Source organism: Nicotiana tomentosiformis, chromosome 7, assembly GCF_000390325.3.
Source record: "Nicotiana tomentosiformis chromosome 7, ASM39032v3, whole genome shotgun sequence".
NCBI classification, from domain to species: Eukaryota; Viridiplantae; Streptophyta; class Magnoliopsida; order Solanales; family Solanaceae; genus Nicotiana; species Nicotiana tomentosiformis.
Genome location: NC_090818.1, coordinates 35078258 through 35150346, shown reverse-complemented (window position 1 = coordinate 35150346; position 72089 = coordinate 35078258). Strand labels below are relative to the sequence as shown.

General features: G+C 39.7%; 2 protein-coding genes across 4 annotated transcripts; both read left to right on the top strand.

The window, feature by feature from the left end:
* The first annotated feature begins 34345 nt into the window (after window positions 1–34345).
* On the top strand, window positions 34346–39584 carry LOC104116576 (probable sugar phosphate/phosphate translocator At3g14410). Of its 2 annotated transcripts, XM_070181441.1 has the most exons (8): window positions 34346–34678; window positions 35870–35977; window positions 36057–36091; window positions 36799–36911; window positions 37141–37402; window positions 37507–37775; window positions 38593–38719; window positions 39283–39584. In XM_070181441.1, exons 1-7 carry the CDS (start codon window positions 34577–34579, stop codon window positions 38715–38717), a joined length of 1014 nt encoding a protein of 337 aa, XP_070037542.1. In that variant the 5' UTR covers window positions 34346–34576; the 3' UTR covers window positions 38718–38719; window positions 39283–39584. The 2 variants fall into 2 exon arrangements, with proteins under 2 accessions (XP_070037542.1, XP_009625757.1); XM_009627462.4 differs by lacking the exon at window positions 39283–39584 and having other exon boundaries at window positions 38593–39134.
* A 2599-nt stretch (window positions 39585–42183) lies between these two features.
* On the top strand, window positions 42184–61029 carry LOC104116575 (ubiquitin carboxyl-terminal hydrolase 25). 2 transcript variants are annotated; one of them, XR_690882.4, is made up of 9 exons: window positions 42184–42718; window positions 43255–43735; window positions 43814–43889; window positions 43968–44060; window positions 54668–54754; window positions 55085–55953; window positions 56730–56855; window positions 60256–60427; window positions 60517–60695. XR_690882.4 is itself a non-coding variant. In XM_009627461.4 (9 exons), exons 1-8 carry the CDS (start codon window positions 42538–42540, stop codon window positions 60374–60376), a joined length of 2034 nt encoding a protein of 677 aa, XP_009625756.1. In that variant the 5' UTR covers window positions 42184–42537; the 3' UTR covers window positions 60377–60389; window positions 60517–61029. The 2 variants fall into 2 exon arrangements, 1 of the variants encoding a protein (XP_009625756.1); XM_009627461.4 differs by having other exon boundaries at window positions 60256–60389; window positions 60517–61029.
* The last annotated feature ends 11060 nt before the right edge of the window (window positions 61030–72089 follow it).

Below are 72089 nucleotides of genomic sequence, written 5' to 3'. Positions count from 1 at the left end.
TTGATGAATATAGGTATACAACAAGGAAGAAGGCCAGGTTAGTAATGCAAGGGTATAATCAAGAAGGGATCGACTATGATGAGACTTTTGCCCCAGTTGCTCGAATAGAAGCCATCAGAATCCTCATTGCCTTTGCATCTCATATGGAATTCAAATTATTGTAAATGGATGTCAAAAGTGCTTTTCTGAATGGATATCTAAAGGTTTACGTTTTTGTCAAACAACCACCTGGTTTTGAGTGTCATAAGAATCCTGAACATGTATTCAAACTTGATAAGGCATTATATGGACTGAAGCGGGCCCCTTGTGCATGGTATGAGAGGTTGTCCAAGTTCCTTCTTGAAAATGGCTTTACAAGAGGAAAAATCGACAACACCCTATTTCTAAAGAAATGGGGGAGGAACCTACTCTTTGTGCAAGTCTATGTTGACGACATCATCTTTGGTGAAACAAATGATTCCTTGTGTGAAGAGTATGCAAAGCTTAAGGGAAGCGAGTTTGAAATGAGCATGATGAGGGAATTGAATTTTTTCTTAGGGTTGCAAGTTAAGCAACCCCCTAAAGGAACGATGATAAGTCAGCAGAAGTACATTAAAGAGCTCCTAAAGAGATTTGAGATGGAAAGTTCAAAGACCATTGATACTCTTATTGCCACACTCACTCTTCTGGACATGGATGAACCTAGTTCTCCTGTGAATGAAATCATGTACAGAGGTATTATTGGATCACTCTTGTATCTTACATCTAGTAGACCTGATATCGTATTCAGTATGGAATTATGTGTTAGATTTCAATCCAGTCCAAAGGAATCTCATCTAAAGATGCCAAGAGGATTTTAAGATATCTCAAAGGAACGCAGGACCTGGTTCTCTACTATTCTTCACGAGACAATTTTTACTTAATTGGTATGATGATGCTGGTTATCTGGTGGATAGAAAGAGCACATCTGGCATGGCACATTTTCTGGGATCATGTTTGATTTTATGGGGTACAAAGAAACAAAATTCTATGGCTCTTTCAACTGCAAAAGCTGAGTATGTGGCAGTTGCCTCTTATTGTGCTCAACTGTTGTGGATCAAGCAACAACTGGAGGGCTTTGGTGTATTTTTTGATTGTGTGCCATTACTATATGATAATACCAGTGCTCCCAACATGGAAAATAACCCGGTTCAACATAAGAGAACAAATCACATTGATGTGCGACATTATTTTCTCAGAGACAATGTTGAAAAAGGTCTTATATGCATGAAGTTCTATAAAACCAAAGACCAAGTCGCAGATATCTTCACCAAAGCACAGAGTAGAGAGCACTTTGAAAAGAATCAATTGGTATTGGGGTTGATAAAATCAAACTGAGCACCAGGTCCCTCAAAGATTAGCTATGAAAGAATGAACAGGTAAAACAACTAAAAAGTGTTTTCTGGCAAGTTCTAACTCATCCTTATACCGTTACAGTTAAACACGCATGGCAACTACACAGCAAACAAACAGCTAATAACATTGCATCTTGGTAAAAGGATGAGGCTCACATTTAGAAAACTAAGTCAGGGAACCTGGTTCCCTTGACTCAAGTTAATAGTTCCTTAGTACTCTCATGCACATTTTTAACGGCTATAAAAGTGCCATGTCATTAAATGTTTTCACTCTCTCTCTCTCTATCTCATCTCTTTAGAACTTAACGTCACACCCGTGACTAAACGACCGTCTACCCAGTAATTCATACGTGTTTGTAATCGGTCCCTCACTTTCTCTAAATAATCCCAAACGCTGTCTCTTTCCTCACGATCCACATCAAAGCTTAAAATTCCCTTTTCTCTATCAAAACAAACTCTCTTTATCTCGTGTCTTTACTTCCAATCTCCACTACGTCTCAGAATCCAGAAATTCCAAACACTTCTAGTGTAGTCCCCACTGTGTCTTTGTCTCACGAAGTACTGGAGTGAGAGTCTGAGTCCCAACAATTGCCCAGTCAAAACCCCATACTATACCAACAACCACCTATTGCTTCCTCTCCAAACCAATCGAGTTATGGTTCTCACCACAGTCGTAAGACTCAAAACTCCAAAAGGTTCTTTGATGCGACCTCTCCTTCTGCCTCACCGAAAATAATGGCAGAAGACGAAACAGTTGACGGAGGTGAAGGACGGGAAATTTCTAGTCAGAAAGTTGGGGGAAAGTTTTGAGACCCAACAAGATGTGGTTCGTAATGGCAAAGTTTCAGCAGTGGTCATTCCAAGCTTTGATCTGAATATTGCCAATCCTATAGGTAATGTTCCTTTTGTATCCTCTGATTCTATTTTGGGGGTAAATGAGCAAGAATACATTGAGAACATGTTACTAATTGCTGCATAGAGAGGTTTGGTTGGTGATCATGAGGGTGATAATAAGACCATTGGGTCTCAGAGTGAAGGTGAAAGTCACAAGGATAAGGGTAGGGAACTAGTGCCCCTTGAAAATTTGGCATGTGTCAGTAGTACTGGGAAAACAACAGAGGGACCTGATTCATCTGCCCAAGAAGAGCACTCTGCTCCTACTTGGGATGAAACCCCTTGCTCCTCAAAAGAGCCCAAGGTCAGTACTGATCCTTCTCCTTCTCCTCACTTCGATGTTGAGCCGTTGAACTTTGTCATTCCTGATATGAGATCTCTATCTGAAGAGAGATATGAAAATAGTAAGGAAGACTATGACAATGTGATTGTAGCTAGCTATTTGCTGCTAGAGATGGAAGGGCAGCTCCTAAAGAGCCCACTATTAAAAGACCCACTACTAGGCTGCAAAAGAAAGAATTCATTGAATCTATTCTAAAGAAAAACAAAAGAAGAGAAGAAAAAGAGGAGGCTGGTGAAAGGTAGAAAGCTAGTGAATGAGGAGGAAGTGCCTCCAGCACTTGTTATTGATGTCGACAATGAAGAGGTGAATGAAGAACTTGCTTCCTTAATTCATAAGTCCTCTAAGAAACCCGTGATTCCAAAACCCAGGAGAGAGTCATCTATGAAAACAGTGAATGTGAAAAATGTAAAGGGAGAGAAGTCTGGTTAGAAATCTTCTGAGAAGTCTGAAAAGAAGGAGAAGAATGTGTGGAAGTCTGTGAAAAGAAAGGATGGTGACACCGAGGAACCTGGATCCTCCAAGAGGGCCAAAATGATTGTGTCAAAGGATGAAGGTAGAGAAAACCTCAGGAAGCATAGGGTAATGTGAGGCAGAACTTTTTCTCCTGACATCTTGACATAACAGGGATGCGTCAACTGGTTGATATTTATGAGTTTCAAAAGTGGACACACTTGTTCACCAATGAGAGCCCCAAGGTGTTTGATGAAGAGGTGTGTAGCTTCTACGCAGATATGTTTACAGTGGACGATGATAACATTTGCTTGAAAGTCAATGAAGAAGATTTTGTGATGGACGAGGTTGTGTTAGGAATATTTTGGGAGTGCCTACTGAAGGGATCTCATCCATTGAGGGGACCTGTTCTCCAAATTTTAGAAGTGTCATTCTGAAGGATGATGCTATGCAACAAGGGGAACAAGTACACAAGAAGGCCCTCCTTCTAGTGTATCAACTTCTATTTGAAATGGTGAATAAGGACTTGATTCCACGTGCAGAAAGGCGTTCGATTACTTCAAAAGCAGACCTATTCCTCATGGAAGCACCAGATGCCTACACCACTATCAATCTGCCTGGTCTTATGATAGAGCATATGAAAAAAGTGGCAGACTTCAAGGATAGTAATCATGGTTTGCCCTATAGGTTCTTGCTCACTAAGGTGTTTAACTTCTTCAAAGTCCCTTTAGGAAAAGCAACAGTGGGAACTCGCAAACAGATCTTCTCAAAGACCACCTTGGAGGAATGTGAGTGTATTTATAAGAAAGGAGGTGTTGGCAGCAATTCCACTATCTCTCAATTAATTGATGCTCAGAATGCTGCAAATGAGGAGATAAGGAGGTTGAAGGAATGAAATGTCATTCTTGAAGGGAAACTTAGTCAGGCCCAGGAGGCACCTGGTTCCAGCAATGCACAAGGCACAGAGGTTGCTTGCCTGACCAAAGAAAATGCAGATCTCAGGAAACAAGTCGAGGACATGAAATAACGTCTTCTTAATGAATAAGTGTATGCAAATGCTCGAATGGATATTCTCCTCAGAACCCTTTCCTCCTCATCTCTGACTCCCCCTTCTAGTGCTCCTTAAGACAGTTCCCTTCCCAATGTCCAGTTGAATGATGTTTGTCCTACCTTAGTCTCTATTTTTTTGTTTCTATGACTGGTACTTTTAAGTTATTTTTTTGTGAATGGTGGTGTAACAAGGGTACTACTATTTTTATTCTCTTCTCTTTCAAATTAATGAGCATATCATCTTTTGCAAGCATGTTATACTCGTGTGCTCTGTTTTTAGCCATGTTATGTGCACACATGTGGCATGAGTTAACTTTTCTAGACTTCTTTTTGCCTATTACTTGTGTATAATCTTTTTATGATGTCAAAAGGGGGAAGAAAAATTGAGAGAGGGAACAGAGGTTGGAACAGGTTCTCTAGGGGAATAAGAGTCTTTTTACAGGAAATATTGTATGGAGATCTGGTTCTCATGGGGAACTTCAAATTATAAGTTAGTCATCATCAAAAAGAGAAAAATTGATAAGTTATGTGCCTTTTTATATTTTCATGATCTAACAAACTTTATGATAATAACCAGATCGGGAACCTGTTACACATCCTCAACGTGGTCAAGAACAATAAGTCTCAAGTCTGCCACAAGTTCCAACAACTAGAGTCAAAGAGATGATAGAGGGAATAGATGGACATCAGTTTCCTTCCTGACAGTACAAGTCAACTCCCCACTGCTGTAAAGTCGCTGCACTGTTTTCTCTGTACACACGCAACAGTGCAAAAAATGTAACTATCACTTTATGAAGCATGCCTTGTACCAGATAATTGCTTGCATCATCCAAGTGACAACACTTGTATATTATCAACATGAAGCAAGGGAAAAACAAACATTTGAATAATTCGAAAATGATTAAGCTTCTCTCTCAAGTGTGCTGCCATCTTGGAACAAAGGACCAGTTTCTAGCACTGTGTTACCATATGTCCTTAGTTGAGTTGTACTTTTGTTAGAGTGATCTATTTGTAATTCCTACTTATCTTAGCTAGAAGCATTGTGTAGGAAATCATTTGTAAAACCATAAACCTTGTGTTTGTGTCTTGGCTAGAGTTAGTCCAGTTGTGAGCTTTGTAATAGAGTTATTACAAAAAGGCTTGTAATAGAGTTATTACAAGTGAGTGAGGGATTAAGAGTTTAATTCCTATGTTACAATAGTTTGTAATCTGAAGTTTGCTTATTAGTGAAGTTGAAATCCTATGAGTATAGGTCGTGGTTTTTTATCCCGTGAGCTGGGAGTTTTCCACGTAAAATTCTGCTGTGTCATTTACTTAGCTTTGATTGTGTGTGTTCTGTGGGAACTGATGGTTCTCTATACAATTTGGTGGACCCTAGGTTTACATCAATGATCATGCCTCGTGTCTTGTTCGTGCATCATTCCTCTAACATGTGTGATCATTTATGGTATGGCACAATCCTCTTGGACAAAAAATACCATGAGTTCTTTGGTCGTTGGGTTAGCACAATCATTGATCACCTTATATTATCCTTGTTGTTTGCGCTAAATTATAATATTTGTTATTAGGCCTCACGCTATATGACTCTAAGAGGCGCATCTTGCCCTCATCTATGAATGAGCGCCACATTGATGAACTAAGGGTATGAAACACGAGAAATAAGTTAGGGCAAAACCTAAAAATTCTCTCTCTAGAATTTTTTCTCTCAAATTTGCGTTGTCACTGTAGCAGTTAATAGTGCCAAACAGTACCGTGAACAGTGACTACATTACTGTTCATCGCGGACAAGCTGGACCTTTAGCCTTTAATGGCCACAATGGCTGGCGACCAACCATCTTTTCCGGATGGTTTTCCCTCCCCCAGCGTCGCACAACAACATACAACAACTAACTCCAACCCAGCTCCTCTAGATTACTCTAAGATTTTGAAACCAAATACTTTAAATCCTCCATCGATGGCTACTGCTGCAGCTTCAATTCAACCTATTCCATTGTGATGAGCAGTGTATTTGAATGGCCAACCAGTGGTTAAATTCACGGAGGCAGAAGTAGATCGAATGAACGTGATTGAAGGCCTCCAATATGTTGTCGTTGGCAAGCTTTCATATGGATCTCCGGAGATTCACGAGCTTCGCCGAATAATTCCAACTCAATATGGTATCAAAGGTGAGTGTAATATCGGATTCTTTAGAGATTGTCATGTGTTAATTAGATTAACTCTATGGAAATACTTCCTCGATTTCACATCGAAGAGTACGTACTACATCAAAGCCAAAGATGGGTACGAATACCAATTGCGTACTCTTATCTATGATGCAAAACTTAAGGCGGGTGAAGAAACTCTGATGGCGATGGCGTGGATTTCTTTTCCTGGACTGCTGCCTACCTTTTTTGTAAAGGAAACTCTGTTTTCTTTGGCTACAGCTATGGGAAGGCTAGTGTGTCTTGACGCGGCAACTACAAACAAAACTAGGCCGAGTTGCGCAAGAGTAAAAGTTCTTGTCGATTTGTTGGTCGAACTACCTAAAAAGGTGCGATTGGATATTGATGATGAAGCTTCTGGTGGTGTTCAAACAGAATGGGTGAGAATTCAGTATGACATGCTACCAAAATATTGTAAGGAGTATAAACTACAAGGACATGATGAAATTGAATGTTGGCATTTGCACCCCGAGCTTATTGAGAATCGAAGCAGCGAGAAAAGAAATGATCTTGCTGAGTCGAACAACTGGAATACTGCTGCTGATGAACAAGGAAAAACCAAAAATCACACTACCCCTTTAATGATTATCATGAGTGGAAAAGTAGTCGAGAATGTAGGTGAAAAGTGGAAGGAAGTTCGGGATAATCGGGGAACCAACAAAAATAACAAAACCCAGGTACAAGAGCAAACTGGCAATGCAATCGTGCCAGTGAATGCTGGTGTACATCAGGTGCACACTACAAATAACTTTGCACTAGTGGAGGTCAAAGAAGATCAGACAAACAAGGTTCAAGCAAGGAATAAATTTGCAGTATTAGAGGAGGAACAAAGTGATATAAACGAGAACAACCAACTGGTTTTGGTGGGGGGAAAGGGGGAACCAGTCTTCAGTTCTAAAGATGGTCCTACTCCTTCTTGGATTCAGTCCACAATCGACTAGGTTCATAGAAGGTTTGGGACTAGCAAAGAGGAGCTAAAACAACTCAATGTGACCACAAACCAATCTTGTCATGAGATTCCATCTCAAACATTTAAAGATTCTGGGCAGATTGAGGATCTTGATGAGGTAAACTCTACAAAGGTCTTATGGAGCGATGCAGTTGAGGTTAAGGATGATCAGCTGGGCAAAACAAAGACAACAGAAGATAATGTGAAGAAGGACAACAAACCAAGTTCACATGCCGATAGGCTGGCGACGCCAGGTCTAAAGCTAGGCTCACCGGGCGCTAGGCTAGTGACACCAGGGCTAAAGCCAGGCTCCCCAGGCGTTAGGCTGGTGACGCCAGGCCAAAGCCAGGTTCACCTGATGAGGCAGCTACAGTAAACCCCAACCTTAGTGCAATTGGAGAGATTTTGGCCTATGTAGATGGTGTTCCGGTGTATGCATCAGAGAACAAACTTGATGGAGATGTTGATGTGAAGATTAGGGATGATATAGTGGGTTCATACCAAATTTCAGGCAATGGGAAGGGTGATGATTTCACTAGAACAGTGCTTTCAGAGCAGACTGCTACAGTAACTCCTGGGCTAGACAGTGTCTATGAGCTACAATTCAAGGAGTATGAACAGGCTGATGAGCAGGCAATTGTTCCAAGAGCATCTGGGGAAATAGAGGAAGTGCTTATGGAATCTGGCACTGATCAAATTATGCAGCTACATCTTAATGTTCCACTTAAGACCCTTCTACAACATTTACATGATTTAATTACACACAATGTGACACAAATTGATGAAGACTTATTGAGACAAAATCCAATGGAGGATGAAGGAGATGATGAATCAACTGCAGAAAACTTCAAACAAGTGGCTAGGGAAGGGGATTTATCACCCACAGCTAGTGCTAAAGGAGGTAAGAATACTAAGAAGAATCAGAGTAAATATTCACCACAACCTTCAAGAATAATGCCCAGGAGGGTAGCTTATCTATCTAAATGATGATGATCAAAACATTAATATTGAACATAAGGTCTGTGAATACACAACAGGCCTTTCCTAGGGTGATCAACATGACTATGAAGCATAATTTTTGTGTATTTGCATTGATGGAGCCTTTTCAAAAGACGGTCTCATTGATAGATATAAAAGGAGGTTGAATATGGAGACTGCTTATGCAAATATTAATGGAAAAATATGGTTGTTCTTCGATGCAGTGGTGGAATGGGAATTAGTGGAGGATACTGAGCAACACGTGACTGGGAGAGTGTTTCACCGTGACCTGGGACAACATATGATGATAACATTTATTTATGCAAAATGTTCAGCAATGGAGAGGTTGGAATTGTGGGATCACTTGTATTACTTAGCAAGTGATATGGAATTACCATGGTTGGTAGGAGGGGATTTCAATGTGGTATTGCATGAAGATGAGAAAATAGGGGGACTTCCAGTACACCCTCCTGAATATGAGGATTTTGCATTTTGTGTAAACTCTTGTGGCTTGTTTGAGCAAGGGTACAAAGGAAGTCCATTCACATGGTGGAATGGGAGATCCAATGCTGAGTGTATATTCAAGAGATTGGATAGGATTTTTGTGAATTTTCCATTTCAGAACTGGATCAGATCATGCACCATTGCTAATAACATGTGGAAAGAAGACAACCAATTTTATCAAGCCTTTCAGGTTCTTGAACTTTTGGACAAATAATGCTACATTCATGGATGTGGTGAGGCAGAATTGGGAAGCTGATTTCATAAGGGATCCGTTTTTGATGTTCAAGCAAAATATCAAGAGGGTGAAGGCAGCACTTTCAAAATGGAGTAGGGAAACATTTGGTGATATCTTCAAGTAATTGGCTATTTTGGAGGACATTGTTAGGGTGAAGGAGATGTTGTTTGAAGAAGAGCCTACAATTGAGAATATGATTGTGCTTCAAAAGGCTCAATCTGAATTGAAGAAATACTTGAGTATTGAGGAGTAGTATTGGAAGCAAAAAGCTGGGATGGTTTGATTTGCTGAAGGAGAGATATGAATACAAGTTTCTTTCATAATCATGTCAACGACAAAAGAAAGAAATTGCAACTGAAGAGGATTAAAAGTGGCAGTAGGGTATGGATTGAAGACCAGGAGCAATTGGCTACAGCTGCAGTGGACTTCTATCAAAAATAGTTCACAAATGAAGGTGATGCTTCTGAATTTTCCTTGCTCAATAATGTACCTCCAATGGTCACTATGGATCAGAATTTGGAACTTAGCAGATTGCCAACAATTGAAGAAGTAAGGGCAGCAGTTTTTAAGCTTAGTGGGGAGAGTGCTAGAGGTCCTAATCGATTCACTGGCCTATTTTATCAAACATGTTGGGATGTTATTGGTGCTGATATACACAACATGGTGCTACACTTCTATGGAGGAGCTGCATTGCCTAAATCCATCACTCACACCAATCTAGTGTTGCTGCCCAAGAAACCTAGAGTTGAGACCTTCTCTAACTTAAGACCTATTAGTTTGAGCAACTTCACTAACAAGGTCTTGTCTAGGGTGTTACATGACAGATTGGAGAGTTTTTTGCCATCTCTAATATCTCCTAATCAATCCGGATTTGTAAAGGGTAGGAGTATATTTGAGAATATCTTATTGACTCACGAAATAGTCGTTGACATAAGGTTAAGGGAAAAGCCAGCTAATGTGGTAATCAAGCTTGATATGGCAAAGGCCTATGATAGGGTTTCATGGAAGTACTTGTTGCATGTGCTAAGGAATATGGAATTTTCTGAGCACTTCATCAACATGGTGTGGAACTTGATGTCAAATAACTAGTATTCAGTATTGGTGAATGGACAGTCCTCAGGGTTCTTTAAGTCTACAAGGGGTGTGAAGCAAAGGGATCCCCTATCTCCAGCATTGTTCATTCTGTCGGCTGAGGTACTTTCCAGGTCTTTGAATAAGCTCTTTGAAGACAAGTCATTTGTAGGATTTGGAATGCCTAAGTGGTCTGATCCTTTAAACCACTTGGCATATGCTGATGATACCATAATCTTTGCATATGCTCATCCTCCCTCCTTGAGCAAGATTATGGCAATGTTGGGGAACTATGAGAAGATATCAGGTCAGATGATCAACAAAGATAAAATTTCATACTACATGCATTCAAAGGTTGCTAATGGATTGTTTCAGGCAGTTGGAGCTACTACAGGATTTGCAAGAGGTAAATTCCCCTTCACATATCTAGGATGTCCTATTTTTTACACTAGAAGGAGGAAGGACTATTATGAGGATCTTATCAAGAAGGTGAAAGCTAAATTGAATTCATGAAAAGGAAAGTTGCTGTCATTTGGAGGAAAGGCAACGCTCATCTCTAGTGTGTTGCAAAGTATGCCAGTTCACATGTTATCAGTCCTTGATCCACCAAACAACATCCTGAAGCATCTAAGATTTTTGCTAGGTTCTTTTGGAGCACAAAGGAAGAAGGGAGAAGCAGACATTGGGCTTCATGGCAAAATCTTTTCCTTCCTACATAGGAAGGGGCCCTAGGTTTTAGGTCATTTCATGATGTCTCAAGGGCACTGTTTGCTAAACTATGGTGGAGGTTTAGGATCACAAAATCTTTGTGGTCTAATTTCATGTGGAATAAGTATTGCAAGAAGGAGCTACCAACAGTGGTGCATTTTAGGAAAGGGTCTCATGTTTGGAGACAAATGCTGAATGCTAGGGAAGAAGTAAAACATGAGATCGTATGGGAATTGAAGAGCGAAACCACTAATATTTGGCATAAAAATTGGACTGGATTGGGTGCACTTTATCATGTATTACCTGAAGACTTTCCAATCAATGAAGATCTTCAGGAGGTGGCAAAACTGTGGCAAGGGGAAGCATGGGATGTTCAGTTGCTAGATCAAACTTTCAATGAGGAAATTGCAGAATATATAAGGCTAAATGTGCATTATGAAGGCAATGAGGGATATTCGGATAGGCCATACTGGATGCCAACTCCTTCAGGCAAGTTCAGTGTTAGCAGTGCTTGGCAAATATGAAGGCATAGGGCTGATCCTAATCAAGAATTCAAGTTAATGTGGATTAAAGATTTGCTTTTCAAGATATCCTTCTTCTTGTGGAGATTGTGGAGGCAGAAAATAGCCACTGATGACACATGGAGGAGGCAATGGCAAATGGTTATGTCTAGGTGTTGGTGTTGTCAGCAACCCCAAGAGGAATCCATTCAGCATATATTTGTCACAAGTCCTACTGCCTCTAAGGAATGGAACTTGTTCATAGGGGCTGCTGGAATTACTATGGCATTGATTCAATTGAAGTAGGTTATTAGACATTGGTGGTATGCTCAGTGTTGTACAAAATTAAAGCCACTGTTTCAAGCAGTACTAGCTATCATCACTTGGGAGCTTTGGAAGAGAAGAAATGCAGGTAAACATGGGAGTTCAGTGTCCACAAATAAGGTGATTCATGAGATAAATAGGACATTGCATCAACTGGCAAGGGTGAGGTATGCTTGGATGCCTAATATTCCAATGTTATGGCCATACATGATTCAATACTTTGAAGGATATAAACCTATATTGATCACTACAAGAGTAACATGACAGCTTCCTTTCCATGGTTGGTACAAATGTAATACTGATGGAGCCTCAAAAGGAAATCCTGGACCTAGCTCCCTAGGCTTTTGTATGAAGGATGATGAAGGTGATGTGGTGTATGCTAGGGCAGTAGACCTGGAGTGACAACTAATGTGGTAGCTGAAGCTAAGGCTATTCTTCAAGGGTTGGAATACTGTGTGGAGCATGATCTTCACCCTCTCATATTGGAGACCGATTCGTTGGTGATGAAGAAGGTGATAGAAGGGGAATGGGATCCTCCTTGGGTAATTTCATAGGATGTAAAGAAAATTATAGAGATGAAGGACAACTTCAATGTAGTCTTTCAACATGTGTTCAGAGAAGGCAACTCAGTGGCGGATTTTATAGCTAATATTGTGTTTTCTTTTGTAGATACATCTGAGTTTTATTCATTCTCTGAACTGCCTAGTGCAGGGAGGAGGTTGATCAATCTAGAAAAATCTCAATCACCTAACCTTAGGGTTAGGATAGCAAAGAGAGGAACCACAGACTGATGGCTTCACAGGATTGGACTCTACACAAACCTGCATGTTTCTTTGTCTAATTCAGTATGCTATTAAGGTACTTTCCAATGGTAATAGCATGGTCTCATGCTCATTCTAGGGGTGCTTTGATAGTGTACAGAAAAAATGCGATAAGCAGGTATTGGATGGTACAATTTATCCTACTTCTGATATGTCCAAATGCTAAAGAAAATGTTGAACCTATCATATGGTATTTCTGGAGATTGTTGAATCATTTCTCAGTGGTATTAGCATGCTTTCATGCTCAATCTGAGGATGGTTTAGCAATATTTAGAATGATGTCTACATTAAAGGTTCTAGTTGGGAAGGATCTGAGCTTACAAGATCACAAAAAGGCACAGTTTCAAAGACTGGCATTTGCCTTGCAAAGCCGGCTTAAAGCCAGCTCATTCCTGGCTTTTGCCTTGCAAAGCCGGCCTAAAGCCAGCTCATGCCTGGCTTTTGCCCTGCAAAGCCGGCCTAAAGCTAGCTCAAGCCTAGCTTTTGCCCTGCAAAGCCTGCCTAAAGCCAGGCTCCTCTTCTACACATTAATTCTGATGAGTGAGCACATGATTAATACTTGGACAAAATCAGTTCGCTACATATGGAGATCATATAGTAGCTACATTTGGAAGACTATGCTGGCTTCAACTCTGTGGTGGAGATGTTTGGGATTAATTTTAGCCTATGGAAAGTATACCCTGGCGCCTGGTGAGAGCTTGATAGGTGCTGCTTGTTATTTGCCAATGACAATTGGATTCACATACACTGATAGGAGAAGGAAGCATTCAACTTATTATGCTGTAATAGCTAGTTCATTAGATTTTAGCTTTTCTATCTTTTTAATAGCTAGCAGCTTCATGCAACTTCTATTTTGGTTTGAACATCTTGTAAGCTTTGGACCCATTTTGAGATTTTATTTATATATTAGTCACTAGGCAAGTGCTGCCGAGTGGTATAGTTGATTAAAAAAAAAAAAGGGTATGAAACACATAACTTACCCTTTAATATGAGTGCACCCGATAATACTATGCATGAAACACGGTGTAGTTTTAACCTTGCATAGCCTGTTTCTTAATCAAATGATCCCTAAATAATTACCTCATGGCACATCAGTAGCACGTGTCGTTAAAGATGGAGAACGATCCATTAGTTACCCAATGGACCATTTAACCCAATAAACACAAATAATATTACTTCATCCTTCTCGTTTTATATGATTTGTGCTTGAATGAACATCAAAATTTACACAAGGCTTTTGACACATCTATATTCTATATTATATTAAAAGAAGGGTAGTGAAGCATGTAATTAAATCAAGTGACAAGCTAAAATGAAGCCACTTGGCAATTTTAAAACAACAATAATAATTAAAAATTATAAATAAAAACATAATTAATGAAAGTAGTTGAATGAAATAGATCTTATACATAATCTAAATACATCTTAGATAAATCTAAACTGTATATCTATATTAATATTTATATGTATATCTATTTATATATTGATTCACTCATAGATTTCCTTCTATATTAGCTAGAAATATGGAGGTAAAAAATTAAAAAAAAATAAAAAAAACATAAATTGAGATAACCTATTACTACTTATACTTTGGAGTAAGTTACAATACAAAAAGAAAACTAAAATTTACTTAAGATATTAAAGATTTAATGACTTTAAAAATAAAAAAATTCAAACGGCAAAATAAGATCTTACATAAAATATATAAATTATTTATAAGGTGAGAAAAAAATGAAATAATCAGTAAAAATTATTTTAATAACAAGAATAATAAAGTCATATTTGTATTGACAAATCGGGCAAACGAATATTTTCTACGTAATAAATATTTTTTATATAATTAAAAAATTTAAACTTAATAAGAACAAATCTTAACATGGTAAAAATAGATAATAAATTCAGACAAGCTAATGAAAAGCCACATGACAATGTAATAAAATTAAGTATTGAACAATATAATAGCAAAACTAAGGGACAAATAGAGAAATAAAATCAAAAAATTCATCATACAAAAAAGAAGGTTAAAAATTATTTAAATTTAAGATGTGAAAACTTTGTTTAAGTATGATAAGAAATGACATGCAAGTGGATAAGGCCACAAAACTAAAGTATAAGAGATAAAATAAAAATTAAAAATATTAAATAATAAACATAAATTAGAAATAATGTGACAATCTTTATACTAAAAATTACTTTAGAAAATAAAATAAAGCAAGTATACAATACTTAAAAATATTATTGATAAATTTAAATAATTTAAAAACTTCAAGCAATAGTTTAAAAATAAAATAAATATTTAATTTAATATCAAATTGTCACATATCTATCTATAATATATTAAAAAATAGTTTTGAATAAGATTATTAAATAAAGTGTAAAGTTAATAAAAATATTTACATGAAAACATGATAATATTATATATTATATAACATTATAGCAAACGTAAGAAAAACTAAGGAAAAGACTATTTGAACTTGACATTAGAAAGTTCTTAAAGTTATAATGAGAACGCTCAAAATATGGAGATGATCACAAAATTCAAGTTTTGCTAGATAAAGAAAAATAAGAATTTGATATCAAATTTTAATATACTAAATAAATATCTCAGTAATTTTACTAATGAAAATTAAAAGCTAAATTTTTATCTTGAAACTAAAAGAGAAAGAAAATTTAATTGCACGTAATACAAAAAATAATTATAAAAAAATTCAATAGATTTGAGACCATAAAAGAATATATGTATTACTTTTTAGACAAATTAAAAATGATATTTTTAAATAAAATGTGATATTATATGAGTATCGGCCAAAATAATTTGTGTAAAAATCTAGTTAAAATTTCTTAGTAGGGAAGAAAATGTATAAAGATGAAAATATAGATAGTGCGATGACTATTTAAAATATATGAATTAAATTATTAAATAGTACTCAAAAATATTATTGATAAATTTGAATGATGAAAGAGTTCCGAGTAAGAGAATAATAGTGTTAGAATACATTAAATTTTAAGCATAAAAAATTATATTTATTGATGATTATTAATAGGGTCATAAGCAAGATATAAGCTAATTTATAAGCTAATACAAGATTACATTACAGTATAACAATATTAAGTAATAAATAATGCAATAATTATAGCCAAAGAAAAAAAAGAGAAAAAACTTATGTCTAAAAATATAGAAGGATAAGACTTATTTGAACTTGAGATGAAAAACAAAGCGGTAGTAAGAATTTTGCTAAAATAATATGATTTATTGTGCTCAAACAAGACAGATCACAACGTTATATGTTTAGTATTCTTTCATATTGTCCGTAAAATAAAATACAAAGTGCCAAACTCAAGGGGTGGATTATTACGGTATAGAAAAAGATAACATGTTATCCAGTATGAGATCTGAAAATATGATTTTATGTCCTGCTTCTTAATTAATATCTAATAATTATTTATAATTTCTATATATAAGGTTTAATTTTAAGGTTATTTGCACATAGTTCAAATAATTCAAATCATAATTTGACGTTGTTTATATCCGCGCATCACGCGAGTACTAATGCTAGTAAGTCAATGTCACGACCCAATTTCACCTATAGGTCGTGGTGGCGCCCAACACTACAGCTAGGAAAGCGAACTAGTAATTTAAACATACATCAATTATTTTCAGAATAATTTTCTAAGAAATTTTATTATTTTACTAGCAATATTAAGAAATTAGAAAAGATACCGATTAACTTAAATCCAAGAAAATAAGACAATTCCAAATTCTACCAATGTGTGTGCCAAGAACTGGTATCACAAGTGTACGAGCATCTAGTAGATTATACAAAATTCCAAATACTGTCTGAAATAAAAATAGACAGAATAAAAATGCAAGAAGAGGCACTGGTAGCTGCAGAACGGCTCAGAAAGGCACCTTACCACTACGACTCTAGATAACGTGGATGTGCGATGATAGGTCCTCCACTAGTACCTGATCCTGCACAAAAAGTGCAGTAAGTGTAGCATGAGTACGTAAACAACGTGTACCCAATAAGTATCAAGCCTAATCTCGAAGTGGTAGAGACGAGATGGTCGACTTTGACACTCACTATGAGTCAATAATAATAATTAAAATAAAATAAAAATAGCAATATCTAGATCAATATAATTTACAGAGTTAACAATAATTTATTTAACCAACAGAAATAATTAAATTCCTTAAAATGCAACAATTTCTAAACTATTAATTAGCCTCATTTACAGGGATAACAATATTTCCCTAACATGCAGAGATAATTAATTCTTTGAATTCCAAAGATTTCTAATTTATCAATTAGCTTCACAAGCTGCAATAAATTATTCAAATATCGTGTAATTATTATTATTAAGCACGATTTCTGCCGAATTCGTACGACCCAATCGAGAGTGTTGTGTACACTGCCGAGGGACGTGCGGCGCGATCCATAGATGCATTTATCCTGCCGAGGTGTTCGGCCCGCTCCACAAGAAAGGAGGACATTTTCTTATGTACCTCCGGAAAGAGAGTATATTTATTATAAGATAAATTCGGGAGGAAGAACAATTTCTCTTAATAATTAATTAATTTAAACAGAAAATCAAGTATATGAGATTTCTATCCTTTAATATTTTTATCTAACAATATATATATATATATATATATATATATATATATATATATATATATATATATATATATATTAAATAATATTAATTAAACAAAGAATACGATTTACAAAAATAATTCATGCTTTGAGTCCTAAACTACCCGGACTTTAGCATTAATAGTAGCTACGCACGGAATCTCGTCACCTCGTGCGTAGATAGACCCCACAATTAGCAACAATTATTACTTTAATTACCTGTGGGGTAATTCTCCCCTCACAATATTAGACAAGAGACTTACCTCAACTTACTCCGATTTAATCCACTAGTACGTCTTTTCCTCGATTATCCAACTTTGATTGGCTCTAATTTAACCAAAAATAATTCGATACAGTCACCAAAAATTATAGAATCAATTTCATAATAAAATACTATATTTTTAATAATAATTCCAAAATTAATTAAAAATTCATCCGTGGGGTCCACATCTCGAAATTCGACGAAAGTTACGAAATACGATAACTCATTCAATTAGGAGTCCTACCATATCAGTTTCACTCAAATCCGACTCCGAATCGATGCCAAAATTTCAAAAAATCATTTCTATGAGATTTCTAAAAAAAATTCAAATTTCAATCTCAAAACACTAATTAAAATGGTGAAAACAATGATATATTCGTGTATTTTGACCAAATCCGAGTTAGAATCACTTACTCCTATGTCTTTCCTTGAAAATCTATCAAAAATTGCCTCTACTCAAGCTCCAATTTGTTAAAAATGGAGAATGGGACGAAGTTCCCTCCTCTATAGTTCTGCCTAGGCAACCTTCGGAACTTGGCCTCGATCGTGGCTTCGATCATGGCCCTCGAGCGTGGGCCTCGATCGTGGCTTCAATCATGGCCCTAGATCCAGGGCCTCAGTCATGGACTCGATCATGGCCTCGAGCCTGGGCCTCGGTCATGGACTCGATTATGGCATCGAGCTTGGGCCTCGGTCATGGCATCGATCATGGCATCGAGCCTGGGCCTTCGATTGTGACCCTCGAGCCCTGTCTTCGATCATGACCCTCGATCGTGGCCTCAATCTTGGGTCTCGATCTTGGGCTCGAACTTGGGCCCAGAATATCCAGCAGATGAGAAATATTGCAGCAACTGTTTTAAGTCCAACTTTTGATCCATTAACCATCTGAAACTCACCCGAGGCCCTCGGGACCTCAAACAAATATACAAAAAAGTCCTAAAATATCACACAAACTTATTTGAAACCTCAAATCACATAAAACGACGCTAAAATCACGAATCACACCCCAATTCAAGCTTAATAAACTTTGAAACTTTCAATTTCTACAAACGACGCTGGAACCTATCAAATCAAGTCTGACTGACCTCAAATCTTGCATACAAGTCATAAATGACATAATGGAGCTATGAAAATTTTCAAAACTGGATTCCAACCCCAATATCAAAAAGTCAACTCCCCGGTCAAACTTCCAAACTTAAATTCCTGTTTTAGCCATTTCAAGCCTAATTTAATTACGGACTTCCAAATAAAATTCTGAATACGCTCCTAAGTCCAAAATCACCATACGGAGCTATTGGAACCGTCAAATTTTGATTTCGAGGCCGTTTTCTAAAAATATTAACCGAAATCAAACTTAGCACTTTAAGGCCAACTTAAGGAACAAAGTGTTCCGATTTCAACCCGAACACTTCCAAGTCCCGAACCAACCATCCCCACAAGTAATAATTTATTAAAATCACATATGAAAAGTTTTATTTAGGGGAACGGGGTTCTAAAAGTCAAAATGACCGGTTGGGTCATTACAGTCAATATATTAAATTATTAAAATTATCATTTTAAACTACTGGTGGTTAGAGTTCCACGTGTTATTTTTTCTTCATTTTCACTCTCCTTATTAGAGATGAACGAAGTTTTATATCAAGTAGGCTCCAATATCATGTCACTAAAGGTATATTATGAATGTTAAGGTAAAATAATTTTAAAAAAAAGTTACTTTTAGGATATTGTTTACCCAAAAGATCGGATAATAAATGAATTTACACGCGTGTAATGATCTGATCGGTAGTTTTGAGTTCTAGCGCGTCATTCGGAAGTTTGAGGCCATGAGCAGCTTCATTTCAGGTATTATGACTTGTACGTGTGGTTGGAATTGAAATTCAGGAAGTTCGGAGTTGATTTGGAGAAACATATTCTAATTACGAAAGCCTTAAGTTGGAGGAATTGACTTAAGTATGAGTTTTGAGTAAACAACCTCGAACTCGGGATTTGAAGGTTCCAACAGGTTCGTATGATGATTTTGGACTTGGACGTATGTCCAGAGTAGGTTTTGGATGACCCGGGAGCGTTTCGGCGCCTATTATGGAAGTTGGCATTTTGGAAGAATTTCATAGATTTGAGCTGAAGTTCATTTCAATGTTATCAATGTTCGTTTGGGATTCCGAGCCTGGGAATAGCTTTGCATGGTGATTCTGGTCTTAGGAGCGTGTCCAAAAATTTATTTGGAGGTATGTATGTCATTTCTGCATCAATTGGCGAAAGTTGAAAATTTGGATGATTTTTGAGAAGTTTGACCGGGAGTGGACTTTTTGATATCGGGGTCGGATTCCAATTACGGAAGTTGGAGTAGGTCCGTAATGTCAACTATGACTTGTGTGCAAAATTTGAGGTCAATCAGACGTGATTTGATAGGTTTTGACATCGATCGTAGAAGTTTGGAATTTCAAAGTTTATTAAGTTTGAATTGGAGGGTGATTCGAAGTTTCGATGTTGTTTAGCGTGATTTGAGGCCTCGACTAAGTTCGTAATGTGTTTTGGGATGTGTTGGTATATTTGGTTGAGGTTGCGAGAGCCTCGGGTGGATTCCGGACGGAAAACGGATCAAGTTTGGATTTTTGAAGAGCAGCTGTTGCACCAGGTTTCTGGTGTAACTGCACCTGCGGAGGGCTAACCGCAGGTGCGAGCTCGCAGAAGTGGCCAAGTGTTGGCAGCCTAGAAGTCGCAGGTGCGGACGTGAGGGGCGCAGATGCGCGATCGCAGAAGCAGGATCCAACATAGGTGCGACGCATGCACCGCAGAAGCGGTCTCGCAGAAGTGAGCCGCTGATCGCAAAAGCGGACAAGGCGGCTAAGGGGGAAATCCGCATCTGTGAGGTTATTTCTGCAGATGCGGAGCCGCAGTTGGCTAGCCGTAGAAGCGGAAATCGTGGCTGGGCAGATTCTTTTTAAAGCTGGGTTTGGGTTCATTTTACCCATTTTTCACACGACTTGGGCGATATTTGGAACTCTTCAAGAGAGTAATTTCGCAATCCAATGGAAGGTAAGTGATTTCCACCTATTGCAAGTTAAGTACTTGGTTTACATATGGATTTAAACATGAAAATTAGTAGGAATTTAGGATTTTGAAGAAAAACCTAGAAATTTGTATTTTTGGATTTTGACCACGAATTTGGGCATGGAATTGGATGGAAATTGTATATTTGAGTTCTTGAGATTATGAGTAACGTCTTCCTCCGAAAATTTTCGGAATCCGGGCACGCGGGCATTGGGTGAATTTTAGGATTTTTTACCATATTGGGTTGGGTAATTAATTTAATAATCTAATTTTGAATTATTGAGCATGTATTAATTATTTTATATAACATTTGAATAGTTTCGGATTTTTCGGCACGAATTGGGATTTTTACACGACATCGTAATCGAAAGTGGGCTTTGAGACAAGACAAGTCTCTTGTCTAACCTTGTAAGAGGGAATTTACCCCATATGTGATTTTAAAATGATAATTGTTGCTAATTATGGGGACTACGTACGCACGAGGTGACGAGAGTTCGTGCCTAGCTACTAATATTGCTATGACCGGGTAGTTTAGGACTCAAATCATGAATTACTTGTGATGGTTTTATCCTTTATTTAATTAAAGTATTAGAATTATACTGTAAATTATTAGAGAAAATAGTAAGAGACTGAAATTTCACATATTTGAATTATTGTGAAAAATATTTGGTTGTTAATGGAAATTGTACATCCTTATGTGTTAATCTTATAATATCTTCTCATTCCGGAGGTTCATAAGAAAATGACCTCCTTTCTTGTGGAGCGGGCCGAACGCCTTGGCAATATAGATGCATCTATGGATCACGCCGCACGTCCCTCGGTAGTGTACATGACACTCTAGATCGGGCCGAATGACCTCGGCAGACATCGTACCTAATAATAATAATTACACGATACCTTGATATTTTATTGCAGCTTGTGAAGTAAATTGATAAATGGGAAATTATTGAAAATTTAATGAATTAATTATTTCTGCTGGTTAAGGAACATTATTGTCATTTCTATAAATCATGTTGATTTAAATATTTTTATTTTAATATTATTGACCCTTAGTGAGTGTCAAAGTCGACCTCTCGTCACTACTTCTTCGAGATTAGGCTTGATACTTACTGGGTACACGTTGTTTACGTACTCATGCTACACTTGCTGTACATTTTTGTGCAGGTACATATATGTCTAAGGGCCTTGTGGGCGCAGAGGTGTGGCTAAAATACGGGGACTTAGGTGAGCTGCATTCTATATTACGATCTGCAGCCAACAGAATCTCCTTCAGAGTTATTTATATTTTTCTGTCTAATTTGTATTTCGGACAGATGTTGTATTATATTTTACTCTCTAGTTAATGCTCATGCACTCGTGACACCGGGTTTTTGGAGTGGTTATGGGTTGTTTAGTAATTTAGTTGTTAAAATATTTATCACTTATTCTAGGAGTTCTATCTTTACTATTTAATTGAAGAAAATTTTGATTCAAAAATACTAAAATGAGTAATTAAATTAATTAGTCAAGGTCAGCTAGCCTGATAGCGGTGTTAGGCGCCATCACGACCTTTAATGAATTTTGGGTCGTGACAATGCGGTTTTAAGAATACGTGATCCAATTTGATACAAAGCAGGAAATCAGGTTTAATATGGAAGAATAAATAGAAAAATAAATACAAACCATGCAGATTGAATAACTTAAGTCTCGTAGGATTAACCTTCTAATTTATGAGAGATATTGCCGGAATATTATTGAAGCCAAAACAATATGAACAAAGCTAAAAAAAGATAGTATGTTGTTCTTTTAAGTATGTTACACTGTCCCCAATGAATTACTCAATTCCCTTTATATATACGGGGAGATGAAACCTTTAAGACATTATTTTATAAGAAATTATGTAGACCGTTGGTTCCCTTTTTGACTTAATCCCATAATTTCCGCCATAATGATTGGTCAATGGCGAGAATCACGGATACTTGTCGTGTGAGTGGGTAAAGCTTTTCTTTGAGGCCGTTAGAAGCGGGGTCGGTCGTGCCCCCGATAAGCTCGGGGGCAAATCTGATGGTCTTGTTCGAACTTCGACCCTCGATATCGAGCTCAGTTACATCTGTAACTTCGATCTCTTATGTAGGTGCCGAGCCTTGACCTATTGTTGAAGATGCCTCGATCGAGCATAGAGCTCGGTTCTACCCGTATACAAATATATTAAAGAAGAAAATATCCACATAAAATGGAATTGAAGGAGCAATTTAAAGCTGATTAAATATGGAAATGGAATCACTAAGAGCTCATTCGGTTTGCTTGAAATGGAGATTAGTCCCCATAATAAATTCATCATATGCAGTACCTTATTTGGATGGTTGACATAAGGAGAATTAATCTCCTCGTTAAATTTAGCATGACTTATAGATCATCTGGTTGCAATTTTGCATCCTTTTATAAATTAATAATAACGTAAGTTATACGAGAATTGATGTGTAAAATAAGAATATGTATATTATTTAAAGACAAAACTGTCATTAAAATAAGTGTTCTGATATAAATATAACCCTTACATTGTTAATCAACACATGCAAATTTAATCAATTCATTCATTATACAATTTTATATTATTAATCTCTGCATTAGTAATTCCTACATAGCTTGTCTCTAAACCAATGGAGAAGCTAATTCCTGCATAGCTTGTCTCAGAGCCAAACGAGAAAGGACCACATAATGGTTTAAAGAATTTTTTATACTATAGTGAAATATGATAGTTGTAACGATCCGACCGATCGTTTTGAGCTCTAGCGAGTCATTCAACGGTTTGAGACCCTGAGCAGCTTCACTTCGGGTATTATGACTTGTAAGCATGTTCGGAATTTAATTCGGGAAGTTCAAAGTTTGATTTGGAAAGAAAATTCTAATTTCGGAAGCCTTAAGTTGGAGGAATTGACTAAAGTGTGATTTTTGAGTAGACGACCTCAGAATTGGAATTTGAAGGTTCCAAGAGGTTCGTATGATGATTTTGGACTTAGGCGTATGCCCGAAGCGGGGTTCGGATGACCCGGGAGCGTTTCGGCTCCTATTATGGAAGTTGGCATTTTTGGAAGAATTTCCTAAATTTGGGTTGAAGTGCATTTCAATGTTATTGATGTCTGTTTGGGATTCCGAATCTGGGAATAGCTCTGTATGGTGATTATGGTATTGGGAGCGCATCCGGAAGTGGATTTGGAGGTCCGTAAGTCATTTCGGGGTCATTTGGCGAAAAATAAAAATTTGGAGGTTTTTAGAAAGTTTGACCTGGAGTGGACTTTTTGATATCGAGGTCGGATTTCGATTCCAGAAGCGTGAGTAGGTCCGTAATGTCAATTATGACTTGTGTGCAAAATTTGAGGCCAATCAGACGTGATTGTATAGGTTTCGGCATCAATAGTAGAAGTTTGGAATTTCAAAGTTTATTAAGTTTGAATTGGAAGGTAATTCGTGATTTCGATGTTGTTTGGCGTGATTTGAAGGCTCGACTAAGTTCGTGATGTATTTTGGGACGTGTTGGTATATTTGGTTGAGATCCCGAGGGCCTCGGGTGGATTTCGAATGGTTAACGGATCGAGTTTAGACTTGTATGAAATGATGAGGCACCTGATACCTGGTGCAATCGCACCTTCGTGAAAAGGGCCGCAGGTGTGAGCCACGAGTCGCAGGTGCGAAGGAGAAGAGGCTGGTCAGCAACCGCAGATGCGGAACATTTGGGCGCGCCTGCGAAGGCGCAGGTGCGAAGTGGGCAACACAGGAGCGGGCGATGGGCGAAGGTGCAGCGCATGGACCGCAGATGCGCTACATGGAGCGCATATGCGGGAGCGTTGGGCTGAGCTTGAACCATACCTGCGATGGAATTTTCACAGGTGCGGAGCCGCAGAAGCGGCTATTGCACCGCAGTTGCGAGGATCGCTGGGCAATGAGGTTTTATAAAATGGGGTTTTGGCTCATTTTCACTTCATTTCGTCCATGAGAGCCGATTTTAGAACACTTTTGGAGTGCCATCTTCATTAACTATAATGGGATAAGTGATTTTTTCACATTGTGAGTTAAATACATGGTTTTACATGGATTAAAGCATGAAAATTTGTAGAAATTTAGAATTTTGAAGAAAAACCTAGAAATTGGTATTCTTGGAATTTGATCACGAATTTGGGCATAAAATTGAGAATAAATTATATATTGGAGTTCGTAATGCTGTGGATAGTGTTTATCTTAGAAATTTTTTAAAATTCGGGCACGTAGGCCCGAGGGTTGCTTTACCAATTATTCGAGCGGAGTTGGAAATTATTATAAATTGATTAATTATGAGTATTAGAGTATATTTTGATTGGGTTGCATCTTATTTGACTAGTTTTGGATCGGCGGTCATCGGCTTGAGGTGCTACAGCGGCGTTGGAGCCGGTTATGGAATTTCTGAGCGAGGTAAATCTCTTGTCTAACTCTGTGAGGGGGAAATTACCCCTAGTTGTTGTATATGGACGTGTGCTACTTGTTGTGGAGGCTACATACGTGCGAGGTGACAAAAGCATGTACGTAGCTACATTCATGTTATTGTCCGGGTAGGCTTAGGTTCACATCATGCTATGGCTGTATTATTTGAGCAGACTCTCCTATTAAATTCCTCTGTTTTACATTACTACTTGAGACTATACTTGTTATTGTAGAGACTTCACGAGTTCATGATTAGTCACCGAAGAACTTTACTCCTCCTACGACATGTTTTCGGACCGCATACTAGAGGTAAGATTCTACACCCTAACCCTCAATTTTGAAGTTTTTCTAGAAATGGGTAATAAGCAAGATAATTTCTGGGCAAGAGGGTTGTTTATTTTACATGCATGTGTTATCAAAGGGTGTAGAAAAATTATTGAGCTAAAAATGGTAAAGATTGGGTTGTGGGATGATGGAATCCTCCATAAAAGGACCTTGAACCTTAATCCACGCTTAGTGTTTGATAAAATGCTCAAATGAACTGAGACCGTGAATATCTTCCTAAATATGATTCAATTTTGTTATGTCTCAAATAGATTGGGATTGCTAGAATTTTCGGAATGTTGTAGTAATTTAAGCAAAGCTCAATTGAGGTATGTTGGCTAAACTCTTCTTTAAGAATTGGAATTCTCATTATCCTTGTAAGTTCCGAGATGTTGATTATAAATTGAGTATTCCGATAAGTTTTGTGATGAAGATATATGCTCAATTCGTATTTCAAATGCTCTTATCATATTGCATTATTAACTGAGGATGTGTCCCAAACTATGGATTATGTATCCACATGTTAAAATTTTGAGTCGTGATTTATGTGAAAGTTATTATGCCAAGTTATGTAGAGCTTGTGATTGTGATACACCTCCACCTGCATACATTGGGGTGAGGCGGCATGACCGCTTTGTGTAGGGATTATGGTATAGATATTGTGATTGCGATACACCTCCACCCGCATATATATATTGGGGTGAGGCGGCATGACCGCTTTGTGTAGGGATTACGATATTGTGGGACTGCACCTCCATCCGCTTACATTGGGGTGAGGTGGTACAACCACTTTGTGTATGATTTTGGTATTGTTGTGGCACCACCACCCGCATACATTGGGGTGAGACGGCATAGCCTCTTTGTGTTGGTATTGGTATCGTTGATGTATTTTCACCCGCATACATTGGGGTGAGGAGGCATAGCCGCTTTGTGTAAGTTCTTGGTACTGTGGTTATACATCCACCCACATACATTGAGGTGAGGCGGCAGGGTCGCTTGATTTGAGTTGTGGTATTGTACGTACACCTCCACCTGCATACATCAGGTGAGGCGGCGGGGCCGCTTTGTGTGAAGATGGTTATAGAGGATCTCATCTTAAATCCTATAAATGTTGTTGATAGCTTTTAATAAGCTTTCAATGGTTGAGACGGTTATCTATATTATTCTATTACCGCACTGGTTCATCATAATTATCTTGTATTTCTAAATTCTTAAATTGGTGTTTAGTTTTTATACTAGTACTATTCGACGGTACTAACGTCCCTTTTGCCGAGGGCGTTGCATCTTTAAATGGATGTAGGTGGTTCCACAGCAGGAGACATTGATAAGTGATAGTAGTACACCTTCTTTCCAGCTGACTTGGTGAGTCCCACTTCATCCCGGGGTCATGTATCTTTTGTTCTTTATGTATTATGATTGAGGTATAGCCGGGGCCTTGTTGCCGGCATTATCATTGTACTCTTCTTTACCTATAGAGGCTCCGTATACATAGTATGAGTTGTGTATTGGTGCTGGGAAAGACAAACTATGCTATGTTGTGGTTGTAATACTTGTCCATTTGAGACTTTAAAAATGGTAAAACTTATGGTAAGAAATTGGTAATTGAAGACATGACCACTTTGTTATTTAATTAAGGAAAACATATATTCTCTTTATTCATGAATGAGTTTGGGTAGAAGAAATCTAACAGGCTTGCTCGGTCGGGTTCACTCGGTCGAGCGCCGATCGCGCTCCACGGTTTTGGGGCGTGACAGGTTTACTCAGTGCACGATTCATAGATCCAGTATTTTATTTCCGGCGAAAGAAAGGCAATCGAACTATGAATGTTCAGGTTTGGGTTGACGGAGTAACGAGACTTGGTATTTCGAGCATGGTGGAATTTTCATATGTGACTTGGTGTCGTCGCCTTGGATTGACTGTGTTAAGTTCGCCGGTGTTATGGTCTTCATCAATTTGCCATCGGGGTAGGGTAGTGTGAAATAGTGCCGAGGAAGCGGCTGTCAGAGATCGCATTGTGCGGTGGTTCAGGACTTAATCGGTGGTCCGGGTGTTGAGGGCTCAAGGAAGATGATCTTCAGGGAGTTTTAAAGTTGGTAGTGATCTATTGGTTCAAGTGCTACAGAGATAGATATTGAGTTAAGGCAACAACTGGGCAGCGAGGGATGAGGAAAGACATGTTGGAGATGTCTTGCGAAGTTTAAGTTTCTAGAAGGCCAAGTGTGAGAAACAGAAGTCGGGTAGTTGCTTAAAGGAGAGGGTTTGATCAAAGTGGGAGAGTGACAGAGAAGCATAGGGGTTCTGTGGTAGGATAGCTACACGCGTTGAGGAAAGTTTAGAGTGATTTGGAACTCATGGTGGATAGTGACTAAGTCTACGAACTTAATTTGGAATATTGGCTGCTATACGGAGAAGGGTTGGATATGACGGAAAGGAGTTGAATGATATGAAGAAAGATACAACATGACTTTGGATTGGAATGTATTGTCACACCTTTAGTTGATGTCCATGGGGAGTGAATGGACTTGTACAACTGGTGAATGAGCACTGGCTCAGGGTGGTTTATTGATTTCATAGTAATTGTACTCGGTGCAGTGCTGTTGAAAGATGTCGGCATGTAATTTCCACGTGTGGGTTATCTTCTGTGATCAGGTTAGCGGTCGTGTGGAGTTGACGAAGCTTCTATGAAGAATTTTACTGGCTATCCGGTAAGAGGTCGAATATGTAAATGTGGCTAGTGATTCAGAGCGTTCATGAAATGGTTAACAGTTCGAGGAATTTGGTGGGTCGATTGCGCGAGGTCATGTCAAGGAAGAAGATGGAATCTTGGTAGGTTCCAGGGTTATGAAATTATAGCTTCAAGCTTAAGTGGGAGAGCCCCACCGCCTACGATTTAATTGCATGGTTATCTACTTGTGAGGGTTCTAGTTATCGGCATGTTGATGGGTTATTACGACTAAATAAAGAGAACATCAGTGGTAATTTGAGCAAAGTATTTGAGGAATGTGTGTTGTAATTGGCCGTATCGATTCATGTTCAGGCTTTGGGAAGACTCAGAGTTTATGCTTTGTGTAGATGTGACTTACAAGGAAAGTGATTCAGTCGGGTGCTTCTTTGAGGGGGTGTTCATGTGCTAGCAGAGCCTTAGGGTTTGATTATATTCGGGACCAAGTCAGAGTGGGTGACTCTCAACAACGGTCCTAGTGGATTCAAAAAATTCAAAGTGTGGTGCCCAAGGATTTCGAGCTAGTAGTATGGTTAAGTATTGAGCTTTTGTAGTGGATTATGAAAAATGGCTTGGAGTGTTCTATGTTATCTTCGGTCTGCGGTATGGCATTAGAGGAATGGGAGAAAATAACTTCAGATTTATAGAGGGATTTTCAGAATGGGTGTACCAATTGAAGATGCAAATATGCACAAAAGGAGGGTATGTTATGGTTCGTGGGTTTTGGAGACAACGTGGTCTCGTGAAATAAGGTCACTCAGGATGAGTGCGGATTTGGGTTCATGATGTTTTGAATAGATCTACCATTATTTCTAGGGCAAGTCCCGAGTAAATTAGAAGAAGTGGCTCGGTTGGTAATGGTTGAATCAGCACGGTTATGGTAGTGGCCAATTTCTCCAGCATGAAGTTATATATGTAGTTTGTGGTTGTACACTTGGTCTTGAGCTCCACCACAATTTGGTTGATTTGGGAGGTATTTGATTCGTATGGCCTTGTTATGTAAAGGGATTTTCGGAAGAGTTATGGCAATTTAGATCACGACATGAGGTTGTATTTTCTGCAGTTTGGGTATTTAGTTGCGTGTTGCAATGGTTCTCCTAAAATGAGTTAAGTAAAAGTTTTCTATATGATGAAGTGTTTATCCTATTAGTGGGTCATGGGTTATGGTGGAATTCTGGTACTCTCACGTATTGGCATGTTAAGCGCAGTGAGCGGCATAGGAAATTGGAAGCTGAGGATCAAGGTTGCGGTTCGGTGTTGACAAGGATGTCACGAGCTCGGAGGATCAAGGAAGAATTCAGATGTTTAGAGTAAGCTGGTATTATCTTTAGCGTATCCTGAGATCGGTGTCCTGTGTAAGAGGCTTTGTGTACTGATTTGCGGCTTCTTGATTTGCTTTACAACATTAGTGTGACCGGTGGTATGGATGTGCAGACTTGTTACCTGGTGCGTAGGGTCGTAGGAGTGTATCCCACGGGAAGATTGCATAAGTGTGACATGTATTCACCTGATTGATTAAAGGTTGGAACCAAGTATGGAGATTTGGTACTATCGCTAATGTGAGAATTTATGCTTGAAGGGCGCTCAATTCATTTGGTTGTGGAATGTGGAAGTTTGTTCCGGATTTGACGGTTGTTCTTATTTGTCATGAATAGGTCATTGTGGGTCCTTGAAAGGCTATTTAGCCAATCATGGTATGATCGGAATCAGTTTGAGGTCCTTGGATGGATCTAAATGTGAATGTGGGCTCTATATCAGGCCGGATGTGCTCATCTCAGCATAGCGTTGTTTTCGAAAGGGTCTTTGGGCCTTGGATGTTATTTCTGTCGTGAGCTATTCCGTGTAATCTATATTATACCAGGTGGTTTGTGAGGTGGTTTGATTATTCACACTCGTCTTGTGGTCCCGTGTGGTTTGTGGTATTATGTGAGCAGGATGGCTCTCGAGATGCTGATCATATATTGCACCTTAGTTGTGCTTGAGTTTTGTAGTGCGTGACACTACCCGTCTCCCCAGGATTTGTGTTATGCACTTGGCGTGCTTTTGGTTGATATTCAGGCATTTCATGAGTATAAGTGTGTGTGTTTTCTTTAGATTGTTATGTGTGGATCGGGTGGCACGCCGCCACTGGTATATGGTTGGATCGGGTGGCACGCCGTCACTGGTATATGGTTGGATCGGGTGGCACGTCGCCACTGGTATATGGTTGGATAGGGTGGCACGCCCCCACGGATATGTTGTTTGGATCGGGTGGCACGCCGCAACGGGTATCATGGTTGGATCGGGTTGTACGCCGCAACGGTATCATGTGTGGATCAGGTTGCACGTCGCAACAGTGTGTTATTGAGTACAGTTTCCCATATCTATTATTGCGTGTTTTGCCTCTCATTTCTTAAGAAAGGTTCATAACATCCTTTCGGTTGTTTAATTAGTTGCGTGAGTTGAGTAGTTCTTTCCAGAGTTTGTTTTCCTTATGTATCACAGTCGAGTTTGTATCTTGTTGGCACATTGTGGCATCATACGAGATTTTTGACAGTGTCTGAGGTGGCTTATTGCCTGAGCAGCTTGTACTGGGTGAGATGAGATTATTGGACCTGGGATTAGTGCGATCATATTTATATGAAGCATATTAAAGAGTAAATATTGTTATTTAGTCCATAATGAGGTAATGGTTCCTGTCGAGAGGAGAGACTCTATAAATTGTGATTCGGCAGGTGGTTATGAGTTCTATACATCTTCTCTGTCGTGGCAGAATTGCGAGAGTTAAAGCAAGGCTTAATTGGTCATGAGGTACACCACGGGCTTTGGGTCAGTGGAAATTTTAGTTGTTGTATCTTGGAAATATTGCCTTAGGAAAATAAGTTACGCGATGCATGGTAAGAATTCAGTAAGGGTATACAATCATGTGTTGGTACATCATGAAGTGATGGATACGGTGTTCGTATGTTGGAAACATACCTGGTAAAGAATTTCAGATGGTGGAATTTAGCTTTAAGGCTTATTTGACTAGATAAAAGGGATGATTTTCAGGTTTGATCGAGCAAATGTGCTCAATTGGGCTGTGGTAACACGGGTAGGTACACGAGGTGTTACACAATGATTTCGGACAACTCTAGAGCAGTTCTTAGCACGTTCGAGGACGAACGTATGTTTAAGTGGGAGATAATGTAACGACCCGACCGGTTATTTTGAGTTCTAGCGCGTCATTCAGTGGTTTGAGACCCTGAGCAGTTTCACTTCAGGTATTATGACTTGTACGCATGGTCGGAATTTAATTTTGGGAAGTTCGGAGTTGATTTGGAAAGAAAATTCTAATTTCGGAAGCCTTAAGTTGGAGGAATTGACTAAAGTGTGATTTTTTAGTAGACGACCTCGGAATCGGGATTTGAAGGTTCCAACAGGTTCGTATGGTGATTTTGGACTTAGGAGTTTGCCCGGAGCGGGTTTTGGATGACCCGGGACCGTTTCGGCACCTATTATGGAAGTTGGCATTTTTGGAAGAATTTTCTAAATTTGGGTTGAAATGCATTTCAATGTTATTGATGTCCGTTTTGGATTCTCAGTCTGGGAATATCTCCGTATGGTGATTCGGGTATTGAGAGCGCGTCCGGAAGTGGATTTGGAAGTCCGTAGGTCATTTCGGGGTCATTTGACGAAAAATGGAAATTTGGAGGGTTTTGAAAAGTTTGATCGGGAGTGGACTTTTTAATATAGGGGTCGGATTCCAATTCCGAAAGCGTGAGTAGGTCTGTAATGTCAATTATGACTTGTGTGCATAATTTGAGGCCAATCGGACGTGATTTGATAGGTTTCGGCATCGAATGTAGAAGTTTGGAATTTCAAAGTTCATTAAGTTTGAACTGGAAGGTGATTCGTGATTTCGATGTTGTTTGGCGTGATTTGAAGGCTCGACTAAGTTCGTGATATGTTTTGGGACGTATTGGTATATTTGGTTGAGGTCCCGAGGGCCTCGGGTGGATTCCGGATGGTTAACGGATCGAGTTTGGATTTGGATGAAATGCTGAGGCAGCTGATACCTGGTGCAATCGCACATGCGTGAAAAGGGCCGCAAGTGCGAGCCACGAGTCGTAGGTGCGAATGAAAGGAGGATGGTCAGCAACCGCGGGTGCGGAACATTTGGGCGCACCTGCGAAGGCGCAGGTGCGAAGTGGGCAATGCAAGAGTGGGCGATGGGCGCAGGTGCGATGCAGGGACCGCAGAAGCGGACGCGCAAATGCGCTATATGGAGCGCAGATGCGGGAGCGTTGGGCTGAGCTTGAACCGCACCTGCGATGGAATTTTCGCAGGTGCGGAGCCGCAGAAGCGGCTATTGCACCACAAATGCAAGAATCGCTGGGTAGTGAGGTTTTATAAAACGGGATTTTGGCTCATTTTTACTTTATTTCGTCTATGGGAACCGATTTTGGAGCACTTTTGGAGTGTCATCTTCATCAACTATAATGGGGGTAAGTGATTTCTTCACATTGTGAGTTAAATACATGGTTTTTACATGGATTCAATCATGAAAAATTATAGAAATTTGGGATTTTGAAGAAAAACCTAAAAATTGGTATTCTTGGAATTTGATCACGAATTTGGGCATGAAATTGAGAATAAATTATATATTGGAGTTCGTAATGCTATGGGTAGTGTTTATCTTCGAAAATTTTCGAAATCCGGGCACGTGGGCCCGATGGTTGCTTTATCAATTGTTCGAGCGAAGTTGAAAATTGTTATAAATTGATTAATTATGAGTATTAGAGTATATTTTGATTGGGTTGCATCTTATTTGACTAGTTTTGGATCGGCGGTCATTGGTTTGAGGTGCTAGAGTGGCGTTGGAGCCGATTATGGAACTTCAGAGCGAGGTAAGTCTCCTCTCTAACTCTGTGATGGAAAAATTATCCCTAGGTGTTATATATGGATGTGTGCTACTTGTTGTGGGGGCTACGTACGTGCGAGGTGACGAGAGCCCGCACGTATCTAGATTCATGTTATTGTCCGGGTAGGCTTAGGTTCACATCATGCTATGGCTGTATTATTTGAGCAGTCTCTCCTATTAAATTCCTCTATTTTACATTATTACTTTAGACTAGACTTGTTATTGTAGAGACTTCACGAGTTCACGATTAGTCACCGAATAACTTTACTCCTCCTATGGCATGTTTTATATATATATATATATATATATATATATATATATATATATATATATATATATATATATATATATATACTTCATTGAAAGGTTTTTGTTAAAAAAATTACAACTCACACGTTTATTCGTGAGTAGGGTCAAGGACCCGTCAAAACTTCTTACTCTTATGGGATCGGGTCGTTCGTCTCAGCAGGAATTTGTATTTCACTTCTTATGAGATCGGGTTGTTCGCCTCGGCAGAATTTATGTACCACACTCTTATGGGAGCGGGTCGTTCGCCTCGGCAGGTTAAATAGATGTATCTATGGTTTGCGCCGTTCGACCCTCGCAGTGCACAATTTTATTATTATGTTGGATCGGGTCGTACGCCTCGTCATTTTCTATATTATATCCTCATGGAATCGTGCGTAATATTTGGCAAGAAGCCAGAGTATCTGTAAGTTTTCCCGATTTGGGGATATGAAAATCTATCTGATGAGATCCACTATATTAATATATATGCTCCGGTTAAGGAGAAAAATTTTCAAATGGAGAGCTTGAGTTCCTCGTAAAGAGGGGTATTCGTGCCACATAATCTATACTTGTTTATCTCATTTATTTACACCGCTTCATATTTACTTACCTTTTTACTGTACATGATATTATTGGACCACTAGTAAGTGTCGATGTCGACCCCTCGTCACTACTTCTCTGGGGTTAGGCTAGATACTTACTGGGTACATGTTGCTTATGTACTCATACTACACTTGCTGCACATTTTTTTTGTGCAGGTACATATATGCCTAATGGCCTTGTGAGAGCAGAGGCGTGTATGCATGCAGGGACTTACGTGAGCTGCATTCCATATTACGACCCGTAGCCAACAGAGTCTCCTTCAGAGTATTTATATTTTCCTGTCCAATTTGTATTCTGGGTAGTGGGTGTATTTTATTTTATTCTTCCTAGTTAATGCTCATGCACTTGTGACACCGGGTTTTGGGGTGATTATGGGTTGTTCTGTATTGAATTTATTAAAAGTATTATTATTTACTTTGTAAATCCACATTCTTTACTATTTAAATTGAAGAAAAATATGATTTCAAAAATAATAAAATGGGAACCCAATTAAGTAATTATTGTTGGCTTGCCTGACAGTGGCGTACGACGTCATCACGACCTTTATAGATTTTGGTTCATGACAATAGCAAGTTAGTTACTATTTTTATCGGATTAATATTTACAATCTTTCTTTACATAATAAGTAATTTTATTGTATAATCTCTTTGTACACTGTTTAGTGCATAAATTTTAAACTAAGTCATTTTCCGTCAAACAAAAGGAGTCCTTATATTATGTTTTTAATCCATTGGGAAATGGAAAAATGCAAGTAGAAGGAAAGTAAACGAGGGGCAGTCGGTACATAAGAACTGGGAAAAGAAGCAACCAATCCACCAAGTCAGGCGCGCTAAAAGTCTGAACACTGAGCACTCTTTCCGTATTCTTTCTCGTCACACTTTTTAACCATTCCACTCCACCATTTCACACTTAACTTCTTTTCAAATATCAAGTCCCACAGTGAATTCAAGCCGAGTGTGAGGGGTGCAGGAAATGGCGGATCCGCAGAAAAAATGGGTGAGCGAAGATGTGGTAACATATTCATATCTTCTCCTCTATATTGCACTCTCTAGTGGTCAGATCTTCTTCAACAAGGTTGCTTCTTTTCCCTTTCTACGTTGTTAATTAAGCACGTAAATACACTTGCCTCTAAATTAATGTGCTTATTTGTATTGCATTTGTCTTGTGCCTATTATTTGATACTGGAGTAATGCTTTGTGTCTTGGATCTACGGGTGACTTTACCCACTGCCTTCAATTCGGACCCCTCTCTCTATATATATATAGTTCAAAATATTCAAAAAAAAAAAAAACATGTATTTATACTAATTTCTCACCCCTATGTTCAAAAAGAGTATTGGTTTAGTGGTACCTCATGACTTAAAATTTTGAATCCGCTTTTAACGGTGAGAGAAACATGGTTCTCACTATGAGTAATGTTACATGTACTAGAAGTTTGACGTTATTGCAGGGTGTGAAATTACGCCCTAACTCCTAAGGGTAGTGTGAATTGTGAATGTTCATAGGTCAAAATCCAAAAGACTTGGGCCTATCCTTAACTCTATCTTTATTTCCGTGTTTATGAGTTGATACAGAGGATAAGCTAAAAGATCAAATAATTAAGCGAATAAAGTCATTTATAGACATTTGATAACAATAAATCTGGAGTTCAATGATATTGAACTTCTATTACCTTCCCTTGGATGGAAGTAGTAGTATACCAGTATCTTAGAATTCATTGATTTATTTGGTCCAATGGTATTAAAACATTTTTCTCCTTTAACCCTCAACTTAAGGCTGCATTCTAGTTTCAATCAGTAACAACAACAACAACAACAACAACAACAACAAAAAAAACCCAATGTAATTACACAAGTGGGGTCGGGGAGGATAATATTTACGTAGATTTTACCCTACCTTGAAGGCAGAGAGGCTGTTGATCGGACCCTTGGCTCAAGAGAGACGAAAAGAAAAGCATTATCACCAAGCATTAACAACAACAAGATAGTAGGAAAACGAAGCGAAAAGAACATCAAGTAGTAGTAGAACTAGTTTCAATCAGTCAAAAGTCTTTTTTACCAGTTTGAAGAAGTTAATGAAGTGAAAAGATTCTCATCTTCTAGGATAATCTTTATGCGGTTCTGTTCATCGCTATCGTATTCACTAGATAAGCATCTTATTGAGGTCCCTTTTAAGTCAATAAAATTGCTGCTTTTAAGACTAGTTCGCATGTGTGACTTATTGTAGCTCCTTTATCTGACCTGCAATATAATGATGTGTGTTGCAGTGGGTTTTGTCTTCAAAAGATATAAACTTTCCTTATCCTCTTGGATTGACTCTACTTCACATGGTTTTCTCCTCAATTCTGTGTTTTGTGCTTACCAAGGTTCTGAAGGTAAGGAGTATTCACCTTTAGTTTTGTAATGATTTCTTATATGCCAGCCTATAGTGCTAATTTAGGTAATTTCATGCAGATAATGAAAGTTGAGGAAGGGATGACTCTAGATATGTGAGTATTCAAGTGAAAGAATTTCATGTCAAATATTTGTCTTACAGATGGTTGACTTCTATCCAAGGCCTTTATTTCTTTTGCCGACTTTTCTAGTTTAGCTCTTCTTTTTTTTTTTTTACCTAGGCTCATTTAGTCCTTTGTTCCCATATTACAGGTTCAGCTATGCTTTTTGGATGTGACACCGATTTTCACTTTGTTTGAAAGATTAGACCATGTACTTGTAACATAAGAAAATTACACAATAAACCACCTTTTTTTCTTCTCAAAAAGAAACTATTCTTTTTCATCAGTTCTTTAGAAAAATGAAAAGCAGTTTGTAGCCTCCACATGTTCTCCATTAGATGATTACGTATTACGTAGTTGATGCGTATTTAAATTCTGATATTATAAATGTGACAAAAATTAATTAAATCAAATTAGTAGAAAACGGAGTTATGCTAATGTAGTTACCAATGGTTTTTACCAATTAACAGGAGAAACTAAAGTTTAACATTGAACTTTCTTACTTGCTATTTGTGTGAAATTAACTTAAAAGTTGAAGAATCTCTTGTTCCGGGCTTAGCTTTTTACCGGCATTCTAATTCATCCATATTAAACAATCATATTGTTTTTCTTATTCTTTTTCTGTGGTTCTCTTTTGTCAGATTTGTTTTTCAATTATACTATAAATCATTCAATAATGCTGTTGTGGTTTTAATATGCAGATACATGAGTTCGGTCATACCAATTGGTGCAATGTTCGCTATGACACTTTGGCTTGGGAACACTGCTTATCTCTATATTTCAGTTTCATTTGCTCAGATGCTGAAAGCAATCAGTAAGTATACTGCTTTCCAGGTGTTTTATGGTGCCGTCCACCATAGATGATATTATGCAAAATACAGTTTTACAATAGAAATAAGCTCATAGGAATAGCTCTCATGGGATTCATCATGCTTGATAGATAGCTTTAGAGGCTGGGCTAGTTGACCACCTATTCCCGTACTCTGTTTTCCTTTGTTCATTTGTGCCAAGGGCATCATCCTCTCTTTTGGTTTGTTTTGCAGTGCCTGTAGCAGTTTTCATTCTGGGGGTAGCAGCTGGACTCGAAGTGATGAGCTGCAGAATGCTTCTCATAATGTCAGTAATCAGTTTTGGTGTACTTGTGGCTTCTTATGGGGAAATAAATATTAACTGGGTAGGTGTTGTCTATCAAATGGGAGGTGTAGTTGGAGAAGCTTTGAGGCTTATATTTATGGAGATTCTGGTGAAACGGAAGGGCCTGAAGCTCAACCCCATATCTGTGATGTACTATGTCAGCCCATGCAGGCATGCAGTTTTATGTCTAAGAGCTTGATGTATTGACATTATCTTTTTCTGTTTCGACGCGATTAATACTCATTTTTGATTGAACCTTCTTGACAAAAATGCAGCGCTCTTTGTTTGTTAATTCCATGGATCTTTTTGGAGAAACCAAAGATGGACGAACAGAGGACATGGAGCTTCCATCCTCTTATTCTAACCCTAAATTCTCTATGTACCTTTGCCCTGAATCTGTCTGTTTTTCTGGTGATTCAACATACAAGTGCCCTGACAATTCGTGTTGCTGGAGTTGTCAAAGATTGGGTCGTTGTGCTGCTCTCTGCCCTACTTTTTGCGGATACAAAATTGACATTAATTAATCTTTTTGGTTATGCTATTGGTAAATTTTCTAAACTTTTTGTCAAAATTCCTTTCCTAATCCCCTTGAGTGGTTCACCAGGAACATATTACGTTAACTATTTAAGTGCATTATAGCCAGGTTTGGTAATCTCCTGTGCTTCCTGAGCTCTACATATTCTTCTGCAAGTCAAAAAAAATTGATTCCGTAAACGATGAGATCAGTAAATGCATTTTTGTTTGGGTTCCAGAGATTGCTGTTGCTCTTTCTAGCGAGGAGGAACAGTGTGTGAAAGGGGGCTTCTCTCAGACAAGGAATCTTTCCTCTATAAAGAAAGAAAAAGCATGCATTAAATCTTCATCCTTGCTACATGTGCTGTTATGCAGAGTATTTATATATCCTTGTTGCTTTGCTTCATCTTAGTGCCTGGTAGCTGCTTAATCCTTCTGATATATCTCTGTCAGTTTGTTCATACTATAAAGCTTTTGAGAATGGACTGTACCATGGTATATTCCTATGGGTTCTTTGACCTTGAGCAAATGGTTTTGTTTTTCCAAATTTTCATTAGATTGAACTAACATAATCGCAACTTCTAGTAGTGCTTCTTTGGAGGCAGATGCAAACTGATGGTTATGGCTGTCAGTAGTAACATTTCTAAGTAACTAGGAGAGTGATAGGTGTAATGCTGCTGTGATCTTCATGTTGAGTCAGAAGTTTTTTGCTTTTTCCTCGTACTAGTTGCCTATGTTGGAATGACTCTGAGCTTCTGCCTTCTGTGTCTTCATGTATGGTGAGAAATAATTAATGGAACTACTTCATGAGCATATATTAACATATAAAGTTGTGGTGTTTTGTGCAGCTATTGCAGGTGTAGCTGCATATAATAATCACAAGCTAAAAAAGGCAGCTTTCCCAGGAAGCTCAGATGAGTCTCAACCCACTCAATCTATACCTTTAATACCATCTACAAATTCCAATAACTAGATGTATGTGAAGAGCAGCGTTGCAACTTATCTTGATTTTTTGCATGTAAATGATGGCAAGCGTTCAAGTTCTTTTATGCTCTTATTGGGGGATGGAAGTGCTTTTCAATGATGCATTATCTGACATACTGGCTCACAGTTTTTGCTTTATGTGAAGCCATAGTGAAACACAGTGATTTTTGACTAGGGAATGTACCTGTGGATGCGACCTTTTTGAGTGTTGCTTCTACTTTTGAATTTGGAGGATTTTGTGATATTTGAGAATAAGATACAAAAACAGTATACTTGAGTGATGTAGAGAGTTTGTACCTTGTTCTGCACGAAAAAAGCTGGACTACAATATGTTGCAGACATTTTGAATTTGTGCACCACTTGGATGAAATTCTTTCATATATATACAAGGCTGTTGTTACAATTAGATTGTTATATTCTTTTCTGTATTATCAATGTTCTGCTCTGTAAATCAGAGTATACGGCAATGTATTTAATGTTTATGCAGAATATTTCAGAATGATAGAACTTATATAAACAAATATGACTTCGTGTTGGTAAAATGAGATTTGCAGAATGGGATTGCTCGGCTACTGATAAGTGGAAGATCCAATGGGGCTGGCTGTATCCACTGTTGTCTTGATAGCAGTTCTTGTCACAAAGGACTCTTAAAGGTTGGCTGCTACTACTGAACAGTTAAAAGTGATGAATAAGCGAGGATATGTAGGGATTAGCTTTAGATATTTTCTGTCTCTGGCAGATCTCTTACGTTGACTCTAATGAAGGAATTTTTGTCTCAAATTTCCTTCACTATTCCTCTGTATTTGTATTCTCATGAGTTGTTTGTCTGTCTTTAAGGCTTGAGGTTAATACTTAATACTCCTTGTGCATATTTTATTGCATCATACATATAATGTTTTTATATACTGATATAAGACTCCTATATGTATCAATAACTCATACAGCTTACCGATTCAAGTTGTGCTCACTTCAGATAGTGAGAAATGTTTCTTAATGACGATTATCCGTGAAATTCTTTCTGTATATAGGACAAGGACCAATCAAGGGTCGAGATAAATCACTGAATGAGATTGTTACAAATGTAGACTTTGACTTTGTTTGAGAAGGCCACACCTAGCATAGAAACTTTGTTAAGTAGTAGAGAGTCGGTCCATAACTTTGAGGGAACTATAGCCTGACAAAGAGTTGGTCCAATTTGGACACACATTTAGGAGGCATCAAAACAGACCCCATCATTGATTTGAGATCCGCCATAGTTCGGTTAGTCAAATCAACTCTCATACACGAGCTCTCGGCGATTGATTTGTTTGTTTTTTGATTCTGCAATATTTTTTTCATTAGTCACTCCAGATTCTTTCATTTTTATGTGAAGATCATTTCCTTCCCAAGTTGTGCAAAGGAAAAAAAAAGTGATTCCCGTAGTAGCGGTGAGCGAAATAGGAGCAACTTAAATAAACCTTAAAACGGGATTGTGGGAGAGCAATACAAGTGCCGTGCTGCTAGGCGAACCAGCCCGAATGTTGCATCCTAGATGGTGAAAGTCCAGTAGCTGAAAGCATCACTAGCTTATGCTTTGATCCGAGTAGCATGGGGCAGGTCAAGGAAGTTGGTGACCTGATGATAGGGGAGCCAATAACCAAAGCCCTAGTGAACGGTGATAGAAACTATATATAAAGGTCCTAAGGTAGTCCCTTGTCGGGTAAGTTCCAACCCACACAAAAGGCGAAACAATTTAGGCACTTTCTCTGAGAGACGCTCAATAAAATAGACATATATGTGAAGATACGGACTACCTACACCTGAATAGAAAGAACATGTGAAGTTTCACACAGTAATACCCATGGTTAGTTTAAACTTGAGAGCTGAGAAAATCACATTAATGCTCATGGAAAAGGGAAAAGATTAATTGGTTAGTAATACCTACGTATTGAACTCAGCTTGTTTTATTCAAATTATATAAAGATAAGCATTTTACGAATCACTCCGTGCTTATGTCGCTATTTTATTTTAACACTTTCGAACATGAACTCTTTGATACTAAGGTCTCATTTGTTTTATTTTTTTAAGATTAAAACGTCTGAATCTGAATACATATCTGAATGTAAAGATGTGTATTAAGATTAAGACATTTGAATCTGAATACACATCTGAATATTAAGATCTGAATACTAAATGATTAAGACTGTTTGTTTTTTTAATATCTTAATATATAAAATTTATCTTTATTTAAAAATTAATAAACATAAAGTTTAAATAAAATACTAATTAATCTAATGATGATGGTTCTAGGTAGTAGCTAGTGGTGATTGATAACGATAGCAATTATGAATGAGGATGGTGGTGGTGGAAGGTGATAGTTAATAAAGGTGGGTGGCGTTTGTGGTTGTAATTGAGGAACGTGATGATGGGTGATGATAGTTTATAATGGTGGACAGTGCCGTCTATGGTTATTGATGGTGATGTGGTGATTGGTTGTGATAGTTGAGGTGGGTGAGTATGTGGTTATAGTTGAGGATGATGGTGGTAGTGGCGGCGGCTATGGTTGAGGATGGTGGTGGTAGTAGTTGATAATGGTAGACGGTGATGGCAGTAAGTAATGAATGTGAATGATAACATCTTAATAAAATTAAGTCTTTGTTATAGATCTTAATTATACAGACATATGAGAAGAGGAAGAACAAGAAAAAGATGGAGAAGAATAAGAGGGGAAAAGGCAGGAAAATGAAGAGAGAGGAGAAAGAAGGAGAGAAGAATAAGTGGTACCAAATACTAACAACAGGAAAGACGATAACTGAACTAAACTAAATAACATGACGTTATATAAATCTAAGAATATGAAAGGACATGAGTGTTACTAATACTACATGTAAGAAAAAGGGAAACAAACAACTACTAACTAGGTTTCTACCCTAATCCTCGACCTCCACACCTTTACTATCAAGGGTCATGTCCTCAGTAAGGTGAGTCAACGCTCCCAATCACCTTTTCCCGGCACTTCTTTGGTCTACCTGGACCTTTCTCAAACCCCTCATGGCCAGCCTCTCACACCTCCTAACAGGAGTATCAATTTTTCTCCTCTTAACATGTCCAAACCATCTCAACCTCGACTTCTGCATCTTGTTCTCAATAGAGGCTACTCCACTTTGTCCCGAATTATTTCATTCATAATCTTATCCCTCCTGGTACATCCAATCATGTATCTCAACACCCTCATCTCAGTTACTCTTCATCTTCTATACATGAGAGTTTTTGACTGACCAACACTCAACCCTATACAGCATAGTTGGTCGGACCACTACCTATAAACGTTGGCGGCACATTCTTATCCAAAACAAACAGTGAATAGAAAATGAAAAAAGAAAAAAGAAAAAAGAAAAAAAGGGCAGGCCCGAAGGCAAGGAAGGACAAAAGAGGATTGGGAGTTGGGAAGAAGGGTACGTCTGTCTTATGGGGGGTGGGTGGGGGGACTTCTCTGTTTTCACACTCTCCTCGTCTTCTCTTTCTTTATACAACGACCCAATACAAAACATACTAACGCCACACTATTATTTACCCACCCCGAAAAACAAATTGTATATATAGAGAATTATATGCCAATTTGAAACCACAATTAAACATCTCATTATTCTGGAAATCTCCCTCCCTCAACCAAAATTTGGAAAAAACCTAACAGGAGAAAAAGAAAAGCGAAACGTAGAAAGAGAGATAGAGAGAGAGGAATTCGAGGCGATGCGATCGTGGTGGCTGCGGCTTTGGGGCAGCCCATACGCGGCGGTGCTGGCGGCGGAGGAAGAAGAATTAGGTCGTTAATGGCCTATTTGCTGCAAATGAATTGGCAGCCGAATCTGCTCAGCCAGAGACGCAAAACTGGTCCACCGTTAGGGCTCAAAAACCTCGGCAATACCTGTTATCTCAACTCCGTTCTTCAGTGCCTCACTTACACCCCTCCCCTTGCCTTTTTCTGCCTCCAATCTCAACATTCCTCTTCTTGTAATTCCTCCACTATTTATTTATTATACTCATCTTTATTGTGTGTGCGCCTCTGTGTGTGTGTTGTTGGGGGGGGGGGGTGTATTTTTACTTCGTACATGGGCTAAGCCAATTTGTTTGAGCATTCAATCATTACATGCCCAATTTGAGCAGGACTATAATTGGAATTCATATTGCCGACTCCAATTAGCTTGGTATTGAGGCATGGTAGTTATTATGGTTATTGAGGATTCCTGTAGTCGACCCTGATAGTTTGAGATTGAGCTGTTGGTTTTTAAGTTTATTGAGGATTCACATAATATAAGTCTGATTACTTTGGTTTGAGGCTTGGTATTTGTTATGATTATTGAGGATTCATATCACTGACTCAAGTCACTCAATTAGTTTCGAATTGAAGCATGATATTTGTAGTATATTATAGAGCTGACATAAACTAATCTTTATGATTGATGCATAGTTGGCTTAGCACTTGAATGTTTGATTGATGCCCTAGTTTTTAGCTTTTCTTGAAATAAAGATGTCCTTCTATTGTGCAGGTGATTCTGGAGCTACAGCTGCTTCAGAGAAGAAGAGTGAATGTCCTTTCTGCATATTAGAGAAGCGAATAGCTAGGTCTTTGAGTCTTGAATCAGCCCTAGATACTCCGTCTAAGATTAATAATTGCTTAAAGATTTTCGCCCAGCATTTTAGGTATGGGAGACAAGAGGATGCCCATGAATTCTTGCGCTATGTCATTGACGCTTGCCACAACACCTGTTTGCGGTTGAAGAAGTTGCAGCAGCAAAGAAGGAAGGGTGGTGGTGCCGATGGGAATGGAAATACCATTGTTAAGGAAATCTTCGGGGGTGCTTTACAGAGCCAGGTCAAGTGCTTGTCATGTGGTGCTGAGTCAAATAAGGTGGACGAGATCATGGATATAAGTCTTGATGTGTTGCACAGTAGCTCCCTCAAAGATGCTATGCAGAGATTTTTTCGGCCCGAGGTTTTGGATGGCAATAATAAGTACAAGTGTGAGAAGTGAGTATTTTATCCCTCTTTCTTGATACATATTTTATGATAACTGTGCTGTTGGACTGAGGACTTATGCTTGTTTAGCTGTAAGAAATTGGTGACAGCAAGGAAGCAAATGTCGATTCATCAAGCGCCAAATGTTCTTGTCATTCAGCTCAAGGTGCAAAATTGTTGGAATGTTTATCTTTTCTATTTTATATTCAACTGCCAATGCTAACTTTGCTTTGGTTATGGATAGAGGTTTGAAGGAATATATGGTGGGAAGATCGATAAGCCTATTGCTTTTGAGGAGTTTCTAGTGCTTTCAAGCTACATGTGCAAAGCGAGTCAGGTATGTGTGTAAAGATTAAGTTCAACATATACTGTTTTGCTCCCCACCATTGGGTTAATTCTTTCCCAATTAAATTCAAACCATCTTCTGCTGAAGATGTTCTAGCGTGGTGCCAAGTAAAACTTTTATTTTACCATTCTTTTTGAAGAAATAGTTATGTGGTATTGGTATTTTTTCAGTATTAGTGCACTTCACCGGAGCCTACCATGTCAGTTTGTTTTCAAAATGGGTAACCTTTTATGCCAATGAGTTTTGTGTCTTTGATTTTTCGCCATTTAACTTGACTATGATTTCACATGTAACTGAAATGTCCTTGTTATAGCCGGATAGGCTACACGTAGGCATCAATACATGGCGTTCTCTCGATTTCTAACTCTAGATATAGTTGTTAAGGCAGAGAATTTATCTTCGGCATCTGTGATGTTTTCTCTTCATTTTGGCGATTCGTCTTTTTTTTTAATCCTAGGAGACCTAAAAGTTTTAAATAACACAACAACAACAACAATAACAACAAACACGGTATAATCCCACATAGTGGGGTCCAGGGAGGATAGTGTGTACGCAGCCTTACCCCTACCTTGTAGAGATAGAGAAGTTGTTTCCAATAGACCCTCTACTCAGTGAAACATAAGCATCACATTCATAAAGAGAAAAACAAGAAGCGCAACAACGAGAAGCCATGTAAAAGCAGCATAAATAACAACCAGATAGTAAGATGACCGAAATGAGAGAAACAACAGGTAGTCATAGAAATCTAATACCAACAGAATACGAAAGTACATACTAATACTATTGGTATGAACAAGGAGAACACTCAACTAACTAATCTACTACCCTAATCTTCGATCTCCACACCTTCCTATCAAGGGTCATGTCCTCGGTCAGCTGAAACTGTGCCATGTCTTGCCTAATCACCTCTCCCCAATTCTTTTTCGGCCTACCTCTACCTCTTCTTAGGCCTTCCAATGTCAACCTCTCACATCTCCCTACCGAGGCATTTGTGCAATGCCCAAACCATCTGAGCCTCGTTTCCCACATCTTGTCCTCAATAGGGGCAACACCTACCTCGTCCCGAATAACTTCATTTCTAATCCTATCTAGCCTTGTGTGCCCGCACATCCATCTCAACATCCTCATCTCTGCTACCTTCATCTTCTGGACATGGGCGCTCCTGACTGGCTAACATTCAGTCCCATACAACATAGTCGGCCTGACCACCACTCTGTAGAACTTACCTTTAAGTTTTGCTGGAACCTTCTTATCACACAAAACACCGAAAGCAAGTCTTCATTTCATCTATCCAGCCCTAATACGGTGTGCAACATCTTCGTTGATCTCCCTATTCCCCTGTAAAATAGACCCAAGTGTCACGTCCTTAGTAATTAACTAAGTACACGTGCGACACTTGACAATTTGCTCACGTTCTTGTTATGCCAAGTCAGCCTTACTACACTCAAGATCGCTAAGAGAATGGTAGAAAGAACACAAGAGAATTGTTAATGGAAGCTTTGTATTAGAGAGAAATTGAATTGTTTGCTTGATGAATTACAAATGAATGGCCTCCTTTATATACTAGTCTCCTTAGGGGCTAGTGTGCAAATATTAATTGTTACACAAGTCCTTAATATTTACAAGATAAGGGCTTTCTCTAGAATTCTCTACAAGCCTAGAAGATTCCAAGGACTTTCCTAGCAAATCCATAAACATCTAGGATCTTCCAAAGGAAATGTCCATACTTCTCTAGAATCTTCTCACAAATGCAAGCATTCCTCCTATGTAAGCTTCCACATGGCATTAATATATGCCAAATGGCACTTATGTGGCATGATGACATGGCGAGTCATCACACTCTCCCCCACCTAATGTTGCGACGACCGCGGCGCAATGTTGCTGCATAAACTCTCGGATCTTATCTTTGAATTGCCATAAATCTTCATAACGTTCCCATGTGGCCTCCTCCGGTGATTGCCCCTTCCAATGGACGAGGAACATTGCGGTGGCTTTTTGCCCTTGTTTTCGCCTGGCCTGGTAATCAATAATAGCCTCAATCTCCCGGTCGTGCGAGGCGGTGATAGTAATAGGCGCTCGACTTGATTGGCCCCTACTTGGATCATCATTGTCTTCATGATAGGGCTTAAACATGCTGGCATGGAAGACAGGGTAGATCTTAAGATATGATGGCATGTCAAGCTTGTATGAGATCTTGCCTACCTTGGCGACTATCTTAAATGGCCCCTCATACTTGCGAATCAGATTCTGATGCATGCCTCGTAGTGCCTTAAACTGTCTTGGATTAAACTTCACCATGACCATGTCCCCAACTCTATAGTCTGTGGGGAGCCGCTTACGATGTGCAAACTTCTTCATCTTCTTAGCTGCCTTATCCAAGTAGGATTTAGCAGTGTCAAGCTGCTCCTCCCATCCTTTAGCCATATGATAAGCCCCCAAACTCTTTCCCTCGAACGCGGCTGGTAATGAATGTGGAGTTTGTGGCTGTTGGCCTGTGGCTAGCTCAAATGGTGTCCGTCCCGTGGACTCACTCCGCTGCAAGTTATAAGAGAATTGGGCGATGTCTAGGAGCCTTGACCAATCTTTCTGATGCGCGCTTACATAATGCCTCAAGTAGCATTCTAGTAAGGCATTGACCCGTTCCGTTTGTCCATCTGTCTGTGGGTGAAAACTAGTGGAAAAGTGCAGTTCCGTGCCAAGTATATCGAATAATTCTCTCCAAAAGTTCCCAGTAAAACGGGGGTCTCGATCACTGATAATATGCCTTGGTAAGCCCCAATAATTCACCACATTCTTAAAGAATAGCTTGGCGGCTTCTTTGGCGGTGCAACCTGGTGTGGCGGGCATGAAGGTGGCATATTTGAAAAATCTATCCACCACCATAATAGTACCATAACCGTAGGCAAGTGATAAAGTCCATAGTCACGCTCTCCCATGGACGCTCTGCAACTGGTAGTGGCTCCAAAAGTCCTCCGGGTTTTTGTTGCTCAACCTTGTCCTGTTGACAGACAAGACAAGTCTGCACATAACACTCTATGTCATCTCGCATGCGTGGCCAATAGTAGACTGACTCAACCAAGGCCCTAGTGCGACGTTGGCCTGGATGACCAGCCCACATTGTGTCATGACTCTCCCTTATAATCCGCCGTCTAATGTCTCCAAACTTAGGCACGTAGACCCGCCGACCTGTGGTAAGTAGTAGGCCGTCTTCGACCCAAAAACGTCTCGTATTGCCCTGGTTGGCTAACTCGATAAGTTGTTTGGCTGCTGGATCATGTTGCATGCCTTCTTTTATAGCCTCACGAATGTCCCATCTTGTTGAAGTGATTGCAGCAAGCTCGGCTTTCCGGCTCAAGGCATCGGCTACAACGTTACCTTTGCCCGGCTTATACTCTAGTACATAATCAAATTCGGCCAAGAAATCCTGCCACCGAGCCTGTTTTGGGGTGAGCTTCTTCTGCGTCTGAAAGTAGCTAGTAGCTACATTGTCGGTCTTGACCACGAACCTCGACCCAAGCAAATAATGTCGCCATGTACGAAGGCAATGCACAATAGCAGTCATCTCCTTCTCTTGCACTGTGTAACGCCGCTCCGTCTCATTTAACTTGCGACTCTCAAATGCTATGGGATGCTTATCCTGCATCAAGACACCCCCAATGGGAAAATCTGAGGCATCTGTATGCACCTCAAATGTCTTGGCAAAGTCAGGTAATGCCAAGACTGGCTCCTCTGTTACAGCTGTCTTGAGGTCTTCAAACGCCCTTTGACAATGCTCCGTCCAAACCCATGGCTTGTTCTTCTTTAGCAACTCAGTCAATGGTGCGACCTTTGCTGAGTAGCCACAGATGAACCGACGATAGTAGTTAACAAGGCCAAGGAAGGATCTCAACTCAGTTACCTTTATAGGTGCCTCCCACTCCTGGATAGCACGTACCTTAGCCTCGTCCATGCGTAGCTCGCCATTGCTAATAACATGGCCTAAGAAGTGCACCTTTGATTGTGCAAACTCGCATTTCTCCCTCTTGATGTATAGCCCGTTCTCCCGCAAGACTTGGAAAACCTTCCTTAAGTGCTTCATGTGCTCTTCCAAGGTGTTGCTGTAGATGACTATGTCGTCTAGGTAGACTACCACGAACTGATCAAGGTAGGGATGGAAAATCTTATTCATAAGGGTGCAAAATGTGGCAGGTGCATTGGTTTAAGCCGAAAGGCATCACCAACCACTCAAAGGCTCCATATCTCGTCACACATGTTGTCTTTGGCTCATCCCCCTCTGCAATGCGAACCTGGTAGTAGCCCTTGCGAAGATCCACCTTGGTAAAATACTTGGCTTGCCCAAGTCTATCGAATAAGTCAGCAATGAGCGGGATTGGGTACTTATTCTTCACCGTGACCTTATTAAGTGCTCGGTAGTCTATGCATAAGCGTAGTGATCCATCCTTCTTCTTCTGGAACAATACTGGTGCGCCGAAAGGTGCCTTTGATGGGCGAATGTGACCAGCATCTAGCAACTCTTTCAATTGTTTCCTAAGCTCCTCTAGCTCGGGCGGTGCCATACAATATGGGGCAAATGCGGGTGGCTTAGCCCCTGGCTCCAACTCAATCTTGTGATCCACCTCTCGCCTAGGCGGCAAGTGTTTAGGCAACTCCTCGGGCATGACATCTTTGTTTTCCTCAAGCAACTTCTCTATGCAAGGTGGCAGTGTCTCTTGAAAACTCTTGTCTTCCTCCAGACTTGCGATGGTTGCCACGAACGTCGACTCCCCCTTCTTGATCCCCTTTATAACCTGCATAGCTGAGAGTTGTGCTTGGCTCTGTCCGTGTGGCATAGACACTGTAGGTACCATGCAAGCTCCTTCTCGCTCCATAACCAAGAGATGTTGGAGGTAGGGTTCGATCAAAGTATGACAATGTCTAAAGAACTCTTGTCCCAATATGATGTCAAAGATATCCATAGCGGTTACGGTAAAGTTTGTCATACCTTTTCAAGTTCCCAATTTGACACCAACTCCATTAGCTACCCCACGAGCATTTTGTACCTCGGCATTCACGGTCTTGACGCGGGAGTTGGTTGGAGCAAGCTTCAATTCTAGTCTTTTTGCGGCAGCCTCAGTCACGAAATTATGAGTTGCTCCAGTATCCACCATTGCACGAGCAGGCTTGTTGTTGATGGTGAGATCCACGTACTGGTTTCCATTCTCGGTAGGTTGGATAGATTGCTTTGTGACAGCACCGCATAATCCGATCATACCTAATTGTGCGGTTCCCGAACTCTCTCCTTGCGGCTGCTCCTTCCGTTCACGGACCATGGCGTTAAGGCTCTTTAGGTCGGGACAATTCCTGAAGCTGTGAGGCCCTCCGCATATGTAACATCCCTTCTTCTCGGCCTGCGCTTTCTTCTCGGCGTACCCCTGACGGCCACTCAACTTTTTGGAATCTTGAGTCTTGTAGTATTGTTGTTGTATCTCCTTGCCTTTGCCACGGTCTCCCCCACCTTTGACATTGTTAAACTTTGATTCTTTGACTTTCCCTTTGTCGTGTTTGTCATGCCTGAAATCCATCAATGATTCGGCCTCCACTATGGCTTGGTCTATATTTGCGACTTGCCGGCGTTGTAACTCCTGTTTAGCCCAATTTTGCAACCCGTCCATGAAGTGGAACAACAAGTCATCATTGGTCAGGTTGGGGATTTGAAGCATAAGGGTAGTGAATTCCTTAACATAGACACGTATGCTCCCTGTTTGCTTCAACTCCCTAAGTTTGCGCCTTGCCTCGTACAAGACATTGTTTAGAAAGAACTGTCGCTTGAACTCGGCTTTGAACTGATCCCACGTGCTAATAGTACATATACCTTTATCCACGTCGGCCATCTTCATTCTCCACCATAGCATGGCAGTATCTGAGAGGTACAACACCGCAGTGTTGATCATGGCCTCGTCGTCCTTCACTTTGCCATGCTTGAAGTAGTTCTTCAAGTGCCAAAGGAAGTTTTCCACTTCTTGCGCATCACGAACACCTTTGAACACCGGGGGTTTGGGAGCCTCGATCTTGGCCTCCCTCGTCACCACAACATTGCTAGCTGCCTCGGTCACGCCAGCACTAACATGCTCCTCGAGTGACTCTATCTTTGCCTTCATAGCATCGATAGTACTCAAAGCCTCCATGAGTTTGCACTCTAAGGCAGTGATAGTTTGCCTTAGTTCCATCTCGGTCTGTGTACGTCCCTCCAAGTCATTTCGGATGCTCTCAATCTCTTCAAGAGTGTGCCCTTAAGAACACTAAGGGTGCCTTCCACCTTCCCCAAGCGTTGGCCAAAGATCTCCACGGCGTCCATCCCCGCGTTCATCTTCATCACCCACTCTTTACCGAGCGAGACGTCCTCAGGCAGGACCTCCACTTCATCCTCGCTCGCCTCAGTGGCAGATGGTTCTTGGGATGTAAGCCCTTCGTTTGACACAACCTCAGGTGGCACCTCCTGGCCCTTGTTGGTGGCATTTCTCTTTTTGTTACGGCCGCTCTTGCCAGCAGCATCCTGGATGACGTTGGCTTGAGTGTTGGCAGCGTTAATTTCTCCGTCGTTCGCCATTCCCTTAGTCGCAACCTTTGCTCTGATACCACGTTGTCACGTCCTTAGTAATTAACTAAGTACACGTGCGGCACTTGACAATTTGTTCACGTTCTTGTTATGCCAAGTCAGCCTTACTACACTCAAGATCGCTAAGAGAATGGTAGAAAGAACACAAGAGAATTGTTAATGGAAGCTTTGTATTAGAGAGAACTTGAATTGTTTGCTTGATGAATTACAAATGAATGGCCTCCTTTATATACTAGTCTCCTAGGGGCTAGTGTGCAAATATTAATTGTTACACAAGTCCTTAATATTTACAAGATAAGGGCTTTCTCTAGAATTCTCTACAAGCCTAGAAGATTCCAAGGACTTTCCTAGCAAATCCATAAACATCTAGGATCTTCCAAAGGAAATGTCCATACTTCTCTAGAATCTTCTCACAAATGCAAGCATTCCTCCTATGTAAGCTTCCACATGGCATTAATATATGCCAAATGGCACTTATGTGGCATGATGACATGGCGAGTCATCACACAAGGTACTTAAAACTTTCTCTCTTAGGTATGAATTGTGAATCCAGCCTCACCTCTCATTTCACTCCCCGAGTCGCCCCATTGAACTTACACTCTAATTATTTTGTTTTAGTCCTACTCAACTTGAAATTTTTAGACTCCAGGGTCTGCTTCGTCAATCAATACAATGTCATCTGCAAATAACATGCACCACGACACCTCCCCTTGAATATGGCGCGCCAGTACGTCCATTGCCGGGGCAAACAAAAAAGGGCTGGGTGCCGACCCTTGGTGCAACCCCATCATGATCGGGAAGTGATCCGAGTCCCGTCCTACTGTCCTTACCCGTGTCTTAGTTCCATCATACATGTCTTTAATCGCCCTAATGTATGCCATAGGTACACCTCTAGCCTCCCAAACATCTCTATAGGACCTCCCTCTGGACTTTATCATAAGCCTTTTTTAAGTCGATGAACACCATATGCAAGTCTCTCTTCCTCTTCCTATACCGCTCCATCAATCTCTTAACAAGATGAATGACTTCGTAGTCGAATGCCCCGGCATAAACCCGAACTGGTTCTCGGAAATAGACACACTCCTCCTCACCCTCAGCTTCACCACCCTCTCCCAGACTTTCATAGTATGGCTAAGCAGCTTGATACCTCAATAGTTGTTGCAATTTTGGATATCACCTTTGTTCTTGTACAAAGGAACCATCGTACTCCACCTCTATTCTTTCGGGCATCTTCTTCGTCCTAAAAATGACATTAAATAACCTAGTGAGCCACTCAAAGATCGTCCTGCCCCCACTTTTCCAAAACTCTACCGGGATTTCATCTGACCTAGTCGCTTTCCCTCTGCTCATCTTACGCATAGCCCCCTTGACCTCTACACAAAGTCGCAACGACTCTCGAAGGATTCCAAAACCCCCAGCACAATGTTCCTGTCCCCTTCCTCGTTCAAGAGACCATTGAAGTAAGTTTGCCACCTCTGCGGATATGCCCCTCATCCAACAAAACTCTACCTTCTTCGTGCACTTCACTTGGTCCAAGTCACGGGCCTTCCTTTCTCTCACCTTGGCCAGCCTGAGTAGCCTCTTATCCCCCGCCTTTGCCCTTAAGTTCTTCATACAAACGACCAAATCCTGCAGTCTTAGCCACCGTAGTTGCTAACTTTGCTTCCTTATTAGCCATCTTATACCACTCCCTACTCGTCCTCTTCTCCTCCTCGTCTACGCTTTCCACTAGCTTCAGATACACCGCTTTCTTGCTTTTCACTTTTCTTTGGATCTCTCCATTCCACCACTAGTCTCTTTTGTGACCACTAGAGTAACCCTTCGGGACCCCTAATACCTCTCTAGCAGCTTCCCTAATGCAATGCGCAGTCGTGGTCCACATAATGCTCACATCCCCGCTACTCCTCCAAGCCCCCATAGTCAGCAGCTTAACCCCTAACTCCTGTGCTTTGTCTTCAGTCGAGGCATTTATTAAAAAATGTTTAAGGCAATCACAAGCTTATCTAGGTCAACTGGAGGGGTTGTTTGGTGGCCCAGATGGACATTAAGATAGTATTTGTTTGATAAGGTAAAGGTGATCTATTATCAAGATGAACCAAGATGGTACTACAAAAATAAAGGAGGATATTAAGATAGTATTATTGCCCTCTCCCCTTGGGTTTGGTAAGTCGAAGTAATACAGGGTATAATCAACAATCTGTCATGTTTGATCCAAAACTCTGATTGCCCTTGAAAAAAATTACATTCTTGATTGCAAAGGTTAGTGTAGAGTTATAACACGATTATGATGTGGGGTAGGAGAAAAGAAGGGGGGGGGGTACTCAAGAGGGTGGAGCTGCCACCAATGATAAATCATCAAGGTATTGAAAGAGTAAGAGATGATGATCTTAGGGTATGCGAGGAGGAAGCACTGATGCTAATAGTTTGAATAAGGGAGCTATAAATGTGTCAGTGAAGATGCCAGGATGGGTGAGAGCTACCGGAGGGAGGATGGGAGACTATGATGTTGCTCCATACTGGTGTAACTGGGAGAGAGGAACAAGAGGGAAGAAGAAGGGACAAAAATGAGCTGGGTTTGATCTTGTCCCATCTGTAATAGTTTATCAAAACACCTTTGTTAGACAATTGCCCTGTCTTACTAATTCCTCAATTGTTAATACCACTGCTTGGGAAAATCAATGCGGGGAGGCCCTTTTATTAAATTCCAACTGGGAACAAGGGAATACTGCTGTGATAATTCACTTGGATTTGGAATGTATACATTTGGTTTATGGGTTATCCAATTAAGACTAATGCCGTGTCTTACCAATTCTTGAATTGTTACTACCACGTCTTGGACAAATCAAGATAGGGTGGCACTAGTAAGAAATTCCAACTATGTAATAACCAACATTGGGAGCTAGGGAATACTGATGTGATAATTCATTTGGATTTGGAATCTATGCAGGTAGTTTTTGGGGTTTCCAATCAAAATCACAGGTGCAAATTTCATAGCTTGCTCGCACTTTCTCTACACTGTCTGTAAATCTGCTTAGAAGAAAGTGCTAAACTGCATAGTTTTAATACAGGATAGTAATTCTACTAATATTTACTTTTAATCCAAAAAAAGACACTGTGGTTTTTTCTGCTAATGGCTTCCGTTCTTCCTTGCTCTAACATATGCATATTTTCCATTCTTCGAGTTGGGAAATCTGTGGTCTTATATGTACCCAATTCTGGATTTAGGCAATTTCATGATATTAACAGATGGGATTAGAATCTTAATTGGAGAAGGTAAACTGGATGGGGTTGTGCGTCTCAGGGAGTTGGTTTGTGTATTGTTTTTGGGAGAGAGACACTATTTTTTGGCATTCTTTTTTCTTGTTTTTTGTCTTGAAAGACCTACAATCTCTTGGAATCATTGTAGACTTTTCGAAAGATAGGGCACACTGGAAGAAATAGATTTATTTTGATGAAGAAAGAAAGGAGATGATTATATAGGCGATACCAGGTAGCTGTGAGTATATTTTAGTCATGTTAATACATTTACTTTTAGCTGTATGCCTTTTAGGAGTCTTTTAGCCCTATTAGAGATTCTTATGCTATTAGGAAATATAGGGAACTTCTAGTACTTTTTCATTGTTATTTTATTTTGTATAATGATGGCATGAGATGAATTTAAATGGAGAACATGGTCATTGAGGATTCATATAGCCGACCCTAACTTATTTAGGACTAAGGCGTAGATGTTGTTGATTCATGGTACAATGGATTTTATATTGACTTGCATCAATTTAGGCATAATAGTCTATGGTGCATATATGAGTATTTGACCTATCCTCCTTAAGAATTGTACCTGTAACTCCTGCTGACAGAATAGTAGTGTGCCTATTCGCATTTAAAAAGTTGAACGATGTGGAGTTGCACATCCTCGCTGATTGAACACTCAACTTCTAGTGAATAAGTTGATCAATAAGGTACTTCTGTCTCATAGTCAAGTTACTTTATGTTCCTTATTTTGCAGGATCCTCATCCAGAATACAATCTTTTTGGAACTATTGTCCACTCAGGCTTTTCCCCGGATTCAGGGCATTATTATGCATATATCAAGGTATGCCAGAATCATAGTTGTGAATTTCTACATGGATGACTTCATTTCCTATTAATTTCCCCTCATATTTTTCAAAACAGTAGTCTCAATGTCTCCTGTTGAAGGTAAATTACATTCATAGTTTCTCATGCATAAGCTGTCATGCCGTGAACTCCATTAGTGGGTGGAAAAATATCTGTCTGGCCAAGCTTACAAGAGTCTCAATGTTTTCTTTATTCTTCGTTATTCCTTATTCTGTATATTCAAAGATGATAATAATAAGATGATGGAGCCAATCATAGTTTTGTGTTGCCTGATGTCTGTGTTTTGATTTTGGTTGGCTGTTTACAGGATGCTGTGGGTCGTTGGTACTGCTGTAATGATTCTTTTGTTTCTCTTTCAACCTTGCAAGAAGTGTTGTCAGAGAAGGTGTACATCCTTTTCTTCTCTCGTACCAAGCAGAGGTCACCACCCACCAAGACATGTTTATCAGTTAATGGGTCAAAGTCCAATCATTCCAATGGCTTGGCTAGATCCAAAATCTCGACCTGTGACTTAGCAAAACCGGAAAATGGCAAACACCTTTTAGGCCACCCCTCTGAGAAAGAAAATGTAATGATTTCTAAGGTCAGTAAAGTGCATACGAGCCCAGTGAGGGAGTTGAGCATATTTGAAAGATCTTCCATCAAGAAGATACCTACTTCTGGGAATATCAAAATTATTGTTCATCAAAGAGAATCTGACAATAGAAATGGTGACGTGAGAGCATCAGTTCTTACAGAGAAAGAGGTTACATCATTGCCAGGCAGGAACGGTATTAGGAAAAGTTGTGGTAATGGCCAGATGACAAGATCACATGTCTTGACAAATGGAAATGGGAAACTTCCGAGTGTAGCAACCAGCTCTGTAGCAGACGGTCCCCATAAAGATAATGGTTTGAGTAATGGAAAGACTGCAGGAAGGGATTCATCCGCCAAAGAGGCAAATGGAAATGGCAAAATCCAGAGTGTCGCAACTAATCCCTTGAGGGGAAATGTGCATAAAAATAATGGGGAGAATGATGAAAAGGCAGCTGAGCGGACTTCTGTACAAAAGGAGATGTCAAATGGCCATGTTGAATCCTCTTCTATCTCAGGTTCAAAGAGAAAATTACCAGATGACTGCATCCTGCTTGAGCAAGATGCTCAGTCTCGTGCGAAGGTGGAAGAATTAAAAAAGGAGTATGTTATTCTATCTCTGCATTTCCTGCGGTCCTCGTCCTTAGTATTATTATACTTTAGGGATTGAACTTTTGAACTCATTATACTTGTCCCACATTTGTTAGAACTTGAGGTTATGTGCTGCTAAAATGAAATCGTTATAGTGTTACATTTGATTGCATAGGTCCATAGGGTGCCAAGCATTTTGCCTTACATTATTCTGTCTCTCTTAATTAGGCCAGATATCCTTTGAATTAATAAACTGGAAGCACTCATCCCTTCCGAATCCGTACTTGTCACTACTCACCATTGAATGGAAAACCATTTTGTGTTCTGGTCCATCTCTGCTTTCAGTTTTAGTGGGGAAGTGATTACAGTAAAAAGTCTCTTATCACTGGTTTGGAGGAGAAAAGAAAAAGAAAAAGAGAGTCTAAGACAAGGTTGTGGAGCGGTGTGCGATTTGTGCATTCTCTTGTTCTTCTCAGTTGTTTATGATGTTGGTTACTGATCAGCCATATCTTATCTTGACCTCATTAACAATGTACTGAGAAGAGTTCTGAGGAAGGAAGTTGAGTAGGACATTTTTTTCGATGAAGCCGAGCTGATAAGTTCTAATTTGTTTTGTTGTCAAGCTATGTACATAATTAATGGGGAAGCTCCCTTTTGCTGTCATCTTGTTTGGTGGTTAGAGATAATGAAGTACTTTCTGCTTTCCTAGTCCTGCTAAATAAACTTTTAACAGTATTATCTTGTCTGCTCAAACTGATTTTTAACCCTATCTTTCTAATGAGTTTCAGGCTTCATAAGGAGGCTTCATTAGTTTTAAGAACGTGTGGTTGGTCAGAAGAAGTCTATGCTTTTATGCATTCCAAGAAATCGGGGGCACAAGCAGGCAATGAAGCATCAGACTTTAATGTGAAGAAGTACGTTTCTCTAACTTTGCAGTTTGAATTAGTACATTTAAGAAATAAAGAGTACTTGTTTGTCCTTGAGTCCGAAACTGCTCCCCTCTTCTTTGGTTGTTTCAATACTAAAATTGAGAAATTAGATACTATGGGAAACTTGAACACGTGCTGGGTGCTATTACCTAGTTTTTTTCTTATTCGCTTATTTCGAATTTGTTTGACCTGCTCTCTTTTATGATCACTTTTTTCATTAAATAATGTTGTATTTCACAACCTTCAAAAATGTATCTAACGCTTCTGTGTATGCGCTTACATGTTAGTTCGGTTTTGAGGCGTAGTTGCATATATTTTGGAATTCGGTTTGACATCTTTATATGGATTTGCATGTCCAAACTCTTATCTTTGCGTATTCCTGCCAAATTGAAGCGCAATATCTCATTCAAACTTTCTTCTTTCATCTTTGTGTTGGTCAAACTACGTTGGTTAATTTGGGACGTGGAGTATCTTGCGTAGGGTGATAATGGGAGAAAGATTAAAAGGCGACTTTGAAGTGAATTTACATGTTAAACATGACAAAGTTAATTACTGCCAAGAATATAGATGGAACTTCCAAGACCATTGTATTTTTAACTCTTTCCAATAGAAATCCTACTGTGAAATTAACTCCTCTACTGATTGTTCAGAATTAATGCCTTTGGGGATTCCACGAAAGGGGGAATGGGCAGGGGTTTAAGAAAACATAATTGGTTGGTTTACCAATATCAAAGCTGGTTAAGCTGGGGTTTTAGGTCTTATAAGTTGTATCCATCTGGTTGATTCTATTTGGGTTTAGAAGAGCAGAAGGTTCATTTTTGTTATTTGGTTAAGTTTAATACTCGCTCTTTGGTGGTTGTAGTTCTCCTATTTGGTTTTGGTACAGTTATCAAGGAAAATTAGAACTATAGTCCAAATGATCATAAAATTGATTGTTGCAAAAACTTTGACATTGTTTGTATTGGGAAAAATCGGTCTTACCACGTGGCACAACACAGTAGTGACATATGGTAGGAGTGGTTTGACACCTGTGAGCATGGAAGCTATAGCCGAGAGAGCTGAAGAATCATGGTAGGGGCTGACCATTCAAATACGGGACAAGAGTAACCGAAAGAAATTCACCAAGTATGTATCCGGAACAGACTAAACGTTTCCTATGACTAATTCCGGTACATCCAGGATCCTCCTGAAATCGTGGCCCCCGTCCGTTATGCTATTATGGTTATAGTTAATGGAGATCTCGCCCCCCACTAGCCACATACACAACGTGTAGGCTAGGAACTCGGAACAACTACATCCCACTTAGGTTACAAATACCTTGCTTTATTTACTTGTAACACACACTGAGAACATTGTTATTCTGCTTTATTTATCACTGTTATTCTTCATTTTATTAGACACACTTTGGATAAATCTATTTGCTAGTGACCTAGAAATATAAATTCAATTGTTTATATTTTAAAATCAGTTACATTGTTAGGATTAAAGTTGGTCCCGAAGTATCTCTTTATAATAGAATAATGAGAAAAGCATGGAGAAGTGTGCAGAAGAAGTATCTTGATAAGTGTACCGAAGAAATATCTATATTTAAGAAAGTGGACTAGTTTAGGGACAATCTAAAATAAAAAGAAGGAAGGTGAAATTTCCCTGATCTTTTTCCGTGAAACATACCAAAGACTTTTCTGTTTCCCCTCCTGCATTTTCCTGCTTGAGAAGTTTTTAAAATTAGCCCAACAGTGTTTCGCATTCATAAATAGCCCAGTAGTGCTTCATGGTCTACTCAATAGTGCTTCATAATGAAACTGATGTGTCTAATATTGGTAAATGTACCAAAGAAGGCATTCTTTTTGGTTCTTTTTTCCTTTGGCCTAAAGTTTCTCCGGCCATACTTAATTTAATTTGGGACAAAGAAAGTATTGTTCGCTAACAATATGTTGAACCTTTGTGATTGGTAAAGCTTATTTGGTATTGAAACGAAATGGGCTTGAATGGAATGGATTTACTGCAGATGAATCTTATAGTGTCAACCTCTATTAATTTTAGGATTAAGGCATACTTAATTGATTTTTACTGACAGCGATTGGCTATTTGGGTTTTATGGACAGTGATTGGTAAATTGGGTTCTTTTTGGGATGAGGTAAGTGACCACATTCGCCAGAATGTGCAAGTAGCACACATTGAGGATAAAATGAGAAAATGTCGCTTGAAATGGCTTGGTCATGTCATGCGTTGACCTCCAAATGCATCATAGGTATGGGACTGTGGTGAGTGATGAACGTGTCAAAAGGGATGAGGTAGACCTAAACTCACATGGAAGGAAGTTGTCTCCAAAGACCTATAATCTCTTGGAATCAATGCAGATTTAATTCAGACTTAGCGAAAGATAGGGCACACCGGAAGAAAAAGATTTATATGAGTGACACCAATAGTTAGCTATGTTTTAGCGATGTTAATACATTTACATTAGGTCCTATACTTTCTAGGAAAGATGGTTAGTGAGGATTCATATAGCCGACTTTAAAACTGAGGCGTTGTTATTGTATAAGGTAAGTGATCGGCAAGCTCCTTGTTTCTGCTTTTCTTGCTTTAGTGTGTTGCGTGAAGAATGCTCTGTTTTCCCTCTTTGAATCCATGATCTGACTGTTGTAAACTGATAACGAGTAAATATTCCCTGAATCCCCTGGTGGCATCGCCGCTTACATCATGTGCTCTTTGATTTTGCCTCGATCCTTTCCTACATGTCGTCTCCACTGCAAGGGTCAATTTCCAGCTTTTTTCCTTTTTTTTTTTTATATATTTTTTTTTCCAATTTGAAGTGTATGATGTGTGTGAGAAGTGTGCCCTCTAATTTGTTTTGTTGTGCTCCTTGCTCTCGGCTTGCCACTGTATTATTTTCTTATAATCCTTGTAGCTTGTAATGCGAAATGCTTTTGATTAAGAATGTAAAGGAAAAATACCATTCGAGCACCCCAAAAATCATTGTTTCTTATTATTGTAATTATCTTCTTGTTGTTGATGTTGCTGTTAATTTTTGTTGTTTGGAGGTAGCCCGTCGCAGCGAGTAATGCATTATTGATACTTGTACATTGTGGCCGTGATGAACTTGGTTGAGTAAGAATTGCGGTCAATCAAACAAAGAAAAAATGTGAATACAATGGTGGGCTAGAGGTTTACTGATCAATGGATATCATTTGGCTATTGGTCATTTCTTGAACTATAGAAAACCTGTTGAATGTATTTGCTGAACTTGTATTGCACGGGAAATTAGCATGGAGTCCATTACTACTTTTATTCAGAGCTGACGTTGAGACTGACAAGGCTTAAACATGCCTTAATATTCGCAATTTTCTTTTCATCTCACACCAAGAATGTTTTGGTCTTGCAGGAGGTTATTAATTGCAGATGCCAAATCAATGTTTATCTCACGAATTCCTGAATCATTGAAGGGTAGTCTTATTAAACGCCTAACATCAATTAGTCAGGGAAAACCACCCTCCAGTACTTAAGCACTCGCACATGGTAGGTGCAGAAGCATAGTGGTCTTTTCAGGTTTCGAGGTGCAAAAATTATGAGCCTTGGTGGTCATTCAGTTGCTTTGTTTATGGTCCCATTTTTTACGTGAATTGTACATTTGACAATTTTGCAGTCCATCGACAGTGGTGCTGATTTGCTTGGTCTGTATTTTTTGTCACTCGGAGATGTGATGTTAGTTTGTGGTAATGTGGTTGCGAATGGATTGCTAGTGCAGTATATACCATGGTGGAGAAGGTAGCAGATGATAAGTTAGTCTTTGATTTTGTTCACTTCGCCATGAAGTGTCCGAAAGGTGTTCTCTGTGTCCTATCAGTTAAAAGAGGAAATCAAAGCACTAACATCGTATTCTGGTTGAGATTTTCCTTGTGAGACAGGAGTCTGCGGATAGAACACACAAATTCTATTCGTGCCGCACGACATGCCCTTTTTGGCCTTAGTTGAGCATGTATTCCTCATTTTTATGGATGCTTAACAATTTTTCCATAAAATTGTGGTCGGGTTGTATTCTTGTCTAGAGTTGAGGTTTTACTTTTAAACAGACATGATACTACCACTAGATAATTGTTAAGGTAATTCCATATTCATAGTTTTGTAATCCAAATTTCTTATACGTACTGCTTTCATATGTTCCTCGTCTCTGTTGAGTCTATACTAGGTAAAAATTATAGGTGTTCATTTTAGCAATTTATTTGCAGTTGTTTGTGATTGAATCTAAATCATCTTGATTCTTGAGGAGAACCACTCTGGTATGAAAAGAGTGGGCGGGTTTATCTCTAACGAAAGGGAGTTTAATTCTTTTCAAGTAAAAAGGTCTCAATTTATTATCTGTTATCAATATATCACTGACATAAGGAGCATGCCGATGACATAGAATGTGAAGTTATAATACTAACTACTATTATTCTGAGTTTCCAGTCTTATCTGTGGAGATGAAGAGTATCTATCATACTGGTTTGTCTGGTTGCCTTTCAGCATGTCGTGGAAGAATATAGCTAGAATAATAGGCAGTGTCTTCTTTCTTCGATGAAGGGCATAGGCAGTATATGCTAATTTTAGAGCCTTGGTTAAGGGGTAATTAGAGATCCAATCAAATATTGGTGATGAATCTCTCACCCTCTCTTTTCATTTCGACACTTCAATCTGTTGCTCTTTAGTTTCTAAAGCTCTCCGTAATGTCATTGGCTACATGTTACAGCCTTACGAAGGAATGCAGTCCTGCTGGAAAAATTCTACAATTTGATAGAGCTTCGCCGACAATCCTAAACCTACATATATATTGTAAAGATTGCAGCATATTTGTGTCATCAATTTCGTTATCATCAACTACACAGAATATACAAATTCTTTAAGTTTTCTAAAACTTAAGTTAATTTTACGCGAGCGTCTAAAAGTTGGCAGATGAAGTGGTACTGCTTGATTTCTGGTCTAGCCCCTTTGGTATGAGCTTATGAGGTTGAGAATTGCCCTTAAAGAAAAGGTCACATACTACGGATAAGATGTACACATCCTACCCTGAAAGGGCAGAAAGACTGTTTCCGATAGACCATCGGCTAAAGAAGATGGAAGAAGCACCGATAACAAGTAATAGCAAGACAATATATTTAGAAAACTAAATCCAAGAATGCAATAGAAAATATGAAAGAAGTACTGATAGTAAGTAACAACAATACAAGGTATGCAGTGATAGCTAACTAATGCAATACTAATGACAAGTAATAACATAACAAGATATGCGATAATAGCAAACTAAGGATAAAAGAGTACCATACTAACACTAATACTATTGAACTAATGAAAACAAAGGGAAACATTTGACTATCTACTAACCTTTAACCCTAATCCTCAATCTCCACACCCTCCTATCAAGGGTTATCTCCACGGTTAGCTCAAGCTGCGCCATGTCCCGCCTGATCACCTTTCCCCAAGACTTCTTTGGCCTACCTCTACCCTTCCTCTTACCCCCAAAGCCAACCTCTCACACCTCCCTCTTACCCCCAAAGGCCAACCTCTTACACCTCCTAACTGGGGCATATGTGCTTCTCCTTTTAACATGCCCGCAACCATCTCAGCCTTGACTCTCGCATCTTTTCCTCCACAGGGGCGCACATACTACACATCCAAGGAGGAAAATCTGAACAACAAGAGCCCATTACTCCTTAAGATGAACCATGTTCATAAGCAAATCCCAGTTTTGATTCACAAGGGAAAGCATGTTTGTGAGTCCCTAATAATCGTTCAGTACTTTGATGAAGTCTGGAGGGACAAATCTCCTCTCTTGCCTTCTGACCCTTATGAAAGAGCCCATTCAAGTTTCTAAGCTGACTATGTTGACAAGAAGGTAACTTTCTTGACTAATTTCAAGTGTATTTGATACGGCGAAAGATATGAGAAATCATTTTCAAGTGTTTGGCTATCGGGTTCATCGAAAGGGAGAAAACTATTTTTTGAATTTCTTCACAAAATCATTTTTCTTACCATGAGTAACTTTTAACTGCTTAAACAAACCCTTAAATATTATTACAAGCCTTTACTACTCAAATCTTTTATTAAAACACTCTCCGCTTTGCTAATGGTGTTATTCATCCTTAATTTATAAGTTTCCTGAAAATACGTTTTACTTGCCAACCAAATATAGGAAAATATTTTTCATGAAAATGTGAAAAATAACTTATGTTAGTATCAAACATTGTTGGTTTCTCTTTCTACATGTTAACACATAGACAATGATAATTCTTGTTCCCAGCACTACTAGAAAATGTCAAATTTCCGACCGCCAAAACTGTCAGAGATTGGTCGAAAATTAGTGTTCCGACCGATTTCCGACGGAAGTCAAATAGTTGAAACATAGATGGTTGGAAAGAACTTTCGACTGAATCAGCCTGAAACTTCCGACCGTTTTGATCGCAAATATGAAAAATTGGGATGACGAAATAAATTCAAATATTTAGATCACTTTGGTCGGTAAATCTGTAACGATCCGGCCGTTCGTTTTGAGTATTACAACCCTATTCCCCCATTTACTGCTTATCCTGTGTGAAATTATAATTATGTGACTTGTCGGGGAAGTTTCAGAATGAATTGGAACACTTAGTTCCAAGATTTAAAGCTTAAGTGGAAATAATTGACCAGATATTGACTTATATGTAAACGACTCCATGATAGAGTTTTGATGATTCCAATAGCTCCGTATGGTGATTTTGGATTTAGGAGTATGTCCGAAAAATTATTTGGACGTCCGTAGTTAAATTATGCTTGAAATGGTGAAAATAGGAAATTTAAAGTTTGAAAGTTTGACTGGGAGTTGACTTTTGATATCGGGGTCGGAATCCAGTTCTAAAATTTTTTATAGGCTCTTTATGTCATTTATGACTTGTGTGCAAAATTTGAGGTCAATCGGACTTGATTTGATAGGTTTCAACATCAAATGTAGAAGTTGGAATTTCTTAGTTTCATTAAACTTGAATTTGGGTATGATTCGTGTTTTTAGCGTTGTTTGATGTAATTTGAGGCTTCGACTAAGTTCGTATGATATTTTGGGACTTATTGGTATAATTAGTTGAGGTCCCGGGGGCATCAGGTGAGTTTCAGATGGTTAACGGATCAAATTTGAACTTAGAACAAAGCTGAGAATTTCTGCCTATTGATACAATCGCACTTGTGGAAATTATCACGCAGGTGCGAGCTCGAAAAAATGTGAGGTCCGCAGAAGCGGACGAAAGCTCGCAGACGCGCGACCGCAAAAGCGACAAAATGGTCGCAGATGCGGCTTGGGCTAAGGAGGGACTGGACCGCAGAAGCGGGCAATTCTTCGCAGAAGCGGTAAAATGACCACAAAAATGGTTAAAAATTCCTCAGGTGCGGAACCTCTGGACAGTGTACAAAAACAGAGGGGTCAGAGATTTTCTCATTCTTGGGCATTTCAAACACGGGTTGAGGCGATTTTTCAGAGGAAATTCATGGGAAAACTTGAGATAAGTCACTTATGATCATTGTTAGTCAATAATATTGAATTATCATTGAGTATTTCGACTAGATTATGTGTCTTTATGGTGAAATTCGAGGATTTGGGCCTAGGAATTTGAAGATACGATTTGAGAATTTGGAGGTCGAGTTGTTGTCGGAATTTGGTAAATTTGGTATGGTTGGACTCGTGGTTGAATGGGCGTTCATATTTTATAACTTCTGTCGGGTTCCGAGACGTGGGCCCCACTGACACGTTTTAAGTTGAATTTTGAATTTTGTTGAAAAATTAGTATTTTCATATGGAATTAATTCCTATAATTTGTATTGACTGAATCGAATTAATTGTGACTAGATTCGAGACATTCGTAGGCCGATTCGCGAGGCAAGGGCATATTGGAATAAAAAATTACACGGTTTGAGGTAAGTAACACTTCTAAACTTGGTTGTATAGGTATGAATCCCTGAATTATGTATTATGTGAATTGTTTGGAGGTGTCGCACATGATAGGTGACGGGCGTGTGAGCATGTACCATAAAAATTGTGACTTAATTGATTCCGTGGAGTTGCATAGTCAAATAATCATGCCGTTGTTCACATATCCTCCACGTGTTAGAGGGAATTGAGCTGAGACTCATATTAAAGATCATGTTTAGGCTACATGCCGATATTTTTGGGACCCACATAGGTCTTATTGCTATTGAATTACTTGTTTAAATTTATAATTTTATACTCAGTCACATCTATCATTTGCATATCATATCTCAATCCCTGTTGTCATTCTTTGATACATCATATCATCATGTCACGTTGATTTTCATGTCATTGAGAGCCCGAGCGACTGGATATTTTGAGTAATATTTATGGGACCGGGCTGCACGCCGCATCATATTTTATTATTTATGCATGAATCTGGCTATTATAGCGCTTGGGCTGAATGAGCCCCTCCGGAGTCTGCACCCCTCACAGTGAGCGCGGTTTATTTTATATTGAGGGATGGATCTTCCTTGGGCATGGATCTTGCCCGAAGAATTTATATTGATGGGTGGATCTTCCCTGAACATGGATCTTATCCGAATCTTTTATATTTGGGGATGGATCTTCACCTGGCTGGATTGGCCTTATACAATACTGAGTGATTGACCGTCAGTTGATGTGTGTGTGTGTGTGTGTATATATATATATATATATATATATATATATATATATATATATATGGGGATCTTCCATGGCTGGATTGACCATATACAATACTGAGTGACTGAGTATTTTGAGATTTTGAGTACACAAGGTTTCCACTGAGGTCCATCATATACATCATGTACATTGGCATGTATATATAGAGATGTCATATTCCTCATATCATTCAGAATTGATCTATTTTACTTGTACTAAGCTTAACTGTTAAACTTGAAAGCATGCCTACATTTCTGTACTGTTATTTCTAAAGTGGACTGTACCTATTGAGCTCGTAACTACTTTCAGCCCAAAGGTTAGTCTTGTTACTTATTGAGTACATGGGGTCGGTTGTACTCATACTATACTCTGCACTTCGTGTGTAGATTCAGGTACTTCCGGATACGGTGGTTGCTAGATTTTGGAGTTTCATATGTTGGAGACTATCGAGGTAGCTGCTTAGCGTCCGCAAACCTTGACTCTCTTTCCTTTCATTTATCTGTACGATTCTATATTTCCAGACAATGTTTTTATCAGTCAGACTATGTTATCATTTAGATGCTCATGTACTCAGTGACACCGAGTTTTGGGAGTGTACTTATATCAGTATTTGTGAGATTTTTATATTGAATTTAAACATTATGTTTTCAAACTTAAGAGAAATTGTGGTTTATTGAGGTTATCGGCTTGCCTAGTATTGAGATAGGCGCCATCACGATATGCAGATTTTGGGTCGTGACAAGTTGGTATCAGAGCCTAGGTTACATAGGTCTCATGAGTTTTGAGCAGGTTTAGTAGAGTCTTGCGTATCGGTACAGAGACATCTGTACTTATCTTCGAGAGGCTGCCGAACCCTTAGAAAAAATTCATTTTCTTGTTTTATGTCGTGCGAATTTGTTAATTCCGGAAACTAAACTTCTGTTATTCTATTCTCTCACGGATGATGAGGACATGTACTACCGGATCGGACGACCAGCCACCAGTGCCACCAGTTAGGGCCACGAGAGGCCGTGGCCGTGGTAGAGGCAAGGGCCGTGGCAGAGGTCGAGGTGTAGCTCATACAACAATTGGAGCAGCACTTGTAAAACCACCAATTTCTCCAGCCGAGGAGTAGGTTCCAAATATAGTGAGCCGGCGGGGCCAGCTCAGGCACCAACTATGCCTATTGTGATTCCAAACCTTCAGGAGGCTTTGGCCTAGATATTGATTGTTTGCACTGGCCTTGCTCAGGTGGTTTTGACTCAGGCTGCACCAGCCGCTTCTCAGGCCGGGGGAGGTATTCATACCCTTGTCACCTGTACTCCAGAGTAGGTAGTGTAGGGACTTCAGATACAGAGGGCACTACCGATCCAGCCGGTTGCAGTTGCTCAGGCCCAGGTGGGTCCTATTATGAATGACAAGGAGCAGAAAAGATTAGAGAGGTTTTGGGAGACTCCATCCTCCAACTTTCAGTGGAACTGAGTCAGAGGATGCTCAGGATTTCTTGGACAGATGCCAGCGAATGCTTCGTACAACGGGTATTCTGGAGACCAGTGAGGTCTCATTTACTACTTTTCAGCTGACCGAGGCAGCCTTCAGATGGTGGGAGACTTATGAGAGGAACAGACCAGTTGGTGTAGCACCACTTTCATGGCATGAGTTCTCCGTATTATTCCTGGAGAAGTTTGTGCCACAAACCCGCAGAGAGGAACTGCGCAGGCAGTTTTAGTATTTACGTTAGGAGGACCTGTCTGTGACTTAGTATGAGATGTGGTTTTCAGAATTGGCTCGTCATGCAGTTTGGTTGGTTCCCACGGAGAGGGAGAAGATCAGGAGGTGCATTAATGGCCTCAACCATCAGTTCCGTTTTGGTATGACTCTGGGAAATATAGCATGTGCTAAATTCGACGAGGTAGTTGATAGTGCTCGACGGCTAGAAATGGTCCGTACTTAGGAGCGTGAGGATAGGGAGGCCAAGAGGTCTCGTGGTCTATGTAATTCCAGTGGTGTTCCTTCTGGGGGATAGTCCTATCATAGCAAGGGTCGACCTTATAGACCCGCTCAGATGGCTTGCCCAGCTCATCGTGGCGCATCAGCTAGCCATGGTTCATACAGTGCTCAACCGAGTTAGTCTTCTCTTAGTGAACTTCCAGCTCAGAGTTCATCTCATGCACCATCAGTTCAGGGTTCATTTGTGCCAGGTTCTTCTGGTAGTAATTCTGGTTCTCGGGGTCCACATCAGTACTTGCTGACATTTTCAGAGAAGGGTTTTTTTGAGTGTGAAGATTTCGGTCACATAAAGAGATACTGCCCCCACCTTATGGGAGGTTCATCTTAGCAAGGGAGTCAGATTACGATTTCAGCACCAGTTGTTTCACCACCCGCCCAACCAGCTCAGGGTGGGGCTCAGTCAGCTAGGGATCGCCCAAGAGGGGGAGGCCGATCAGGTGGCGGTCAGACCCGATTCTATGCTATACCTTCCAGGACAGATGTTGTTGCTTCAGATGCAGTAATCACAGGTATTGTCTCAGTATGCCACAGGGAAGCTTCTATATTATTTGACCCTGGTTCCACATATTCGTATGTATCATCATTTTGCTCATTATCTGGATATGCCCCGTGAGTCCTTAGTTTCACCTGTTTGTGTATCTATGCCGGTGGGCGATACTATTATTATGGACCGTGTGTATCGATCGTGTGTGATAACTATTGGGGGACTGGAAACTAGAGTTAATCTCTTATTGCTTAATATAGTTGATTTCGATGTAATCTTGGGTATGGATTGGTTGTTTCTATGTCATGCTATTCTGGACTGTCATGCAAAAACTGTGATGTTGGCGATTACGGGGTTGCCGAGGTCGAGTGGAGAGGTTCTCTAGATTATGTTCCCAGCAAAGTAATTTCTTACTTGAAGGCCCAACGCATGGTTGGAAAGGGGTGTTTGTCATATTTGGCCTTTGTGAGAGATGTTGATACAGACACTCCTACTATTAATTCTGTACCGGTAGTGCGAGACTTTTCGAATGTAGTTCCTGTAGACCTACCGGGTATGCCACCCGACATGGATATTGATTTCGGTATTGACTTGGTGTCGAGCACTCAACCCATTTCTATTCCCCCGTATCGTATGGCACCAACTGAATTGAAAGAATTGAAAGAGCAACTCCGGGAACTTCTTGATAAGGGGTTTATTAGGCCTAGTGTGTCGCCTTGAGGTGCACCAGTTCTATTTGTGAAAAATAAAGATGGTACTATGCGGATGTGCATCGACTATAGGGAGTTGAACAAGGTTACCATCAAGAACAAGTATCATTTGCCACGTATTGATGATTTATTTAACCAGCTTCAAGGAGCGAGGGTGTCCTCTAAGATCGACTTGAGGTCTAGGTATCATCAGTTGAAGATTCGGGATTCAGATATTCTAAAGACGGCATTCAGGACCCGTTATGGTCACTATGAATTTCTTGTGATGTCCTTTGGGCTGACCAACGCCCCAACAACATTTATGCACTTGATGAATAATGTATTTCAGCTGTATCTTGATTTGTTTGTTGTAGTATTTATTGATGATATCCTGGTGTACTCACGTAGTTAGGAGGAACATGCACAACACTTGAGTATTGTATTACAGAGGCTGAGGGAGGAGAAACTTTATGTCAAATTTTCTAAGTGTGAGTTCTGGCTTAGTTCAGTAGCATTCTTGGGACACATAGTGTCCGGTGAGGGAATTAAGGTGGATCCGAAGAAGATAGGGACAGTTCAGAGTTGGCCCAGGCCATCTTCAGCTATTGAGATTTGGAGTTTTCTCGGCTTGGCCGGTTATTATCGTCGCTTTGTGGAGAGCTTCTCGTCTATTGTGGCACCTATGACTAAATTGACCCAGAAAGGTGCTCCATTCAGGTGGTTGGATGAGTGTGAAGAGAGCTTTCAGAAGCTCAAGACCGCTTTGACCACAACTCCAGTTCTAGTTTTGCCTTCAGCTTTAGGCTCTTACACAATGTATTGTGATACTTCTCGGATCAGTATTGGGTGTGTCTTAATGCATGATGGTATAATGATTGCTTATGCTTCGCGCCAATTGAAGCCACATGAAAAGAACTACCATGTTCATGATTTTGAATTGGCAGCCATTGTTCATGCACGAAAGATTTGGAGGCACTATCTCTACGGTGTGTCCTGTGAAGTATTTACGGATCATCGGAGTCTCCAGCACTTGTTCAAACAAAAAGATCTAAATTTGAGACATCGAAGATGGTTGGAGATGCTAAAGGACTATGATATTACTATTCTATACCATCCCGGAAAGGCCAATGTGGTGGCCGATGTCTTGAGTAGAAAGGCGGTGAGTATGGGTAACCTTGCATTCATTCATGTTGGTGAGAGGCCTCTTGCAGTTGATGTTCAAGCCTTGGCCAACCAGTTTGTGAGATTAGATATTTCGGAGCCCAGTCGGGTTCTAGCTTGTGTGTTTCTCGGTCTTCCTTATGTGACCGCATCAGAGAGCGCCAGTATGATGATCCCCATTTACTTATCCTGAAGGACACAGTTCATCACGGTGATGCCAAAGATGTTACTATCGGAGATGATGGGATGATGAGTATGCAGGGTTGAATTTGTGTACCAAATGTAGATGGACTGCGGGAGTTGATTCTTGAGGAGGCCCACAGTTTGCGGTACTCCATTCATCCGGGTGCCACAAAAATGTATCAGGACTTGAGACAAGACTATTAGTGGAGAAAAATGAAGAAAGATATAGTGGGGTTTGTAACTCAGTGTTTAAATTATCAGCATGTGAAGTACGAGCATCAGAGACCGGGCGGTCATGGACCGGATAAATCTTCAAGGCATGAACAATAGCTACTAACTCAAGGTCATGGACCGGATAATTCTTCTCATGTACCTTTAACTGTCGGGACGCGTAGGCAATCACCCTACCGTCTTGCATCAACACTGCGACGCATCACAATACACAGTATAAGACCCTGAACCTGTAGGTAATACCAATACTGAGGCTGTAGTTAGGGTTGTCTTAAGCTTTTGGAAGCTCTCCTCACATTCTTCGGTCCACCTGAACGGAGCACCCTTCTGGTCAATTTGGTCTTAATAGTTGTTCATAATCAATTACAAAATCGTCAATTAACTTCATGTTAACAAAAATCTCGTTTCAAACCTTTACAATACTGATAACGAGACACGAGGCATGGAGACCTCATAATTATTTACCCGAATTAATGAGTCACATTTAACGTCACCTGGGCGAGAACCTACCTAGTAGGTTAAAACACAAAAATTACAACACAAATTTGGCAAGTATGCACAGAGAATTTCATATAGAATTTTCAAATAAACCTAACAGGCATGACTCCCTATTAGTACTATAGTACAAATTAAGATTTACAAGGGAGAACTTAAACATAAGAATTTTTCTTACAAGGATCTCGTCCTTATATAATTTCCACCGCAGCTCGTAGCCCGGTTTAAACATATCAGTTTATATTAAAATGCGAGGATCTCATCCTCAGTTCTGAATCACAAGTATTATGCACATCGTGCCAATTGAAACTTTCCATTTGCTCCTTTTAAGTAATTTTCGTTAAATAAAATCACAACACATAATGAACCCCACACCGGCAGGGCATATAATTCACAATTTGTAATGAATTATCCGTAAATTACATCAAAACTTACCGAAATGAGTAATAGAAAGACACATTTATCCTCACAGCTCTTATTAGTGACCAACATGGAATGATAGGCGTAGTTATCTCCATATAATCTCCCAACAGGAGTAAACACATAAGTAGATTATAGAATTACGAAGCTCACTCATATGTGGAGCACCATAGGAGGACTCGTTTCGATACTTAGAACCGAATCAAGTTAAGGAAATTATTCCTTTATATTAAATCGAGGTCGTATCTGTAACAACACCATCTGATGTAGCGACCTCCATCATACCATAAAATAAATATATCAACGGTTGGGTCTCCACCTCTAGGACGCCTTCTACCCGCCTGTCCTCCACCCCTAACTAGTTGTGTGGGTGGTGTAGTAACTGCAATGGGGCACGTAGCCTGAGTGCTTTGATGAAATATGTCTCTCCCAAGTTTTGGACAATTTTCTCATGATGTGCCTAGTATCATCGTATTCATAACAACCCCTTTGCGGGTTTGAGTGCTCATATTGAGTCCGTGCCAGATAACTGGAATAACCATTGTAGGAAACTCATGTAGGTGGTGCATTAAACGAACTTACTGGAGCACCCTGAGTAATCCAATGTGCGGACTGGGCTGGCTGACTGCCCGAGCCCCCGCCCTAATGATTTATACTTGCAGAGTAGAATTCACTGAATCCTCCAGAACCTCGAGACCTCTTGGTCTCCTAAGTTTTCCTTTTTCCTCACCCCGAACATGTTCTAATATCTTGACAATTTCTACAACTAGTAGAAATGAAGTATCAACCTGTAGCTCCCGAGTACAAAATTTTACGATCATAACTTAGTCCTTTAATGAGTCCGTAGACTCGCTCTCTGGTTGTAGGAAGCAAAGTAGGAGTATGACGGGCTAACT

Excerpts from the sequence above, each read along its gene's own strand:
- LOC104116575 (XM_009627461.4), top strand. The coding sequence starts at position 42,538 with ATGGCCTATTTGCTGCAAATGAATTGGCAGCCGAATCTGCTCAGCCAG. Across the intron at positions 42,719-43,254 it reads ATCTCAACATTCCTCTTCTT|GTGATTCTGGAGCTACAGCT; the intron begins GTAATTCCTCCA and ends TCTATTGTGCAG. Across the intron at positions 43,736-43,813 it reads AATAAGTACAAGTGTGAGAA|CTGTAAGAAATTGGTGACAG; the intron begins GTGAGTATTTTA and ends ATGCTTGTTTAG.
- LOC104116576 (XM_070181441.1), top strand. The coding sequence starts at position 34,577 with ATGGCGGATCCGCAGAAAAAATGGGTGAGCGAAGATGTGGTAACATAT. Across the intron at positions 36,092-36,798 it reads GAAGGGATGACTCTAGATAT|ATACATGAGTTCGGTCATAC; the intron begins GTGAGTATTCAA and ends TTTAATATGCAG. Across the intron at positions 37,776-38,592 it reads TCTTTTTGGTTATGCTATTG|CTATTGCAGGTGTAGCTGCA; the intron begins GTAAATTTTCTA and ends TGTTTTGTGCAG.